Consider the following 72,089-nt stretch of genomic DNA (forward strand, 5'->3'; position numbering starts at 1 on the left):
CATTCACTTCAACCTCTATTTTATTTTCCCCTACAGTAAAAGCTGGAAAGCTAAAAATTACCAACTCCCTTGCAGCTAGGTTTCCGGGTACAGAATAAGTTTCTCCAATGAGAAAATATGCAAGGGGTTTCAATGTCTTCACTGAGGTATAATTCAATTCCATACAATTCACCCATTTAAAAGTATATAATTCAGGGGTGCCTGGGTGGCTCAGTCAGTTAAGTGTCCAACTTCGGCTCAGGTCATGATCGCGCAGTCTGTGAGTTTGAGCCCTGTGTCAGGCTCTGTGCTGACAGCTCAGAGCCTGGAGCCTGCTTCAGATTCTGTGTCTCCCCCTCTCTCTGCCCCTCCCCTGCTCATGCTCTGTCTCTCTCTCTCTCTGTCAAAAATAAATAAACATTAAAAAAAATTTTTAAGTGTATAATCCAATGGCTTTTAGTGCATTTACAGAATGTGCAACCACCAGCACAATCAAGAAAAGATGTACTTTTTTTAAAGGCAAAAGTGAGGCCAGAGTCATGTTTACTGCTTTTGATCATTATTGCTAGCAGGCACCATCCTGGAAGCATTGGGTTTGTAGCGTTTAGTCACTGACTTCCTCTATGTCAAGAGGCAGTTGTATCAGTGACTGTAGTGGTTTCCTGATTACTTGATTGAGCTTTCTAATTATGATAGTGATTGTAGTTTTCCTAGCACGTTATTTCTGCAGCCATTTTCTGGGCATTATTCCTAGAAATTCAATTTAGAGCCGACTCCTCCAGCTTTTCCAATGATTTCACGAACACTTAATTCCCTGTATTAATTTCTTGCTGTAAAGGGTAGTGAGGGTTATTTGTTTCTCACACATGGACTAATTTGAGCTTGATATTTATATCTTTAACCTCCAACTTCTTATAAATCTTCTCTACTTGAGAGATACCCCATAGTCAACATGCCCCCAAACTGAATTGATTTAACCTCATTTAAGACTTACCCTGTTACCCCAAGGAATGGCTCTACCCAGCAGCCCAGTTACTAGGCCACTAGCCTTGGGGTTATCCTTTAACTGTTTCTCCTTCCAACTTCCCTTTCTTCTCCTGTAATCTGTTAGCCAGCCACCAAATCCTACATCTGCCATCTCAACTTAGACCTTTCTCTGTTTGTCAGATTGTTAGTCTTTATCCTTACTAGACCCCCTCCTACTCTTACAACAGCGACCATGGAGGCCACAGTGATCTATCTAAGGTGCCGTTCTCATGGAGCCATGTTCTTTCTTTAAGATTCTTCAGTAGCTCCCCTTGCTTACAGAGTAAAATGTAAACTTTCAGTTCCCTACCATGGTTTTCAAGGCCCTTCATGACTTTGTGACTCTATCTAGCTCTCTAGACTCATTTTTTGCTTTTTTTTCTTTTCTCACATTTTATATTTTAATCATATTAAACTGTACTCCATGGCTCTGCCCACTCTTATTTTTGTGTATGCAGTTTCTCAACCTTAATTTTGCTGTTGAATTTTTATTTATCCTTCAAAAACCCTACTCACGTGTCATCTCTTTGACTGTGAAGACTTCACTGACCAGCTTTCCTAAATCCTCCCACTGTAACTGAGTATGATGCATTGCTCCTTCCTCTCCTCCGCCTGGTGCCCCCTATTACTGCCCGTATCTCATGGGTTGCAGTCGCCATACTAGCTTCGTACTATGTTTCACACCTGTGCATCCCTAGCACCTAGAAAAGAGACTGGTTTACAACACATATCCAGACCATATTTGAAGAACTTATCTGAGCTGCAACCCGTTATTCCAGATCAGGTCATCTCTCTATTAAATGTTTAAGAGAGGGGCGCCTGGGTGGCGCAGTCGGTTAAGCGTCCGACTTCAGCCAGGTCACGATCTTACGGTCCGTGAGTTCGAGCCCCGCCTCAGGCTCTGGGCTGACGGCTCAGAGCCTGGAGCCTGTTTCCGATTCTGTGTCTCCCTCTCTCTCTGCCCCTCCCCCGTTCATGCTCTGTCTCTCTCTGTCCCAAAAATAAATAAATAAACGTTGAAAAAAAAATTAAAAAAAAAAGTTTAAGAGAAAAAGTAGCTGAATCACATTATGGGCTCCAGCCTGCCTATGATTTGAGACATTGTGATATAATCAAGAAAGCACTCTTCAGAAATTTTATTTCTAGGGGCGCCTGGGTGGCGCAGTCGGTTGAGCGTCCGACTTCAGCCAGGTCACGATCTCGCGGTCCGTGAGTTTGAGCCCCGCGTCAGGCTCTGGGCTGATGGCTCGGAGCCTGGAGCCTGTTTCCGATTCTGTGTCTCCCTCTCTCTCTGCCCCTCCCCCGTTCATGCTCTGTCTCTCTCTGTCACAAAAAATAAAATAAACGTTGAAAAAAAAAATTAAAAAAAAAAAAAAGAAATTTTATTTCTAGATATATACCTGAAAAATTGAAATCAAGGATGCAAACATATTTTAGATCAGTGTTCATAGCAGTGTTATCCACAACAGCGCAAAGGTGGAAACAACTCAAATGCAGTCAGCAGATGAACAGATAAACAAAAATGTAATATTTACATATAATAGAACATTATTCAGCCCTGAAAAGGAAAGAGATTCTGACATATGCTACAATATGGGTGAACCTTGAAAACATGCTAGGTAAAATAAGCCAGACACAACAGGATAGATATTATATAATTACACTTACGTAGGGTAACTAAAGTAGTCAAATTCATAGTCGTTACCAGGAGCTGAGGGGAATGGAAAGTTACTGTTTAATGGATACAGATCTTAGTTTGGGATGATAAAAATATGCTGGTGATGAAGAATGAGGATGGTTGCACCACAGTGTTAATACCCTGATGGCATTCGTAAGTTACACGTAAAATGGGTAAAATGGTAAATTTTATGTTATGTATATTTTACTACAATAAAAAGAAGCTACTATTCAGGATACATGGGTTCCATTCTCAGATCTTCTATCACACAGCTATTTTATAAAATTGAACTTTATATTCTACTTTCCTAGAGCTCACTTTTCTTTTTTTTTTTAATATATGAAATTTATTGTCAAATTGGTTTCCATACAACACCCAGTGCTCATCCCAACAGGTGCCCTCCTCAATACCCATCACCCACCCTCCCCTCCCTCCCACCCCCCATCAACCCTCAGTTTGTTCTCAGTTTTTAACAGTCTCTTATGCTTTGGCTCTCTCCCACTCTAACCTTTTTTTTTTCCCCTCCCCTCCCCCATGGGTTTCTGTTAAGTTTCTCAGGATCCACATAAGAGTGAAACCATATGGTATCTGTCTTTCTCTGTATGGCTTATTTCACTTAGCATCACACTCTCCAGTTCCATCCACGTTGCTACAAAAGGCCATATTTCATTTTTTTCTCATTGCCACGTAGTATTCCATTGTGTATATAAACCACAATTTCTTTATCCATTCATCAGTTGATGGACATTTAGGCTCTTTCCATAATTTGGCTATTGTTGAGAGTGCTGCTATAAACATTGGGGTACAAGTGCCCCTATGCATCAGTACTCCTGTATCCCTTGGATAAATTCCTAGCAGTGCTATTGCTGGGTCATAGGGTAGGTCTATTTTTAATTTTCTGAGGAACCTCCACACTGCTTTCCAGAGCGGTAGAGCTCACTTTTCTTATCGATATAATGAAACATCAAAGGCTTGATGATTCCTTCTAGCTATAGCATAATTTTCCCATCTACTGAAAGATGCAGTTCTATTTGGTTGAGGGTCCATGTCAGTGACCATCCTGCAGAAGATTCACTACATCACCACATCACAGTCCTAGAGAGCCTTCATACTTTTTCTCCTGCAGGTTCACAGCAGACACCTAAGCTACAGCAGAATGGTGCTAGTGTCGTTTGACTGGAGTGTCGTATTTCCTTTGTGTCCATGGCATATCACAAGTGGAACCAACTATCAATCCAGGATTCAGTTAATCATTTATTCATCCATTAATTCATTCAGCATTCATTAAGTGTATGCCATGTGTCAGGAACTACTAAGTGCCAGGGATATAGATATCAATTAGACATCTGTGGTTCAGAGCATTCACAGTATGGCAGGAGACACTGGCATGTTAACAAGTATTACAATAAAAGGATTTTGCATTACAAAAAATCAAAACAGAGATATGTACAAAGAACTATGGGCTTTATAAAGAGTCACTTATTGCCTGTGGGAAGTAAAACATCACAGAAAAGTTTAATTTTGAGCTAGTCTTAAATGAGAAGAAGCTTATGAATCAGGAGCTGAATAAGAGAATTTCTGATTTTCCTCTTTCTTGATCTACCACCTGTGTTCATTTTGCCCCAAAATGGCAGCTAGTATGAGAAGAATTCAGGAAAGGTTGCCATATCCATGGCAGGATGGCTTCTATAAATGGCATTTTTTCCCTCAAATCTAGTGTCGTCTGATACATGCTCATAGACATACCCTCTCCCAGTATCCCTTAAAGACGCCCTAAGGCAAAGAGAAAATATTACCCACAATCTGCCATTCTCTTAATAGCTCTGCCAGTGTTTGCTGTTCCAATGTCAACAGTCATTATATAGCTTGGCTTTCGATGTGGGATTAAACCTCTTTTATTCTTGATGTAATCAGAAAAGCAATTGCATACTTAGTACACTGTTTGGAATCCCGTTGTAGAAGAATGAGGTTCTGCCAGATCCTGTCATGGAAGAAGAAGACAGACACCAAAGGTGAAAAGAAGGCTCCTGAAATAGAAGCGCTGACAGGTTACACCAGTCACAAAACAGACATGCAGCACCCAAGGGTCACCAACTTGGGAGATGTGCCAGAGTTGGCCAGCAGGTCCCAGCATGCAGGGGCTGGAAGGGAACTAATTAATTAAAGAGTGTCAAACATGTTGTCAGCTTGCAGACAGCAGAAAATAAAATGGACTTCACATGGTTTAACCTGTAGGGGAAGAGTAAGATCATACTGAACTTATAAAAAAAAATACTTCAGAAAAAGAGAAGTTCTAATACATTTTGTTTCCATCATGGTTAGAAGGTAAGAAGTTATTTCAAATCTGGCTAAAGCCTTCCTAAAAAGAAAAAAAAAATAATAACATTTACTGAGCACCTACTATATGCCAAACGCTGAGAGAAGCCTTCTGGGAAAATATATTGAAATAAATATATTGAAATAAATATATTGAAATAAAATATATTGAAATAAACTTTCATTTAGGTTGTATTCTGTGTGGAGTTGTGTAGTGTTTTAGCCCAGGTGCCATTTTGTATATGTTACTTCATTTAATTATTGTGAAATCTCACTGAAGGATATGTTATTTTTCCATATGAGGAATCAGGTAACAGACCTACATCTTAACTCTGGTTCCCAGTGTACTAGCTATGTTATCTTTGTACATTACTTAATCTCAATCTCACTGCTCCTGGGCGTCCTCTTTTTTTCCTTTCCATTCTTCCATCCATATGGAGGCCAGGCAATAGCCATTGCAGTATAAATTGTTTCCATGGGAATAACTAAGGGAATAATCCAAATGCCTTGCCAGCCTAAGAAAAATGCTAACATGGTCAGAGTTTGCTTTACATTTTATGTTTGCCTCTTAAAATGTTTTCTTTTCAAGGCATGAGTCTTCTCAAGCTTTCTTCTCCCTCCTTTACAAAACCTACTTTCAAGTCCTGCTTTCACATCAGGGCAGAAGATCCTTCAGAACCTTCTTTGGTATCAACTCTTTCAAGAACATCTGTATTTTAATAGGTAACTAAGCATTGAATTAGGATACCTGAACATTCATTGGCATCTATCTGGAAACCTTAGAATCTTAAGTGGGAGAGTTCTCCTGCCAGGCTTCTTTAAGAGCCCACTATTGGCACAGTGTCTCCATTTGCAGCTGCTGCTGAAATACAGGCTCTTAGATTCATATTCTCCCCAGGGAAGAGTGGTATTGTCTGTGGTGTCCCCAGGCAGTTTTCTGGCTCTGGAAGCAGATTTTCCTCTTCATGTCCTTAACATGTGGTTGCTCTCTTTGGGACTAAACATTGGATTAAAACCACTGCTCCTGATGGAAGGAAGGTAGAAAGTGGAAAAGCAGATGCTTCTATGCCCACCCACGTGAGCCCACATTCTTGATCCATTGTCACACTTTGTATCTGTGGTTTGTGGAGATTCCCAGCCAAAAGGAGAGAAACCATGTTAAGACTGTGTTCTCTTTCTTGGTTAAGTCACTCTCAGTCACTTTTTGTATCCCAAGTCACTGCCGACTGATCTTACAATTGCAAAGATGATGATGATGATGATGATGATGATGATGATACAACTAGTTGTCCCTTACAAGAATGCTGGACATCTCTACTTTTAGCAAAAACAAGAAAAATATAAAAGATAGACATTTTGGCTCCAGGAAATTGTTAAAGTGGGGTATCAAAGTTGGTAGTCCTTGGTTTCTCCTCATGCCCTAAAATCACACTAGGAAGCAGTCAACTAGTCCCTTTACCAGGAATCTATTCTTGCTTAGATTTAATAATACTTTCTCTCTTAACCAGGGATACCATTGCCACTTACTTAAATTATCCTTATAAGGGTGTTATATGCCTGTGTTCAGGTTCTGATTTGTTATATTATCCTTGGGGAGCTTGGAAATAAAGGTTTTCATTTTGTTTTAGACAACTCTCTTGAATGTTTTGAAAAAGCTGGAAAAATAGGGGGACAGAATTAATGTCCACTGAGCACTAATTATATACTTGGCCCTTTATATAAATGACTTTACTAAATCCCTCATAAGAGTACTCTGGTGTTGAACTTTTTAAAAAAATTTTTTGTTTATTTTCTGAGAGAGGGAGAGTGTAAATTGGGGAAATGCAGAGAGAGAAGGCGACAGAAGATGTGAAGCAGGGTCTGCACTGACAGGCTGACAGCAGTGAGCCCACTGTGGGGCTCGAACTCACGAACCATGAAATCATGACCTGAGCTGAAGTTGGATGCCCAACTAACTGAGACACCCAGGTGCCCCTGATGTTTATCTTATTATTGTCATTATACAGTTAGGTATACTAAGTCCCATACATTGTACTGAGCTTTACCAAGGTTCCAGATCACCTCCCTGTACCATTGCCCCTGACACAGTCCCAGTCTTAAACTCTCTTTGTTATCTATATAACATAAGGAAACTGGAAGTCTCTTAAGTTGTATCACAGTCACCTTAGGTAACAGATTTATTGCTTCATACTCTGGAAATCATTGCTGATTCTATCCCCAAGCTACAGTTCAGCTGAGTCCAGAAGGAAACACTGGAGAAGCTGTGAATTAGAGCATAAAGTCACAGTACAGTGTTGGCCTTGATAATTATCTTGGTGTTTTCCCACTTTGGGACAGGGGCCCTGGCCCCAGAGAGAGATTTTGATGTGTACAGTACCACGTAAGGTATTAAGTTCAGCTTAGGCTCAAGACCTTCCAAGCACAGGCTTTTCAAGTGATATCCCTATGACCACCACAGTGTTTCTTCATTCATTTAGCTTCATAGTTTCCTACCTCTGAGCGTCACAGGGAAGTCTGAAGGTTGCCCCTAAGGAGTATCCTGAGAAAGAACCATCCCACACACTGCACTATTTCAAGAAATCAAGTCGTTCATTTAAGGATTCTAGATATTCACAGGCCAGTCATCCCCAATGACAAGATATATCCAGTACGGAGATCAGAGTCAATAGTGCAATTCCTAGTACACGGCACCTTGCTTCTTTTGATTTATTCATTGTCTAAAAGATGATCCAGAAGTTGGGCGCTACTTCTAAATCACCAGGTTTTTCATTGTAAGTGACAACCTTTGCATTTTATTAGCATAGTCTACTTTTTAATAAGCCTTTACAGGGCCAATATATCATAACAACATCATTAAAACATTCCCCTCTACTGGTTATAAATTGCCTTGATGGTGCTGTGACTACATCTCCCAGAGCATCTTTGACAGAGTCTTAAGATCCAGGCATGTCATTGTCACAGCAGAAGGATGACATTACAGCTCAGCTTGGCTCCCCTCCTCAGGGAAAAGGCATATGGTTGTATGAGAAGAGAGACAGGCAACTGTCCAGGGTGCCATTGGTGGGTCTGTCACTGATGAGCTAACTGTTAGACTTTGGAAAGCCACTTAACCTCTCTGGGCCCCTTCTTTATCCATAAAATAAAAATTTCCTTGTCTCCTCACAGGGTTCCTAGGAAGAGTAAATAAGATAATGTTTGTAAAAAACATTTTGAAGACCAGATTAGGTTCTCCAGAAATTAGACTCTGAGACAGATTTTAACACGAAGAATGTTTATTGGATCGTGCCTATCCCCTCTGTGTAAAAAAAAAAAAAAAAAAAAAAAAAAAAGTCCTCTGATGATGGCCTGCCAAGATGGTGTCTTGTCTTCTTTCTTTCTAGTTCTTCAATTAAAGAACCCAAAAATTGTCAGATAGCAGCTATAACCTTCAAATCCAATGTATTCCAGTCTGAAATGTTCCTCTGCGGGTGACCAGGACTGCTCAACCCCACAGAGCCCAACGTTGGGAGTATGGAGTGCATAAATTTCCTAAGTATGTCATTGGGAGTGATGATAACTGGACCACTCCTACTTCTACTCCTTGATTCACAGGTTTATGTGTTCTCACTATTGAAGATAGAACCCCTTACACAGATATTTGGTTCAAGGATTCTACTGTGTCCTAGAAGTTGGTACCCTATCCTTGCAATAAAGTATTGCTTCTCAGACAAGAGTTTAGTCAGGTCTTCTGCAGACCATCCCAACACACTATCAGAAAAGCAGTATGTGGATGGTGAGATATGTTGTGTGACCAGTGGATCTCATGGTTTATATTCTCTAACTCTGTTTGCTTTATAATTTCATATGGTCTGATTTCAAGATGTGTAGGACTCTATGGTGGTGGATGAAACACTCAGTAGGCCCTAGGATGTTACTTCTTCCTGGGTGCCTATGGGCAAGAAAGGCACACTCATATCTGAGAAATGTGTCTATTTTGTCAGAATGAGTGTCTGCTATTTTCTAGGTTGAAGGGGCCAAATGTAATCAACTCGCCACCAGATGTCCATTTGGTTTCCTTGGGGAGTGATACCATATCAAGGACTTAGCTTTGGTTTCTGTTTCTGGTAGTTTGGACATTCAGTGGCAGCAGTTTCTCAATCACCTTTAGTAAGTGGGAGTCCATGGTTTTCGAAGGCAAATAATCTCTCTTCTTGTGATGGCCACTTTGCTCAACTTTCCATCATGGTAAAACTAGGGTAACCAGTAACAGAGTCTGGCTGACGTCACCTGGCCAAGTAATTTTGTCTGATTGCTTGTTTGATCTCTCTACTGCCATAGAAACTCTTTTAGGCATTAAAATATAATAAAAAGATTTTCATGCGTGGAGTCTACCTTTATGCTACTACCACCTTCCATTCCCACAAACCACCTTGTCCCTGATCTTCTCATTTTTCGTCTACCAAGTCCATGACCAGCCATGTGAGTCCCTTACCACAGTCTGTGACTCTGTATGTATTCAGATCTCAGTCCATTTATCTCTCCACTTTCTTCCTCTCCTTTCTCCACTATTTTCTTTCACCTCAGGAGCTCCTCTGCTGGTCTTGGTTTCTTACCTTGAACGGTAATCCAGACACTTAGGCATGGGGGAGTATGAATGTATTGTCCTGGAGCCCTTCTCAGGTCACAGAAGAGTAAATGCTCAGGTGCATTTTCAAAAGTTCTACCCATTAGGAATATTTTCTCTCAGAGTTGCGGCAAGATGGCGGCTGAGGAGGACGCTGGGCTCACCGCACGTCATGCTGATCACTTAGATTCCATCTACACCTGTCTAAATAACCCAGAAAACCGCCAGAGGATTAGCAGAACAGAGTCACCGGAGCCAAACGCAGAGGAGAGGCCCACGGAAGAGGGTAGGAAGGGCGGCGAGGCGGTGCGCGGTCCACGGACTGGCGGGAGGGAGCCGGGGCGGAGGGGCGGCTCGCCGGCCAAGCAGAGCCCCCGAGTCTGGCTTGCAAAAGCGGAGGGGCCGGGCGGACTGTGTTCCGACAGCAAGCGCGACTTAGCGTCTGGGAGGTCATAAATTAACAGCTCTGCTCGGAAAGCGGGAAGGCTGGAGGACAAAGGGAGGGAGAGCTGCTGAGCCCCCTGACAACAGAGCTCAGTTTGGTGGGGAACAAAGGCGCTCGCCAGCGCCATCTCCCCCGCCCATCCCCCAGCCGAAATCCCAAAGGGAACCGGTTCCTGCCAGGGAACTTGCTCGCTCCGCGCAAACACCCAACTCTGCGCTTCGGCAGAGCCAAACCTCCGGCAGCGGATCTGACTCCCTCCCGCTGCCACAGGGCCCCTCCTGAAGTGGATCACCTAAGGAGAAGCGATCTAAGCCTGCCCCTCCTGCCCCCGAGCACCTTGCCTACCCACCCCAGCTAATACGCCAGATCCCCAGCATCACAAGCCTGGCAGGGTGCAAGTAGCCCAGACGAGCCACACCACCCCACAGTGAATCCCGCCCCTAGGAGAGGGGAAGAGAAGGCACACACCAGTCTGACTGTGGCCCCAGTGGTGGGCTGGGGGCAGACATCAGGTCTGACTGCGGCCCCGCCCACCAACTCCAGTTATACACCACAGCACAGGGGAAGTGCCCTGCAGGTCCTCACCATGCCAGGGACTATCCAAAATGACCAAGCGGAAGAACTCCCCTCAGAAGAATCTCCAGGAAATAACAACAGCTAATGAGCTGATCAAAAAGGATTTAAATAATATAACAGAAAGTGAATTTAGAATAATAGTCATAAAATTAATCGCTGGGCTTGAAAACAGTATACAGGACAGCAGAGAATCTCTTGCTACAGAGATCAAGGGACTAAGGAACAGTCACGAGGAGCTGAAAAACGCTTTAAACGAAATGCATAACAAAATGGAAACCACCACAGCTCGGCTTGAAGAGGCAGAGGAGAGAATAGGTGAACTAGAAGATAAAGTTATGGAAAAAGAGGAAGCTGAGAAAAAGATAAAAAAATCCAGGAGTATGAGGGGAAAATTAGAGAACTAAGTGATACACTAAAAGGAAATAATATACGCATAATTGGTATCCCAGAGGAGGAAGAGAGAGGGAAAGGTGCTGAAGGGGTACTTGAAGAAATAATAGCTGAGAACTTCCCTGAACTGGGGAAGGAAAAAGGCATTGAAATCCAAGAGGCACAGAGAACTCCCTTCAGACGTAACTTGAATCGATCTTCTGCACGACATATCATAGTGAAACTGGCAAAATACAAGGATAAAGAGAAAATTCTGAAAGCAGCAAGGGGTAAACGTGCCCTCACATATAAAGGGAGACCTATAAGACTCGTGACTGATCTCTCTTTTGAAACTTGGCAGGCCAGAAAGAATTGGCACGAGATTTTCAGGGTGCTAGACAGAAAAAATATGCAGCCAAGAATCCTTTATCCAGCAAGTCTGTCATTTAGAATAGAAGGAGAGATAAAGGTCTTCCCAAACAAACAAAAACTGAAGGAATTTGTCACCACTAAACCAGCCCTACAAGAGATCCTAAGGGGGACCCTGTGAGACAAAGTCCCAGAGACATCACTATAAGCATAAAACATACAGACATCACCATGACTCTAAACCCGTATCTTTCTATAATAACACTGAATGTAAATGGATTAAATGTGCCAACCAAAAGACATAGGGTATCAGAATGGATAAAAAAACAAGACCCATCTATTTGCTGTCTACAAGAGACTCATTTTAGACCTGAGGACACCTTTAGATTGAGAGTGAGGGGATGGAGAACTATTTATCATGCGACTGGAAGCCAAAAGAAAGCTGGAGTAGCCATAGTTATATCAGACAAACTAGACTTGAAATTAAAGGCTGTAACAAGAGATGAAGAAGGACATTATATAATAGTTACAGGGTCTATCCATCGGGAAGAGCTAACAATTATAAATGTCTATGCGCCGAATACCGGAGCCCCCAAATATATAAAACAATTACTCATAAACATAAGCAACCTTATCGATAAGAATGTGGTAATTGCAGGGGACTTTAACACCCCACTTACAGAAATGGATAGATCATCTACACACACGGTCAATAAAGAAACAAGGGCCCTGAATGAGACATTGGATCAGATGGACTTGACAGATATATTTAGAACTCTGCATCCCAAAGCAACAGAATATACTTTCTTCTCGAGTGCACATGGAACATTCTCCAAGATAGATCATATACTGGGTCACAAAACAGCCCTTCATAAGTTTACAAGAATTGAAATTATACCATGCTTACTTTCAGACCACAATGCTATGAAGCTTGAAATCAACCACAGAAAAAAGTCTGGAAAACCTCCAAAAGCATGGAGGTTAAAGAACACCCTACTAACGAATGAGTGGGTCAACCAGGCAATTAGAGAAGAAATTAAAAAATATATGGAAACAAACGAAAATGAAAATACAACAATCCAAATGCTTTGGGATGCAGCAAAGGCAGTCCTGAGAGGAAAATACATTGCAATCCAGGCCTATCTCAAGAAACAAGAAAAATCCCAAATACAAAATCTAACAGCACACCTAAAGGAACTAGAAGCAGAACAGCAAAGGCAGCCTAAGCCCAGCAGAAGAAGAGAAATAATAAAGATCAGAGCAGAAATAAACAATATAGAAACTAAAAAAACTGTAGAGCAGATCAGCGAAACCAAGAGTTGGTTTTTTGAAAAAATAAACAAAATTGACAAACCTCTAGCCAGGCTTCTCAAAAAGAAAAGGGAGGGGCGCCTGGGTGGCGCAGTCGGTTAAGCGTCCGACTTCAGCCAGGTCACGATCTCGCGGTCTGTGAGTTCGAGCCCCGCGTCGGGCTCTGGGCTTATGGCTCAGAGCCTGGAGCCTGTTTCCGATCTGTGTCTCCCTCTCTCTCTGCCCCTCCCCCATTCATGCTCTGTCTCTCTCTGTCCCAAAAATAAATAAAAAATGTTGGAAAAAAAAATTTAAAAAAAAAAAAAAAAAAGAAAAGGGAGATGACCCAAATAGATAAAATCATGAATGAAAATGGAATTACTACAACCAATCCCTCAGAGATACAAACAATTATCAGGGAATACTATGAAAAATTATTTGCCAACAAATTGGACAACCTGGAAGAAATGGACAAATTCCTGAACACCCACACTCTTCCAAAACTCAATCAGGAGGAAATAGAAAGCTTGAACAGACCCATAACCAGCAAAGAAATTGAATCGGTTATGAAAAATCTCCCAACAAATAAGAGTCCAGGACCAGATGGCTTCCCAGGGGAGTTCTACCAGACGTTTAAAGCAGAGATAATACCTATCCTTCTCAAGCTATTCCAAGAAATAGAAAGGGAAGGAAAACTTCCAGACTCATTCTATGAAGCCAGTATTACTTTGATTCCTAAACCAGACAGAGACCCAGTCAAAAAAGAGAACTACAGGCCAATATCCCTGATGAATATGGATGCAAAAATTCTCAATAAGATACTAGCAAATCGAATTCAACGGCATATAAAAAGAATTATTCACCATGATCAAGTGGGATTCATTCCTGGGATGCAGGGCTGGTTCAACATTCGCAAATCAATCAACGTGATACATCACATTAACAAAAAAAAAGATAAGAACCATATGATCCTGTCAATCGATGCAGAAAAGGCCTTTGACAAAATCCAGCACCCTTTCTTAATAAAAACCCTTGAGAAAGTCGGGATAGAAGGAACATACTTAAAGATCATAAAAGCCATTTATGAAAAGCCCACAGCTAACATCATCCTCAACGGGGAAAAACTGAGAGCTTTTTCCCTGAGATCAGGAACACGACAAGGATGCCCACTCTCACCGCTGCTGTTTAACATAGTGCTGGAAGTTCTAGCATCAGCAATCAGACAACAAAAGGAAATCAAAGGCATCAAAATCGGCAAAGATGAAGTCAAGCTTTCGCTTTTTGCAGATGACATGATATTATACATGGAAAATCCGATAGACTCCACCAAAAGTCTGCTAGAACTGATACAGGAATTCAGCAAAGTTGCGGGATACAAAATCAATGTACAGAAATCAGTTGCATTCTTATACACTAACAATGAAGCAACAGAAAGACAAATAAAGAAACGGATCCCATTCACAATTGCACCAAGAAGCATAAAATACCTAGGAATAAATCTAACCAAAGATGTAAAGGATCTGTATGCTGAAAACTATAGAAAGCTTATGAAGGAAATTGAAGAAGATTTAAAGAAATGGAAAGACATTCCCTGCTCATGGATTGGAAAAATAAATATTGTCAAAATGTCAATACTACCCAAAGCTATCTACACATTCAATGCAATCCCAATCAAAATTGCACCAGCATTCTTCTCGAAACTAGAACAAGCCATCCTAAAATTCATATGGAACTACAAAAGGCCCCGAATAGCCAAAGGAATTTTGAAGAAGAAGACCAAAGCAGGAGGCATCACAATCCCAGACTTTAGCCTCTACTACAAAGCTGTCATCATCAAGACAGCATGGTATTGGCACCAAAACAGACACATAGACCAATGGAATAGAATAGAAACCCCAGAACTAGACCCACAAACGTATGGCCAACTCATCTTTGACAAAGCAGGAAAGAACATCCAATGGAAAAAAGACAGCCTCTTTAACAAATGGTGCTGGGAGAACTGGACAGCAACATGCAGAAGGTTGAAACTAGACCACTTTCTCACACCATTCACAAAAATAAACTCAAAATGGATAAAGGACCTGAATGTGAGACAGGAAACCATCAAAACCTTAGAGGAGAAAGCAGGAAAAGACCTCTCTGACCTCAGCCGTAGCAATCTCTTACTCGACACATCCCCAAAGGCAAGGGAACTAAAAGCCAAAGTGAATTACTGGGACCTTATGAAGATAAAAAGCTTCTGCACAGCCAAGGAAACAACCAACAAAACTAAAAGGCAACCAACGGAATGGGAAAAGATATTCGCAAATGACATATCGGACAAAGGGCTAGTATCCAAAATCTATAAAGAGCTCACCAAACTCCACACCCAAAAAACAAATAACCCAGTGAAGAAATGGGCAGAAAACATGAATAGACACTTCTCTAAAGAAGACATCCGGATGGCCAACAGGCACATGAAAAGATGTTCAGCGTCGCTCCTTATCAGGGAAACACAAATCAAAACCACACTCAGGTATCACCTCACGCCAGTCAGAGTGGCCAAAATGAACAAATCAGGAGACTATAGATGCTGGCGAGGATGTGGAGAAACGGGAACCCTCTTGCACTGTTGGTGGGAATGCAAATTGGTGCAGCCGCTCTGGAAAGCAGTGTGGAGGTTCCTCAGAAAATTAAAAATAGACCTACCCTATGACCCAGCAATAGCACTGCTAGGAATTTATCCAAGGGATACAGGAGTACTGATGCATAGGGCCACTGGTACCCCAATGTTCATAGCAGCACTCTCAACAATAGCCAAATTATGGAAAGAGCCTAAATGTCCATCAACTGATGAATGGATAAAGAAATTGTGGTTTATATACACAATGGAATATTACGTGGCAATGAGAAAAAATGAAATATGGCCTTTTGTAGCAACGTGGATGGAACTGGAGAGTGTGATGCTAAGTGAAATAAGCCATACAGAGAAAGACAGATACCATATGGTTTCACTCTTATGTGGATCCTGAGAAACTTCACAGGAACCCATGGGGGAGGGGTAGGAAAAAAAAAAAAAGAGGTTAGAATGGGAGAGAGCCAAAGCATAAGAGACTGTTAAAAACTGAGAACAAACTGAGGGTTGATGGGGGGTGGGAGGGAGGAGAGGGTGGGTGATGGGTATTGAGGAGGGCACCTTTTGGGATGAGCACTGGGTGTTGTATGGAAACCAATTTGTCAATAAATTTCAGAAAAAAAAAAAAAGAGGAATATTTTCTCTCATGTTTTTCAAGGCCAACCCTGAGCGAGGATATAGTATATCCACACATTTTCAGCTTTGACACAGAATGAGTCCGCTTGTATTGCATAGCCCTTTCCTCAGTCAGTTGTTCCTAGGGAACCTCTCCTACCTACCCCTTACAACTGTGTGTGTGCATCTGTGGTAGATGACACTGGAGTCTTGGCTCCATGCACCTGGCTTGCTTTTCCTCTTTGGTCCTGATTGTAATTTATCCCAGGTGTAACATTTCCATCTTAAAGTGTATTGTTGCTGGACTTGTCTGGCTTTATGACTTGGTGAATCTAACAGAATCCAGTTCATGATAGGTCATTCTGGAGGCATGGTCGCTTGATGTCCCATGGTGAAATATTCTGTATCTATCAGAGATCAATATTATGACAAACTTAGTTTTTCAAGAAGTATGATTCTCCAATGAAGTGCCATGGCCTTGCTCCAGGATCTCAGGCATCTGCGTTGTTATTCTCCCTTTGGTGCTTGCCATAAACTCTGTAAGATAGCTTTGTCCACAGCTGACATCTCTAACATCATAAGATTTTCAGGATATTTGCACTGCATTCTTAACCTGCTATGCAAGGGCCTTTCCTACTTTGGACTGTCTAAAAACTGGCAGCCTTCTCTCTATTTCCAGGTGTGTACTAATGGCTTCAATACAGGAAGAGGTCTAACAGGCACTGTGTTTCGTTCTTTGTAGGAGAAACATGGGAAATAATCTGACTTTTACTTTGGACGGAATGTTTCAGCATGCCCTTAACCACTAGACCTCTCAAAATTTTACTAATGTGGAAGACCTCTTGATCTTTCTAAGGGGCACATAAATGCTAAAGTAGGTCTTACCAAGACCTACTCTACGCTAACCATTTGTCATCTAGACAAATAAAAATGGTATTAGCAAAGTAGTAGATTAATGCAATATTCTTTAGGCTATCCAGATGGTCAAGATCTTTCAAATAATATTATGACAGAGGACAGAAAAAGTTAACATAGCCCCAAGATGAAACTGTAAATGTATATTGGTGTTCATTCCATATGAATTCAAACTGTTAGTGGTCCTTTATTTAATAGGTAAAGAAAAGAATGCATTTGTGAAATCAGTGGCTGTCTGTCATGTACCTGGGGACATATAAATCTGCCCTAGCAAAAATATCACATCTGGCTCAGCAGCTGCAATTGGAGATACTATTTTGTTGTGTTTGCAGAAGTCTCTTGCCATCTTTCAGGATGTTTCTGGTTTCTTCAGGGACTAGACTAGTGTATCAAATGAAGACTTTTTGGGTACCAACATTCATGCATCCTTTGGACCTCATGGATAGTGCTAACTTCTGCCATCCTGAGTATACAGTTTGTAAAACTGTATTATCTTTTCCAAGAGAAAGGAGAGGGGAACAGTTTTGGAGCTTGCTGTTTGGCCTTTGCACTAAGATTATCCTTGACCCACAAGCCAAGGGATCCGCTGCGGGAACGATGCTGACCATAAGCTATGTGTGTCTCAATTATTTTTGGAAAGTGGTGAAAAGACAAAACTGGTGGGCTTGAGGGCACACTGTGCACTGAACCTGGGCCAGGATTTAATTTATAAACTGGCCCTTCTAACAGAAAGACCTTGTTGGTACTTTCAGTCTCTAGCCTCTCCAACCATTTATCAAGAAATCCTAAAAATGTTTGGATAGGAGACTCCGGATTAAGATGGCATCAAAGGAGGCTTCTGAATTCTCTTCCTCCCATAGACACACTGAATGTGCATTTACACAGAGGGTGATTCCTTCTGAAGGAAATTTAGAAAATAGCTGAGTGATTCCTACACATCAGACAACTGAGAAAACACCTACATTGAAACAGAAAAGACTGAGACGCACTGTCTTAAACCCCACCTCCTGACACAGAAGCATACAGTCAGGAGGGAACCCCATCTTTTTAATGAGGGCTGAGAAGTTTGGACTACACGTATAAGGCTCCAAATTGGAAGGCTCCCATACAGAGGAGGGGCCCCCAAAACACCTAGCTCTGAAAGACAAAGGGGCTTGCATTCACAGGTTTCACTGGAATACAGTAAACAAAGAAGATCTTAATGGATGCACAAGCACTTGCCACAACTGTCCTCCCAGGGCTTGTGCAGACAGAGGAGGCAAAAAACACCTTGTCCCAGTCTTTCCCTGAAAGGGGTTTGTCTGCATATCTTACAAGCTGCTCCTTGAGGGTTCAGCTTCTAATTAGCACACATCTGGATGCTGACCGTAATCCTCCCTAGAGCCCCAAGAGCAGGTGGGCACTTTCCCTGCCTTCTTCCTTCATATCACTCCAACAATGAATCCTAGTCACCAGTATCTCCCAGGAAGGAGCTTGTCTGCACATCCTGCATCCCAACCTATATGGCTGCCCTCCGGGGAACAGGTCCCCAAATCACCTAGCTCTGATACCAGTGGGGTGTGCATCCATGAGTCCCATAGGACTATAGCATACATAAGAGCAATTTTTAAATGGGCACAGGAGCACTCCTACAACTTTTTATCCAGACTCAGTGCAGAGGCAATAGGCAAAAATGCTCATCTGTTGTTCCTTTCCAGAAGGGACTTAACTGCGTATTTTGCCAGCTGCTACCTGAGGATCCATCTTCTCATCAGCTTGTATCTGAGTGATGATTGCAATTTTCCTTTTTGGAACACTGATGGATCTTGGCATACCCTCAATTCCTGAGAGCCACTAGAACAGGAATGCAGCTTAGATGATCACAAAGTTTGGAGAGGCAAGCAGGAGCCTAGGACAGGCTTACTAATGAGATTCATCTCCTACATGAGACCACTCTGTCAAGATTGGAAGAGGTGGATGTTTTATCTGATGTGCAAAAATCAACATAACAACCTAAGGAAAATGAAGAAACAGGAGTATATGTTCCAAACAAAAGAACAAGATAAATCTCCGGAAACTGATCTTAATGAAATGAAAATGAGTGATTTATCTCATAGTTCAAAATATCAGTCACGAAGAAGTTCACTGAGGTCAGGAGTGCAATGCATGAAGAAAGAGAGTTTCAACAGAGACAGAAAATATTTTAAAGGACCAAACAAGTCATAGGGTGGAAGAATACAGCTAAACTGAAAAACTCAATAGAGGGATTCAGCAGACTAGGTCAAGTGAATAAGGAATCAGAGAACTTGAAGGCAGAGAAGTAGAATTCATTCAATCAGAAAAAAAAAAAAAGAAAAAAGAATGGAAGAACACCATTTTCGGTATGTAGTCAAAGAAAATGGTTTTACCTATAAGTAGAATCTAAAAACAAACAAAACAAAGTTGAACTCATAGAAGCAGAGAGTAGAGTGGTTATCTGGGGCTTGGGGGTAGGGGAAATAGTAGGGAAAGTCTGGTCAAAAGGTACAAACTTTCAGTTGTGAGATGAGTAAGATCTGAGGAACTAATGTATTACATGGTGACTAGAGTTGAAAAAACTGTATTGTGTAGTTTACTAAGGTAATAGAACTTATGTGTTCTCTCTCACACACACACAAATATATATATATGTATATATATGTGTATATATATATGTGTATATATATATATATGAGGTGATGGATATATTAATTAATTCAATGGTGAGAATTCTTTCACAGTGTGTGTGTGTGTGTGTGTGTGTAATCATTATGTACATTTATTTATTCATTTACTTATTTACAGTTCTACCAAAAAAATGTTGTTTTGATTCATGTATAATTAACATACAGTTTCAGATGTACAATATGAGTCAACAGTTATGAACATTTTTCAGTATTCATCACAATAAGTGTATTCTTAATTCCCTTCATCTATTTCACCCGTCTCCCATCCATCTCCCCTCTGGCAACCACCGTTTTGTTCTCTATATTTAAGAGTCTTGGCTTTTATTGTTTGTTTGCCTCTTCTTTCTTTTTTTTTTTTTTGTTCACTTGTTTTGTTTCTTAAATTCCACATATGAGTGAAATCATACGGTATTTGTTTTCTCTGATTTATTTCACTTAGTATTAAACCTCCTAGGTCCATCCATGTTACAAATGGCAAGATTCCATTCTTTTTTGTGGCTGAGTAATGTTCTACTGTGTGTATACATGTGTGTGTGTATATATATATGTGTGTGTATACCACATCTTCTCCATCCATTCATCTATTAGTGGATACTTGGGTTGTTTCTAAAGTTTGGCTATTGTAAATAATGTGGCATTGAACACATGGGTACGTATATCTTTTTGAATTACTGTTTTCATTTTCTTTGGTTAAATAGCCAGAAATACTTCTTGTGTGAAGAAGACCTTAATCAGATTATTTATTTTTTTCGTTTTGAGTTGTATCAATTCTTTACATATTTTGAATACTAACCCTTTACTGGGTATATCATTTGCAGTTATCTTCTCCCATTCAGTAGATTGAGATTTTGTTTTGTTGATGGTTTCCTTTGTTATGCAAAAGATTTTGTGTTGGTGTAGTCCTTATAGTTTAAATTTACTTTTGTTTCCCTTGCCTCAGGAGACATATCAAGAAAAATGTTTCTATAGCTGATGTCAAAGAGATTACTGCCTGTGTTTTCTTATAAGAGTTTTTTGGTGTCGGGTCTCACATTTAGGTCTGTAATCCATTTTGAGTTATTTTTGTTGTGTGGTGTAGGAAAGTGGCCCAATTTCATTCTTTTGCATGTAGCTGTCTTGTTTGCTCTCTAGCATTTATTCAAGACACTGTCTTTTCCCCATAGTATATCTTGCCTCCTTCATCATTGGTTCATTTCCCATAAGTGTGTGGGTTTATTTTAGACTCTCTATTCTGTTCTATTGATCTCTGTGTCTGTTTGTGTGTCATTACCCTACTGTTTTGATCACTACCGTTTTTGTATTATATCTGGATATCTGGAATTGTGATACCTCCAGTTTTGTCCCTCTTTTTCAAGATTGTTTTGGCTATTCAGGGTCTTTTGTGGTCCCATACAAATTTTGAATTTGTTGTAGTTCTGTGAGAAATATTTTTGGTATTTTGATAGGATTGCATTAAATCTATAGATTGCTTTTGGGTAGTATTAACATTTTAACAGTATTGATTCTTCCAATCCATGAGCATGGAATATCTTTCCATTTGTTTGTATCATCTTTTATTTCTTTCATTAGTGTTTTGTATTTTTTTTTTTTTTAATTTTTTTTTTCAACGTTTATTTATTTTTGGGACAGAGAGAGACAGAGCATGAACGGGCGAGGGGCAGAGAGAGTGGGAGACACAGAATCGGAAACAGGCTCCAGGCTCCGAGCCATCAGCCCAGAGCCCGACGCGGGGCTCGAACTCACGGAGTGCGAGATCGTGACCTGGCTGAAGTCGGACGCTTAACCGACTGCGCCACCCAGGCACCCCAGTGTTTTGTATTTTTGAGAGTACAGGTATTTTACTTCTTTGGGTAAATTTATTCCTACGTATTTTATTCTTTTGGTGCAATTATAAATGGAATTGTTTTTTTAATTTTTCTTTCTGCTACTTAATTATTAGAGTGTAGAAATGCAACAGATTACTGTGTATTAATTTTGCACACTGTGGCTTTACTAAATTCACGTATCAGTTCTCATAGTTTTTTGGTGGAGACTTTAAGGTTTTCTATATATAGTATCATGTCATCTACAAATAGTGACAATCTTGCTTCTTTCTTACCAGTTGGATGCCTTTTATTTCTTTTTTATTGTCTAACTGTTGTGGCTAGGACGTCTAGTACTATACTGATTAAAAGTGGAGAGAGTGGACATCCTTGTCTTATTCTGATTTTAAAGGAAAATCCCTCAGTTTTTCACCATTGGGTATGATGCTAACTGTGGATTTTTGACACGTGGCCTTTATTATGTTGAGGTATGTTCCCTCTAACCCCACTTTGTTGAGTTTTATGATGAATGGATGCTGTAATTTGTCATATCTTTTTCTGTATCTATTGAGATAATAATATGGTCTTTATCCTTTATTTTGTTAATGTGATGTGTCACATTGATTGGTTTGTGAATATTGAACCACCTTTGCATCCCTGGAATATATCCCACTTGACCATGATGAATGGTTTTTTTAATGTATTGCTGAATTCAGTTTGCTGATATTTTGTTGAGGATTTTTGTATGTATGTTTATGAGAGATATTGGCCTATGGTTTTCTTTTTTTGTGGTGCCTTTATTTGGTTTTAGTATCAGGGCAAAGATGCCTCATAAAATTAATTTGGAAGATCTTTTTCCCCCCTTTTCTGTTCTTTGGAATAGCTTGAGAAGAATATGTATTAACTCTTCTTTAAATGTTCAATAGAATTCACCTGGGAAGCAGTCTGAGTCCTGGACTTTTTTGAGGGGAGAGTTTTTTGATTACTGATTCAATTTCTTTTCATCAGTCTGTTCAAATTTTCTATTACTTAATGATTCAGTTTTAAAAAGTTTTATGTTGCTAGGCATTTATCCATTTCTTCTAGGTTGTCCAATTTGTTGGCATATAGTTTTTTATAATATTCTCTTATAACCCTTTTTATTTCTGTGATGTCAGTTATTTCTCTCCTTAATTTATGATTTTACTTATTTACATCTTTTTTTTCCTTGATGAGTCTGGCTAATGGTTTATAAATTTTGTTTAATTTTTTCAGAGAACCAGCTTCAGGTTTCATTGATATTTTGTGTTGTTTTTTCACTCTCTAATTTATTTGTAACTAATTATTGTTTCCTTCCTTCTATTGGCTTTGGGCTTTGTTCTTCTTTTTCTAGCTCCTTTAGGTGCAACGTTAGGTTGTTTGAGATTTTTCTTGCTATTTGAAGTAGGCCTGTAATTGGAAGAGAGCCAAAGCATAAGAGACTCTTAAAAACTGAGAACAAACTGAGGGTTGATGGGGGGTGGGAGGGAGCAGAGGGTGGGTGATGGGTACTGAGGAGGGCACCTTTTGGGATGAGCACTGGGTGTTGTATCGAAACCAATTTGACAATAAACTTCATATGTTGAAAAAAAATAAAAAATAGTTCTGGTAAAAAAAAAATGAAGTAGGTCTGTATTGCTATAATCCTCCCTCTTAGAACAGCTTTTGCTGCCTCCCAAAGATTTTGGACTATTGTGTTTTCATCATCATTTGTCTCCATGTAAGTTTTGATTTCATCTTTGGTTTCTTGGATGACCCATTCATTGTGGCATGTTATTTAGATTCCTCGTATTTGTATTGTTTTCAGACTTTTTTTGTGTGGTTTATTTCTATTTTTATACCAATGTGGTAGGAAAAGATGCATAGTATGATTTCATTCTTTTTAAATTTGTTAAGACTTGTTTTTGTTGCCTAACATGTGATCTATTCTGGAGAATGTTCCATGTGCACTTGAAATGAATACAGTTTCTTCTATTTTAGGATGGAATGTTCTGAATATATCTGTTAGGTCCATCTGGCCCAAAGTTTGCAAAGCCCTTGTTTCTTTGTTAATTTTCTGTATGGATGATCTGTCCATTGATATAAGTGAGGTATTCAAGTCCCCTACTATTATTGTATTACATTCAATTTTTTCCTTTTTGTCTGTTAATAGTTGCTTTATATATTCAGGTGCTACCATGTTGAATGCATAAATATTTATAACTGTTAAACCCTCTTGTTGGATTGCTCCTTTATCATTATGTAGTGTCCTTCTTTATATCTTGTCACAATGTGTGTTTTAAATTCTATTTTGTTCAATATAAGTATTGCTATCCCATCTTTCTCTTCACTTCCATTTGCATGGTAAATGTTATTCTATCCCTTCACTTTCAAACTACATGTGTCTTTAGGTCTGAAGTGAGTTTCGGGTAGACAGCATATAGATGGGTCTTATTTTGTTGTTGTTGTTGTTCTTTGTTTTTATCCATTCTGTCACCCTATGTCTTTTGATTGGAGCATTTAGTCCATGTAATTATTGATAGGTATGTATTTATTACAATTATTTTACTTGTTTACAGTTGCTTTTTTAGTCCTTCTGTGGTCTTTTCATTTTCTCTTGCTCTTTTTACTTTGTGTTTTAATGTCTTTCTTTAGTGATATATTTGGATTCCTTTCCATCTATTTTTTGTGTATCTATTACAGACTTTTGATTGATGGTTACCATTAGGTTCATATATAACATTGTGTGCATATAACAGTCTACATTAAGTTGATGGTCTCTTAAGTGTGAGACCATTCTTAAAGCCGTAATTTTTACCCTACCCCCCACATTTTATGTATATGATGCCATACTTAACATCTTTTTATTTTGTGAATCTCTTAACTGAATTTTAAAATTATATATATAATATGTTATATTACATATAATTGATTTTACTGCTTTTGTGCTTTAACCTCTGTGCTGGTTTTACAAGTGATTAATCTACTTTAACTATGTTTGCATTTACCTGTGAAATTGTTTCCTATAATAATTTTCTTACTCCTGATCATGGCCCTGTCTTTCAACTCAGTTACCGTTAACATTTCTTGTGAGGCTGGTTTAGTGGTGATAAATTCCTATAACTTTTGTTTATCTGGGAAACTCTTTTTTTTTTTTTTTTCAACCTTTTTATTTATTTTTGGGACAGAGAGAGACAGAGCATGAATGGGGGAGGGGCAGAGAGAGAGGGAGACACAGAATCGGAAACAGGCTCCAGGCTCCGAGCCATCAGCCCAGAGCCTGACGCGGGGCTCGAACTCACGGACCTCGAGATCGTGACCTGGCTGAAGTCGGACGCTTAACCGACTGCGCCACCCAGGCGCCCCTATCTGGGAAACTCTATCTCTCCTTCTATCTGAATGATAGCCTTGATGAGTAGAGTATTCTTGGCTTCATGTTTTTTTTTTTCCTTTCAATACTTTGAAAATATCAGTGCCACACCCTTCTGACTGCAAAGTTTCTGTTAAAAAATCAGCTGATAGCTAGGGTTCCTGGGTGACTCAGTTGGTTTAGCGTCCAACTACGGTTCAGGTCATGATCTCACAGTTCATGAGTTTGAGCCCCACATCGGGCTCACTGATGTCAGCACAGAGCCCACTTTGGATCCTCTGTCCCCTCTCTTTTCCCCTCCCCAACTTGTGCTCTTTCAAAAATAAATAAGCATTTTTTAAAAATCAGCTGATAGCCTTATGAGGTTTCCCTTGTATGTATTTTTTTTTCTGTTGCTGCTTTAAAAATCCTCTATCACTCCTTTTTTGCATTTTAATTATTATGTGTCTTGGTGTGGACATCCTTGTGTTGATTTTGTTGGGGCTCTTTGTGCCTCCTAGATCTGGATAGCTCTTTACTTCCCTAGATTAGGGAAGTTTCCAGCTATTGTTTCTTGAAATAAATTTTCTACCCCCTTTCTCTCTCTTCTCCTTCTGGGATCCCTATATGCAAATGTTATTGTGTTCGATGATGTCACTGAGTTCCCTTAAACTATTCTTATTTTTCATTATTCTTTTTTTCTTTTTGATGTTCAGCTTATTTACTTTCTATTACTCTGTGTTCCATGTTGCTGATCCGTTCTTATGCCTCCTCTAATCTGCTCTTCATTCTCTCTAGTGTATTTTTAATTTCATTTATTGATTCTTCTTCTATGCTTGGTTCTTTCCTTAAAATATTTTCTCTGTCTTTGTCAAAGTCTCACTAGGACCCTTCTTTCTTTTCTTGAGTCCAGTGAGTATGTTTATGCCCATCACTTTGAATTCTTTATTAGGCATATTGCTTGTCTTTGTTTCATTTAGGTCTTTTGCTGTGGTTTTGCTCTGTTCTTTCGTTTAGGACATACTCCTATGTCTCCTTGTTTTGTCAAACTCTCTGCATTAGTTTCTATGTATCAGGAAAGCAGCTACATCTTCTGCTCTTGAAAGTAGTGGCCTTATGAAGAAGACATCCTGTGGTGCCCTGTAGTGCAATGTCCCTTGTTCACCAGAACCGGTGAATGTAGGGGTATCTCCTAAGTGGGTTGTCTGTGTTCTACACGGGTTGGCTGACCCGTGTTTGCCTTTAGTTCAGTTGACTGCAGTAGCCCACTTGCCTATTATGGGCAGCGTTTGGTCCCTGTGTTGTTGAAGGGCCAGTCTGGGAGTGGGCTTATTATTGGGCAGTGTCAATGGTATGACCACATGCCTGTCCTTAGCCAATCTGCTAGGGCTGCATTTTTACTGAACTATAGGGTGTTTTCCCTGTGTTGCTCCTTTAGAGCCTTTTATAGGTGAACTGGGCATGTAGTCAAACCAGATGCCTGCCCCTACTCTGTCTTCTGGGGCTGTAGTCATTCCAGTTGTGTATAGTTACATCCCCCTCTCCCAAGGGCAGCAGCCACTTTGGAGTGGTGCTGGTCCTTGCCAGGGCTGCTTATAGGATGTGTCACTGCAGGAGCTGCCTTTGGAGACATGCCCGAAGACTGGGGTAGACTAGATGCGGAAGGAGGAATCTGAAGGACAAAGTAGGGGGTGGGGCACATGGTGTTAGCAAGATAGGTGGAGGGCATTTGCTCTGGCTCCCAAAAGTATCCGGTTATCTAGGCAGGGAAGGGGGAAGGGAATGGTGCCCCCAGCTCTTTTGTTCTTGGAGAAGTCTCCTAAAGATCCCTGCCCTTCCAAAGCACTTTCTGAGATTAGAAAATAAATACCCTTTCTGTATACTCCAGGCATTTTTCAAACTGCTTTTCTAGGTGGGGTTGTTTACGTTCTTTAAGTGTGGGGACTCCATTTCCTGTCATTCACCCTCTGGATATCCCAGAGCTAATCCTGCTCATTTTTAAAGTACCTGGAATTAAGCCCTGAATATCGTAAAAACTTCAGGAAGTTAAGCCCACTGTTTTCAAAGTCCCATGTTATGGGAACTTGTCCTTCCAGTGCAGGTCCCTCATGCCTGGGGTACCTGGTATAGGGTCTGCTCCTCTCCCTTCTCCACACTTGTGGTGTCCTTCCTGTTTGTGGTTAGTCTTGCCAGGAGTTTGGTTCCTGACAATGTCTCTGCCCCTCCTACCCTTTTCAATGTGACCTCCTCTGTATGATTAATTGTATAAAGTCTGTTCTGCTAGTTCTCAGATCATTTTCTGAATTAGTTGGACTGTTGCAACTATTATTTAGTTTTGTCTATGGGACAAGGTGAGCTTAAGATCTGCCTACTTTGCCATCTTCCTTTTCTCTCCCATCATGTTCATTTGGATTATACAGGCAACTTTGTCAATTGGGTCTCGGTAAAACTGAAACAAAAATGAAGTTAAATAAACTGAAATGTTTGGATATCTTCCTGTCCCCATGTTGAGTTTCCTGAGTAAATGGTTTGAGGTTTCTTTGAGAAAAAATGACTGGTACAGTTATTACTGTATATCTTTGTCGTCATGTTAATAGAGTCCTTCTCTCTGTTGACTTAGTCATCTATTCAGGCAGTGGCTTCTAGACCCAAAAACTAGATGAGGTCCAGAAACTGAGCAAGGGATTATGATATTTCATTGAGAAACTGCATTCAGACTTTACATCTTTCATCCTCTATTTCCTCTGATGATACAAACCGAGTAGTGTCCCTGTTGGCTCCCCAGCTATTTTGACCTTATCGATGCTGCATTCCTTAACTATCTGTTACTTTTGGGACCCCTGGATGGCTCAGTTGGAAGAGTATATGACTCTTGATCTCAAGGTCATGAATTCAAGCCCCACGATGGGTGTAGAGATTACTAAAAATAGATAAGTAGTCTTAAAAAAACTAGCTCTCTGCAAGTCAGGCCCCCTGGCTACCATTCTTACATTGCTGCTTATCACAGTAGTCAAATCCATTTTGTCTTCCAACTTCCATTATTTTGAAGTCCTATCATATCCATGGCTCGCTGTGAGCCTAGTTCTGAATTGACTGCATCTACAAATAGCTGTGATCTATAGACAACAGCACCACTAAACATTTTAGCGGTGCTGGTACCCTCTCGCAAGATCATTGCTTATGGCCTTGGCAAATGCTGTGTCGTCTGGTTTTCCTGTGCAGCATTATCACGTGGAGGATTTTCTGGCCATATGTAGTGTCTGACTCAAGGACACCCACTTCTTGAATCCTTTTATTGTCTTCTTTCATCCATGCCATGAGAATTCTGACACTGAACCTCACTCAGTGTGGGTCATCACTATTTTCAGGTTTCTAGGAGCCATCCTTGCAGCAAGTTCACATCACCTCCTGGGGTCTTTGTTGGGGTGTTAAGTCCTACTTCTCGGGAGACTACTCTCCTGTTGTTCAACTCTCCCTCAGTCAATTTGATGTTTGTGCCCTCTTGATCAAATACCATAACTAGTGCCAGATCTTGCAGCCCCTGTCATGCCTGGTGGCTAGCTCTCACAGCTTCTTTGGGGTATAGATAGGCTTTCCATCCCTTATCAGGCCCAGAACGTCCCAGCTAGGTTTTTCTGTGACTTAGGTCGAGTCCAGGAGAGGAGGTAGAGGCAGATCCTGGGTGGGGGACCTATCATCTTGAGGGAGAGAGGCCTCTTCATGGTCTTCAAGCCAAGTGGTAGTATTAGCTGTTAGTAGTGAGTGTTAGGCCACTAGTGAGTGTTCAGGGCATTGAGAGAAGCCTGAGGATTCACGATTTTCAGGGACTCCGACCCAGATGTTTCCATGAAATAATAGACCCTGGTTGTCTCAGAATTTCATCTTCTTTGGAAGTTGGTGGTATAGATTGACTGTGTATGTCATCTCAAATTTCATGTATTCATATGTAATCCCCAGTGTGATGGTATTTGGAGGTGGAGCCTTTGGGAGGTGATTAAAAGGACAAAGCCTTCATAAATGTGGCTAGTACCCTTCTAAGAGAGGCACCAGAGAGTCCCCTTCTGCCATGTGAGGCCACAGGGAAAATTTGGCTGTCTGTGAATCAGGAGATGGACGTCACCAGACACAAAATCTGCTTGTGCCTTGATCTTGCACTTTCCAGCCTCCAGAATGTGAGAAATAAATATTTGTTGTTTATAAGTCTCACAGTTTATGATATTTTTGTTAAAGCAGCCCCAAAAATTAACACATTTGGCTGTATTATGATGAAGTTCTGTTCCTGGTCCTAAGCTTTCTCTTCCCATCAATGCAAGAGGTGAGAGTGTCTTCATATATTACCAAGATAGCCCTCTCGTATTCATATTTGGCTTTCCATTGCCTCTTGATTCCTGTCAGACTTTTATCTTTCTAGAATGTCATTCAAGCTAAGAACCACTGGAATTTTCTGTCTTTATGAGTACTCTACCCCCATAGGTTTCACAAGCCTGGTATATTACAACAGTTAGTGTACTCTGTTCTATTTATATACCATCCCAGTTCATGTCCAGGTGTCTGTTTGAACAACTGGACAATCACTTCGTGCTAGAGACACAGTTCTTCACCAAAAGTGATTGGGTCTTCACTGACAGCCAGGAAACGAGTGTGTGATTCATCTGCAAAACCCAATCTTGCCAGCTTCTTTTTATAATCATTCTTGCTCATATGATGGACCCCAAGTTGGGTTTCCAGGACAAAGTTTAACGCACAAGGTATTATTAGGGGTGCCCTTGGAATCACACCTCTGGACGAGAGGGGAAAAGAACACAATTAGGTAGAGGAGTCAAGTTGGAATGTTGCCTAACTCGCAGGACACTCTGTAGCTAAAATGATACATTAAAGCTATATAGAGTTCAACTAAAAAGGCTGGGCTCTTACAACCACATCAATAAGTTATTGGATGTGATTGCCACTCCAACAAGGGCCATGATTTGGGGCAAGAAAGCTTTGCTACTGAAGCAATCCCTGAAGGCACTATTGGCTGGAGGCTTTCTGCTGATACCACTCTCTGTAGCTAGGGCAACATATCCTCTAGTAAGGAGAGATGTTGGGATCACACTCCAGATTTCACCACAGAAAATATTATTGCCCTTATTTTCTCCACCGTCCCTCATCTCACCTCCCACGTTCATGGCTAACTCATTCTCCCTTGCCACACTATGTCTGCCATCTTGGCTTTTCTATTAAATGGGAATGACAGTCCATCCCTTGCCTATTTCCCATAATTATTACAGGGTTCAAAAGGGATAACAGATATGAAAAGGCTTTATAAACTACTTCACAAATGCTCTTTAAGTCTTAGCATTACAAACTTTCAAGATCATTAAACATCAAAAAATATGAGGTAAAAACAAACAAGCAAAAGCATGGTCTCTGTTTCTCCACCCTTCTTCTATTTCAAAACTACCTAATTTCTTTGGTTGACAATTTATGTTTTTAACCCCTAGGGATTATCTTCCTTAAAATCATGTTGACCCAAGCTATTTTGGACATACGAAAACCATCTTTATACTTTACCTTGGATGCCAAACACCTGGTAATTGATGGTTGGTGATGAAGATGAGGGGCAAATGTGGACTGAAAGAAGACATTGTAACTACTGAGTTACTTCTATCTGCCGAATAGTATGTAAGGTGCTTCACACATTATCTTTTCCACATCAACCTCATGAATTTTGGAAGCGGGGTCTTCTAAACTTTAGGCCAAACAACAGTCTCTCTGTTTTCATTTTTGGAATCTCTACTGTCTCCTTTAAGAGACAAGAGGATCCACAAATCCTGTCACGCCATTCCTGACGTACAGACTTTGAAGTCAGTTCTCGCTTCATTTCTTGGAAAAATGTAGTTACGTCTGCAGAGCATAAATCTGTAAAAACACAAAATTAATACATCATATCCATCTTCAAAGTATCCACATTTGGGAATTGGGAAACTACAGCAAGTATTTTTCCTGCAACAAATCAGAGACTGAGCCAGACACTGAAGCCCCAGAATGCACCTGTGTTCGGCAGCTCTATCTGGGGAGTAACCGGCATGATCTACTGCACTGGCTCTTTCAAAGAGAAGCCTCAGAAGGGAGGAGAAGAATGTCTGAGGGTCTGTCTGGGGACAAATAAAAGAAATAATTGTTCTAAAAAAAGGAGAAATTGGTATTTCACTGGCAGCCCAACTTGCACGGGAGCACTTGAAACTTCTGTGGCTGGTATCCTTCATCTGAAAATCACCAACTTGTTTAAAAATCCCTCATCTGGGGATTCAGCTGCCTGCAATCACACAACCTGAAACCGAGTGTGTCTAGATACCCATATGTCCTCGGCGGGGGGCCCTGGGGTCTGCGGGTGTGCTGTGTCCTGAATTCCTCTTGCCAACATATGTATAGGAAGCAGCCAAACAAGAAACTCATTTTCAACACAAGTCATCAGCGATCAAGAAAAAAGAGACACGTGGAAGTGAGGTTCTGCCACTGTGATTTCATTGAGCCCTAGGGTGTATGGTAAAAGGGAGGTTTTTGCCCCAAAGCACTGTGCCATCCTGTACATGATTCCTGATTCTGGCTCTCTTAACATAGAGGTAAAATGATCCTGTCTGAAAACAATGCAAGTGGCATAGTGCACAGAGCTTTAGGGTGTGTGTGTGTTGGTGGATAATGTGTCTAAAGCCTTCCTTCCAAATTGAGTTTGGTTTAATGTCTTTGTGTCTGCACCTACAGTATTTAATTTCTCTCTCCTGTTATTTAACTGTGAAATTGTACTCTTTCTATGGTAAAGCATTTTGGCATGGTGCAGGGATGAACAGCACTGTGGAAAATAAAGCTGAGTTATCTGTAGTAATAATAATAAAGCAGCTCAGAGAGAGGCTTAGCAGCACCTGGCATGGTGGGGGGCAGCCTGGACAGGAAGTCAGGGACTTGAGGACTCCTCATCTTACTACCATACTAATGTGTGGGCGTTAGCCAAGTCATTTGTCGCCCCTTGAGTCCCTATTTCTTCATTGGCAAGATAAACAGATTGCAGGTGGTCTGCGAGATCATGTTCTGCCTCAGCAGATTCTGATCAGCATCACTTTGCAGAAATCTTTGATTCACCTGCAAAAATTTGCCTAAATAATAACGATTCTTGATTTCTAGCCTGGTGACCAAGTGAATGGTGGGAATCCTTTCAGCTGCATGTGAAAAAAAACAGCAGTGATTTAAGCCATGATGAAATTTATTGGGATGAAACATGGAGTGAGGTGGTTTGGGCAGGTAAGGTTTGTTTTTTGCATCATTGTTACCTTCGGCATTCACAGCGTTTTCTTCATGTTTGAAGCTACATGTTGGGTAGTGTCTATCTCGTGGATTGACTCCTGTATTGTTATTGATAATATTAATGTTAATATTAATATTATTATCTTATCTTGGTTTTTTGTTTTATATCTGTATCTAGTTTTATATCTACTCTTGCCTTAGAAAAGAGTTGCTCTGATATGAGTTTAGTTACACCAGCTTTTTTTTCCCCTTATGCTAGAGTTTGCATGGAATATCTTATTATGAATATTTCTGTATATTTTTTTAAGGCATACAGCTGGATTTTACAGCTCATAACTGAGTTTTGCTATTTTATTCACCTGGCAGCATTAATCTTTTACATGTAGTATTCAGTTCATTTAAAAGTAATGTAACTACTGATATATTTAAGATGTTAGCTATCATCTTACTATTATTTCGTCTTTCTGATCCATCTGTTTTAAGCTTCTGTTCCTCGCTTCTCTTGGCTTCTCTTAGAATGATCAAATATTTTTAATATTTCATTTTCCTTCTTCTAACTGGTTACTTATATAGTCTTTTAGATATTGCATTTGTCATCGACCAGTTAACATCTAAAGCAAGTTATTACCTCTGCTGGTTATTATGGTAAACACTACGATTTACCCCTTTGCCTTTTGTGTTACTGTCATATGTTTGGATTCCTTTCAAACTGCACGAGAGATACTACTCTTCTGTTTCATATACTCAGTATTTATTTATACTCACCCACATATTACCCTTTCTCTTGCTCTTCATTCCTTCCTACATTCCTGTTTCCTTCTGGCTTCATCTTCCTTCTCCCTACATAACTTGCTTTGCTGTTTCTTTTTAGGGCAGATTTACTGGTGGTGAATTATCTTAGTTTATGTTTGTCTTAAAGTGTCCTTGTTTCACTTTTAGTTTTGAAGGATAGAATTCTAGATTGTCAGTTCCTTCTTTGAGCATTTTAAAGATGTCACTCTCTTGCTTCCTGGATTTCATTGTTTTAGTCGAGATGTAATCTTTAAGTTTTATTGTTGCTTTATTGAAGGTAATGTATCTTGTTTCCTGACTGCTTTTATGATCTTTCTCTTTATTTTATTTTTTTCTCTCTGTCTGTACCTAGGGGTGGTTTAGGTCTATATTTATGTTGACCTGTCTTTCAATGCACTGATTCTGTCTTTGGCTTTGTCTTGCTATGTATGTCTCATCTGGTATTAAACCAATACAGTGATTCTTAACTTCAGATTTTGTATATTTAAGTTTTTTAATTTCCATTTGTTTCTTTCTTTAACGCACTCTATTCTCTGATGAAATTGCAAGGCTTTTATCTATCTTCTGCCTCTTTTCATCTTTTATATTGACTAAATTAACTGTAGATATGTTAAAGTTCTTTTCAGCAAACTACAGTGTCCAAACTATGCATGGCTCTGTGTTTAGTGGGTGTGCAGTTCACTCATGCGGTCCTATCTTTCCTCAGGCCAGGTAGTATCAGGTTGAATGCCAAACACTACGTATCAAAATATACCTAAGTCCCAGATTATTTTATTTTCCTCTAGAAGAGATTGGCTCTTCCCACTACCAGGCAGAGAGAGTAGTAACTGATCTTCTGCCTTAATCTATTTGGGACTAAATCAAGGCTGGTATCCCTACTAAGGCCCAGTCTCTTTCTAGATCACCCTAGCACCTCAAGGTTTTCAACCAAGTGCCTGCTGTTTTCTTCAATACTATTCCTTTTGGTGGGCACCAAATTATTCCAATATTTGTCTCATGAAACTCTTGACTGCTCTACTCTCCTCTCCAGGGGGTGTTTGCTTAGGCTTCTCTCTGGCTGTCCATGAGCCCTAGGATTAAGCAAATGTCTTAAGGGGAAACTGACTTCATTTTCAAGTGCCTCCTTCACAGTGTCAGCCCAGACCTCCGCAAGTTTCTCTGTTCACCATCAGTGGTTGCTGCAGATGCCAGAATCTAAGCCTCTTGCCCAAGTCCAGAATCACTAAATGCCCCTGGAGTATGAATTGCAGTAGAATTGAGCTGACTTCTCTGAAGGTTTCCCCCTCACAGTGTTTCAGCCCATATAGTTCTCACAGCCCCAGCAGCTATCTGGTGCCTTCAACCAGATGATTGTCATATTTTCTCTGCAATTTTTAGCTGTCACCAGTAGGATCATGGAATGACACAAGCTCTTCCAACTATTCAAAAGAGGAAGTCCTTCCAGGCCCTTTACATACTTCTGTCAGGCTCACACTGAGGACTTTTCACCCTTGTGCTTTTTCTCTCCTCGTTGCAAGCTGACATGCTACTTCTGCTAGTCTCCTAGCACTCAAGGATGAGATGGCTAGAAAAGAATCCTCCCTTTTCAGTAAGAAAAATCATACACAGAAGCCTTTGAGCATGCTTTTCTGTGTATCTCAAATATAATAATAGATCACACGTTCACTTCTGGGTTTTTTTTTAAGTTTATTTATTTATTTTGAAAGAGAGAGAGAGAATATTTCCTGTCACTGATGGGCAGAGAGAAAGGGGGGAGAGAGAATCGCAAGCAGTTTCTGCATTGTCAGCACAGAACCCAGTGTGGGTCTTGAACTCACAAACTGTGATATCATGACCTGAGCCAACCAGGTGCCCCTCACTTCTGGTTTTAGGGCACCTAGAAAAGTGAGTATTCTGCAAAGGGAAATGAAGTTGCATTTGTTGGTTTATACCAGTAATGGTTTGTTTTCTGGGACTGACCTCTCTCCCATTCCATTGCAAATTAGTTTTCTATTATGAGGGCAGAAGGGCGGTATGGAATGGCCTTTGGGTAAAAAGTCACATCCCATTTCACTGTGATTAAAAGAGATGGGAATATAGACAAAGGAATATAGTAGGTAGTCTGTGTCCTTCCCTTTGAATTAATGAGTAATGAATTAATGACAATATATTCATTTTGGATTGTGTGAATGGAGAACTAAAGATAAGTGTGTGAAGCTAATTCTTATATTTCCCTTATTGAGTTACATTGTCATCTTGTGTGCCCTACTAGATATATTAAGGGTGGAGATTGTGTCCCGTCATCTTTGTGGTTAACATATTGTCATACAGAATGAATTCATCTGCCATTTGTTGATTTGAAGACAACTTGAAAATTGGAAAGGACTTGGGTTGTTCTAGAGGAGAATGCAACAGTTAAAGTAATAGCATGAAGGGGTGTGTGTGTGTGTATGTGTGTGTGTGTGCACGTGTCCACGTGTGCACTAGGAGTGAGCACTTGTGAGTGTAGAGTGTGTAGGACCTGGACAGTGTGCAACAACCTAGCTCTGACGAAAAGTCCATGTTAGCAATAAAGGAAGAACTACCTTCCAGGACTGCGCTTTTAAGAGCTTTCATACAAATAGGGTATGGAATGATAGGTATTTCACTGGGCAGAAAAGGAAACCAAAAAATAAGAAAGGAGCCAGCCCAAGGTCACAGTATCTAAAGATAGACTCTGTTACATAGTCCAGACAGCAATGTCGACTCTCCAACCCGCCATTAAAATAAAATTCCTCCCAATGAATTTTCGTGAGTTTTGAAAGACATTCTTTGACCTAGACACCAGATAAGTTATACACAGCTGAGCTCCACTTAATTGCATAATGAATGAATCAACTACTTTAAATCACTTTACAAAATCCCATCCACTATCACATTTCCTTCCTTGTTACCAATACCTGTTAAATGCAGTCCTCATAGAGAAATAATTCACTTCGTTGTATTAAAAAAATGCCCAATTGGAGTCTTTAAGTGTTGCAGTTCTCAATTATCTCAACCCAAATCCACTGTGAAGTGATAATTAGGGGCTAAAAGCTAAACCGATTACTGCAGAATTTTCTCCTGACAGCCATTTAATAGCTAATCAGGTGTTAAATCCCCAAATTATGCATTTCTCAGCAGCACACAGATCACAATAAATTTTAAAAGTTTGAAGTTATCAACTTGTCTTTCACAACTTTGCCCCAACACACCACAAGTAAAGAAATTATCAATTTAGAGGATTAAAAATCTTTGACAGTGTCTTCTGTTTCTCTATGTAGAATGTTTGTTTTGATTAATGATGACTCTCAAACCCAAATTCTGGCCATAGACCATATCATAAGACCTGCTTTTGCCCAGTGGAAAATATCATAGTCTGTTGGTATCAAAGTATCAGGATTGGGGCGCCTAGGTGGCGCAGTCGGTTAAGCGTCCGACTTCAGCCAGGTCACGATCTCGCGGTCCGTGAGTTCGAGCCCCGCGTCGGGCTCTGGGCTGATGGCTCAGAGCCTGGAGCCTGTTTCCGATTCTGTGTCTCCCTCTCTCTCTGCCCCTCCCCCGTTCATGCTCTGTCTCTCTCTGTCCCAAAAATAAATAAACGTTGAAAAAAAACATTAAAAAAAAAAAGTATCAGGATTGTCAGATTTATATACAGATGTAACCTATAAACAGGTGGGTCTAGGTCGTGGACCTAGCATGTGCACTAGTGATCTATAGGACCTATATATAGGATCTATCTATCTATCTATCTATCTTTTATAACTTTAGACACCCTGATTTTTTACAGTTGTATGACACACAGTCTTGCTACAGGGGCACAAGCTGTCCTAACTTGGCAATGTTAAGTCTCTGGCCAGAGATTCTAGACTTCACTCTGAAAAGGCCACTTAAACCACATCAAATCCACAGTGACCACCTGTGTAACTACTAGAGAAAGACAACATTGATGCCCCTATGGTAGCTCATGGACCATCACAGACACTTTTGTAGATGCTAAGGTACTGTGACCTTATATCACTACCCTAATAAAATAGGGTGGAGGTGAATTAATAGGAAGGTATTTTTATTTAGATTTATTCATTTAGTAGGATTCATTTTTTTTCAACGTTTATTTATTTTTGCGACAGAGAGAGACAGAGCATGAACGGGGGAGGGGCAGAGAGAGAGGGAGACACAGAATCGGAAACAGGCTCCAGGCTCCGAGCCATCAGCCCAGAGCCTGACACGAGGCTCGAACTCACGGACCGCGAGATCGTGACCTGGCTGAAGTCGGACGCTTAACCGACTGCGCCACCCAGGCGCCCCTTAGTAGGATTCATTTAATTACTTAGTAGATTATTTAATTTTTCATTGTGCTAACCAATTCTAAAAGATTGTAGGTAATCTACAAAGTCTACCTGTGATCATTTTTCAGGTTATACATCAGAGCCAGTGAAGTGAACGTAACACATTTTTCTTCACGTCTGTAGTTTTCAACCAAGGGAGATTTCACTCTCCAGAGGACATTTGGCAATATTTGAACACATTTTGTTATCAAAACTGGAGGGAGGATGCTAATGGCATCCAGTGAACAGAGACCAGGGATTCTGCTAAACATCCTGTCATGCACAAGACAACCCCCCAACCACAAAGGAGTATTTGGCTGGTCCTGCCAATAATGCCAAATATAAGAAACTGTTCTCAGACTTAGACCCCCATAACTCTGATGGGTTTACTGTATGTGTTTCCTTCAAGGCTGTGTGTACAGATATGGGGGATAGGAGGGCACAGGTACGGTGTGCTGTATATCTTCTTTTGAGTCTCAATTCTGTTCCCCATCTTTTAAAATAATAAAACACTCTATCTGGCTCCATCAGGTTCTCCCATTTTTTTCTGGGCTTTATTAACGATTTACCAAAATGCCTCTGCACTGCCTAGGTACATTTTTAGTTTAGTTACACATTTACATATCCATTTAACAAATAATTATCAAAGGATTGCTTTGTGCTATGTATCATCCCTGACTTCATGGATCTGAATTAGACATTAGTGTCTTCACATCTTCAATTCCAAGAAAGATGTGATAAAGGTAAAAATTTAAAAAGCAGACCTACATACCAGATCACATTCATTTGAAGGTTTTGTTGGGAATTATTTTATTTGAACTGAGACTATCTTGGAGGAGTATACAGGGAAAGTCCTGTTGAAGATTACAAATTGAACAATGACCAGTTAAAAGGAATGATTTTAGAACCAAAACTGTTCACTCCATAGAGGGCAAAGCCAAAGCGTGATGTCACAAAGTCTAATTCCCAATAATTCAGTAATTCCTCTTCTGATCCAAATAGTATATATTCTCAGTTTTAAAGTCAAATTGTAATTACTAACCAACAGTGATTCCCTGACCATCCTTCCCATATCTTGACCCCTGATCATCAAGAAGCACTCATTTTTTTTTTTACCTGTTTCTTTTGGTATTTGGCATGATATTTCTAAATAACATGTTTATACTACTATTTCTTATTTGTTTCTTTTCCCTCCTTTAAACCCTAACAGAAGGACCCTCATACATTAGAGGGCTCGACATGTCACACAGACTCAAAAACAACCTATTATAAAACAACAGGCACCTATGTCACTGAGGATCTGATACTCAGAAGTCACGCGGCATAAACTATTGCTCTAATCATTGGCAGTCATGACCTGTGCTCCTCAAGCCCTAGGGAAGCCCTTCTCCACAGTTCTTTCTCTGTGCTCCCAAATCAAAAAGCCTGACATTCAGTGGATTGTGACACCACTGATGCAGACATCACTTTATAGTGTAGCAATGATTCGAGTGGCAAAGCTTTTAGTAAAGAGAAAGGACAAATTCATTCACTTGCCAAGTCCTTTCTCTCAGGTTCTTAAATAAAGAAGGGTAGTTTTTCAGGAATTTTTTTAATGTTTATTTATTTTTGATAGAGAGAGAGACAGAGAGACAGAGAGGGAGTGGAGGAGGGGCAGAGAGAGTGGGAGACAGAATCCATAGCAGGCTCCATGCTCTGAGCTGTCAGCACAGAGCCCCAAAGTGGAGCTCAAACTCAAAGACCAGACCATGAGATCATGACCTGAGCCAGGTTGGACACTTAACCAACTGAGCCACCCAGGGCCCCTAATTTTTCAGTAATTTTCAATGTCCCTTTTTCTACTTTCCAGTTCGTAGTTTCACAAGTAATCAGAAATTAGCACATTATCTCCAACAATTGTATTTGGCAACTGAGGAACATTTTGCATTATTAAATGATCTGTTTTACTCTTCATCAAATTTGGGAAGCTTTTTGAAAAGAAATAGCAGACTTTTTTTTTTTAGAACAGTTGAACACTTTGAGAAAAATTGAGCAGATAATACAGAGAATTCCATATAACCCCCTCTTCCTCATACAACTTCTTTTTTGCTAGCATCTTGCACTCATGTGGCCCATTTGTTATCTTAGTAAACCACTACTGATTTCTTATTAACTAAAGTCATAGTTTGCATTCAGTTTCATTTCTTGTGTTGTAAAGTTCTGCGGGTTTTGAAATAAGTAACGTGTCATATATCCACCATTACAGCATCAAGAAAAATCATTTTACTACCCTAAGTATCTCTTGTGCCTCATATATTCATCTCTCTACCTGCTGCCCCCCCCTCCCCGCCCCAGCCCCTGGCAACCACAGATCTCTTTTTTGTCTCTACAGTTTGCCTTTTGCAGAATGCAATGATATAGTGGGAATTATACAATATGTAGCTTTTCCAGACTGGCTTCTTTGCTTAGGAATGCGCATTGAGACTATTTCATCTCTGTTTATGGATTGAGGGCTCAATTTCTTAAAATTGCCAAATACTATTCCATTGTATAGATACACTGGTTTGTGTATGCATTTCCTTATTGAAGGGTATCTTGGTAGCTTCTGGTTTTTGGCCATTGTAAATAAAATTTCCATAAAAGTTGTACAGGTGTTTTGTATTTTCATGCATTATTTTCTTCAAATATTTTTCTGCCCCTTTCTTGGAATATTTATTTCCACTGGGGATGGTAATTACATGCATGCTGGGTAGCTTTTTAGTTCCCCACAGGCCTCTAAAGCTTTTTCCATTTTTCTTCAATTATTTTATTTTCTTTGCTCTTCAGATTTGATAATTTCATTGCTCTGTCTTCAAGTTTACTGATACTTTCTTTTTTAATCACAGATCTGCTGTTAATATAATTTCATTCAGGGGCACCTGGGTGGCTCAATCGGTTAAGCATCTGACTTTGGCTCAGGGCATGATCTCATGGTTATGAGTTTAAGCCCCCCCCCCCTTTGGGTGAGCATGAGCCTTGCCTCAGGTGAGCCCAGCCTCTCTCTCCCTCTCTCCCTCTCCTCTGCCCCTTCACTCACTTGCACCCTCTCTCTCTCTCTCTCTCAAAAAAAAAGATAATTTTACTCATTATAGTGTTTTTTTTTTAATATTTCAGTTTTACTTTTAACTCTAGAATTTCTACTTCGTTCTTTTGTATAGTTTCCTTTGCTCTCTTGAGATTTCCTATTTTTTCCCCACACTAATGCCATATATATCGTTTTCATTCTTTGACATATTGATAATAGCTACTTACTCTGGCCATGATTTAGCAGTCTTTTCTGCTAAATACAGTGCCTGGGTTTACTTGTGATTTATTTCTATTGGTTACTTTTTCCATTTGATAGGGATCACCTTCTGTTTCTTTGCATTCCTAGTGATTTTTGGTTGAAAACTGAACATTATGTTCTAGTGCTGGTTTTTTGTTATTGTTGTTCTAACATTGAGTTATCTTATCTGAACTCAGACTGCAAAATCTGACTTCTCAGGTTGTATAACTCCTTATTTTTTTTTCATTTTCCAGCTGCTGCTTTTTAAACTGCTTTTATGAATGTCTCCCTTGTGCCTTCATATTTTCACAGTCAAGAATTTGAGTAAAGTTAAACTAGGATTTGGGCTTATCTTCTCTATAGTTCTTTTGCTCTATGGTTTCCCATAAATTTCCAATTGCTTTTCATCCTCACGTTTTTTCCTCTAATATCTCAAGTCATGAAGGCTTTCACTTTTTACCATTGAATTGTATATAGCTGGGAATGCACTTAGTCAAAAACATAGGAAATTTGCGATTCTCATCAGGAGCAGTGGTATTTCTCAAGTTGAGACCATCCTCTAATTTCTGCCTGCTTCTTTGTTGAGCCCCCTGGGGTCTCCTACATAAATGTGTAGTCTTAGCAGTCAGCCAGAAATTTGGGCAGTTTATTTCAGAATTTGGATATCAGGCTTTCTAATTCCCTCTCACTTTCAAAAATTGCTCTCTTAAATTTCCAGCTGCTTTGATGATCTGAATTCTGTTGTCTGCCACCTTGAGCTGACAAAGCTGCAATTTTATGTCACCAGACTGGAATGGGAATTTGGGGATATCTTTGGGCAACAAAGCTACATAATCACAGTTCTTACCCAGAGCACTGGCAATCTGTCAAGAGTTTACTCCTCTCTAGTTTCTGCTTGCCATTGTTCATTTTCCAGTGACTTTAAATGAAAGCTTTATTTATAATTCTATCCAGTTTGAAAAATTGTCTGCTGAAGGTCAACTTCTTCATGGAAGTATCATGGGATATCATTCCCATGTTACATTATAAAAAATAATGATCTATGTAAATAGGCACATATTACATATAAATCTGTAATGAATGCAAAGATATAATCTGTGACATAAAGGAAACAATAAAGGAGTGAGGAGCAGAGAAATAAATGAATACAGTTTTGTTATGTGATTAAAATTATCAGTTTAAAATAAATTATTATAATTTTAAGGTGTTACAGGTCATTCCCATGGTAACCACACACACACATACAGAATATATACAAAATGAGAAGAGAATCAAAGCAAGTTGCTGCAAAAATTAAGCTAAACAAGAAGGAAGGTGGTAAGGGAGGAAATGAAGAACAAAAAAGCTGAAAAACAGTCAAAAACAATGAAGTAGTGATAATAAATCCATCCCTATCAGTAATTACTTTAAATGTAAATGGATTAAATTCCCAAATCAAAATACATAGATTGGCTGAATAATTTTTTTAAAAATCCAGTGATAGGTTTGTCTACAGTACAAAAGACTCACGTTAGATCTAAAGACACACATAGATTGAAAGTGAAAGGATAAAAAGTCTATGCAAAGAGCAACCAAAGAGAGCAGAGGTGGTTATACCAATACCAGACAAAATAGACTTTTAAGTCAAAACTGTTACAGGATACAAAAAAGGACATTATATAATGATACAAGTGTAAACTCACCAAGAAGATTTTATAATTACAAATACATAGCGTGAAGCTTCAGAGCTCCTAAATACATGAAGCAAACATTGATGAAACTGAAGGGAGAAATAGTTTTACAATAGTAGTAAGAGACTGCAGTTCTCTAATTTCAGTAAAGTATAGATCAACAATATAGAAGATCAGTAAGAAAATGGAGGCCATCAGCAACACTGTAGACTAATTGGACCTAACAGATATATACAGAGGAATCTACCCAATGACACCGAAATACACATTTTTCTCAAGTACACATGTGACGTTTTCTTTTTTCCCCCAATCTTTATTAAGAGAGTGAGCAAGCAGGGGAGGTGCAGAAACAGGGAGAGAGAGAATACCAAGCAGGCTCCACACCACTAGCACAGAGCCTGATATGGACCTTGAACCCATGAGCTGTGAGAACATGACCTGAGCCAAAACCGAGTTAGAAGCTAAACTGAGCCACCCAGGCACCCCTAATGTTTTCTAGTACAGGCCATATATTAGCTAACTAAATGTCTTAATAAAATTTAAAAAAAATGGAAATCATAAAAAAATTTTCTGATCACAGTAGAATGAAACTAGAAACTAATAGCAGAAGGAATAGTGGAAAATACATAAATATTGGGAAATAAGACAACACACCCTCAACCACTGGATCAAAGGAAAAGTAACAAAGGAAATTATAAAATATCTTAAGACAAATGAAAATGAAAATGCAAAATACCAAAACTTGTGAGATGCCAAGAATATAGTACCAAGAGGGAGATTTATACCTGTAAATGTTTACATTAAAAAAAGAGGAAAGGTCTTAAACCAACTAGCTTTATATCTTAAAGAACTAGAGAAAGAACAAATAAATCCAAAACTAGCAGATGAAGGAAATATTAATGATGAGGGCAGAGATAAAGAACATAGAGAACAGAAAAGCAGTAGAGGAAATTAATAAAACCAATAATGTTTTCTTTAAAAAGATCAACAAAATTGAAATATCTTTAGCTTGATTGACAAAGAAAAAAAGAAGACTAAGATAACTAAAATTGGAAATGAAAGATGCAAAATTTCAACTAATACCACAGAAGTAAGAGGGACTGAAAGAGAACATTATCGACAATTGTATACTAATTAGATAACCTAGAAGAAATTGATACAATGGATAAAATCCTAGTAACATATAACCTATCAAGATGGAATCATGAAGAAACAAACCTCTTAACAGATATATAGCTACTACGGAGATTGAATTATCAATCAAAACCTCTCAATAAAGAAAAGTCTGGGACCGGATGGCTTTCCTGGTGAATTTTACCAAACTGGGAAATTAATGCCAGTGCTTATCAAACTCTTCCCAAGTATTGATGAAGAGTGAATACTTCCAAAGTTATTCTAGGAGGTCAACATTACCCTGATACCAAAGTCAGACAAAGACATTGCAAGAAAAGAAAAATTAAAAACCAATATTCCTGATGAATATTAGTGAAAAAATCTTCAACAAAATATTAGTAAACTGAATTCACATGAAAAGGATTATAAACCATTAGCAAGTGGGATCTGTTCCTCGAATGCAAGGATGGTTTAACATATGAAAAGCAATCATTATAACATTAGTCAAATGATCAATGTAGGAAAAAAAAACCTTTTCACAAAATTCATTACCCTTTCATATTAAGAACATTCAACAAACTAAGGATAGAACAAAATTAGCTCACCATAATAAAGGCCATATATGAAAAGCCCACATCTAACACTGTACTCAATGGTAGAACACTGAAACTTGTTCTCTACTTAATATATACTTGTCTTAGCCAGAGCACTTAAGCAAGAAAAATCTTCCAAATGGAAACAAAGAAGTAAAATGATCTCTGTTCACATATAACATGAGCTTCTAAGTAGAAAACCCTGAAGACTTCACACACAAAAAAAGTTAGACCCAATAATTCAGTGAAGTTGGAGGATACAAAATGACACCAAAATCAACTGCATTTCTATACACCAATAATAAACAATCTGAAAAGGGAAATAATGCAATTTCTTTCACAATAGCATCAAAAAGAATAAAATACATCTGAATAAATTTAACCATGGTGATGAAAGACTTGTACACTGAAAACTACAAGATACTGCTGAGAAAAATGAAAGAAGGTTCATCTATGTGGAAAGACACCTCATATTTATAGATCGAAAGACTCAATATTGTTACAGTGTCACTACTACCCAAAGTGATCTACAGATCAAATGCAATCTGTATCAAAATCCTGATGTCAATTTTTGTAGAAATAGAAAAACCTATATTACTATTGATGTGGATCCTCAAGGGATTTCGAATAGCCAAAACTATATTAAAAAATAAGAGCAAAATTGGAGGTCCCACATTTTCAGATTTTAAAACTTACTACAAAGTTACAGTAATCAAAGCAGTGTTACACTGCATAAAGACAACTATAGAGACCAATGAAATAACACAGGAAGCCCAGGGTAGGGGAGGCCTTGCATTTATGGACTAATAATTTCAACAGAGATGCGAAGACAATTTGATAGGGAAAAGACAGCCTTTTCAACAAATGATTCTGGGAAAACTGGATATCCACATGCAAAAGAATGAAATTTGTTCCTTACCTTATATCACATGGAAAAATTAACTCAAAATCGATCAAAGACCTAAACATGAGAGCTAAAAATATAAAACTCTTAGTGTAAAACATAGGGTAAAAATTTCATGACATAAGGTTTGGTAATGATTTCTTGGATATGGTACCAAAAGCATAGGTAGCAAAAGAAAAAAAATAGGTGAACTGGACTGCATTAAAATGGAAAACTGTTCATCACAGGACACAGTCAGCAGAGTGTAAAGGCAGTCTGTGGAATGGGAGAAAATATTTTCAAATCTTGTATCTAATTAATAAGCAAAATATGTGCAGAACTTTACAACTCAGCAACTCCATGACAACACCCCCCCCCGCAAAAAAAGCTAATTAAAATGGGGCAAAGGATTCCAACAGACATTTTCCCCCCCCCCCGAAGAAGATACACAAATGGCTATAAGCATATAAAAAGGTACTCAGTGTCACTGATGATTAGAGTAATGCAAATCCAAACTACAAGGAGATAGACACCCACACTCATTTGAATGACTACTGTCAAACCCAGAGAATAGGAATGTTGGTGAGTATGTAGAGAAATTAGAATTCCTATGCACTGTTAATAGCAACGTAAAGTGTTATGGCCACTATCGAAAACTATATGGTGGTTCTTCAAAAAATTAAAAATAGAATTACTGTACGTTCTATCAATTATACTTCAAATACATATACCAAGAAATTGAAAACAGGGTCTTAAAGAGATATTTGTACACCCATGTTCATAGCAGCATTATTTAAAATAGAAGAAACTGGAAGAAATCAAATGCCCGTCAACTAATGAATGGGTAAACAAATGTTCTATATACATACAATGGAATATTTTTCAGTCTTAAACAGGAAGAAATTCTGAAATAGTATCAATGAATGAACGCTGATGACATTATGCTAATTAAAATAGGCCAGTCACAAAGGATAAATACTATATGGTTTCACTTACATGTGATATCTAGAGTAGTCAAATTCATAAAATGAAGAAAGTAGAATGGTAGTTGCCAGAGGCTAGGGTGAGGGGCAAATGGGGAATTGTTGAAAGGGCGTAGAGTTTCAGTTTTGCAAGATGAAGAATTTTTGGAGATAGTTGTATAACTGAGGATACACCTCATGCTATTGAACTGTAACCCTTAAAAATAATTACAGTGGTAAATTTTATGTTGTGTATATTTTACCACAATTTTTAAATGTCTATTTATTTATTTTGAGAACAAGATAGTACAGGATGGGTAGAGAGAGAATCCTAAGCAGACTCTTTGCTCATCATGAAGTCCGACAGGAGGCTCAATCTCCTAAACTGTGAGATCATTACCTGAGCCAAAATCAAGAGCTGGATGCTCAACCAACTGAGTCACCCAGATAACCCGTTACCACAATTTTTAGAAAGATGAGTTTTTTCTTAATATATTAAAACACATTTTTTGTTTGTTTGCTTTTGAGATAGCCCTTTATAATCAACCATTCTCCTCCAACATAGACTGGTCTGTCTTTGGACCTAATCTACATCAACTGTCAAAATATCCTTTTACCATTATTCTTATGATTCTTCTGTCTTGGGTCTTTTGTTAGGTCCTCTGGTTTCTCAGCCCTGTGCCTTTTATTTCAATGCACTGTTTGGTAGAACAACTTCTTTAGCAGTTTCCTGACAAAGGGGTACATGAAATGTTATTTTTGAGACCTGGCATTTCTGAATATGTCTTTTTTTCATTTCTCATATTTGATCAATCATTTGGTTGATCATGGATTTTTTTTATTATACAGAATTTTTGAAATAATACTTTCTTCTTTTCTTTCTTCAGTGGGGTGGTTGAAAAATCCACTGCCCTTCTGATTGTTCATTTCTCTTTTGACATAAAAAAAAAATACATTTCTGAAAGCATTGAAGATTCTTCCTTTGTTCTTAGTTACTCTTGCCCAAGTATTGAAAATGCAGTCTTCTATCTTGGCATATGTCCATTATGCTGCTCATTCCTTGGACCCTTTGATAATACAATTTCATATTCAGTTCTAGGAAAATTTCTTGAATTGTTTCTAAGGTAAATTTCATAATTTTCTATATTTTACCTTTCTGGAAATATTCCCATCCACATTACACTAATTCTTGTGTTTACTTGTACTTCCTCTTCTATTTGCCATCTTTTTGACTTTTCCCTTCTAATTTCTGAGATATTTCCTCAAATTTATATTCTAAACATTCTACTGGATTTCTTTCATTTCTGCTATCATATTTTAATCCAGACTTCCAAAGTGTATTTATTTTTAGAAATATTTTGTTGTGTTGCTATTTTTGTTCCTTCCTTGTTTTGTCTTTTGACAAAAATCTGAGAGTAATAATGTTTTTGGACTTTTCTCATATTGTCTGTTTCCTTCAAGTTCCTTCTGTTAAGTTTGTCTGTTTTGTTTCTTGTATATCGGATGCTTTTTCTAATGCATAGTGATCTTTGATTGGCCCTTAATATTTAAGAGTAAGGTGCTAAATACTTGACTGGAAGCTGTGTATCCATAAAGGGGCAGATGGATTGGTGAATTAACTTTAGGGTTATCACACAGGAACCTAAATGTTTTGCTGAGTGATTACTGAATTTAGGAATCTCTTGCTCCACTCCATTTATTTCAAAAAGTACCCCTGTTCTCCTGTTGGTCTGTCAGCACTTTGTGGAGCCAAGTTATGGGAGCACGAAGGGAAAAGGGTTAATGGTGTCAAGCTTCACTTAGTACTCCTTTTTTTAACCTCTTGCCTTACGCCTATGTTTTGCTCTTCCAGTCATTAACAGGGTAAGAATCCCTTTGGTTCCAGCGCATTCGAAGTATTAACCTGGAATCATCTTCCAGGGTTAGGGAAGGGAAGTTCCCTAGCCTTGTGAGTTGGAGAGATCTTACCTTGGAACTGCTTTCCATATAAACTTTAAATTAAACCTATTTGCAAACCCATCCATACTCCTTAACTGTTTGCTTGTTAGTGTTTCTAGTTCCTATTTCTGGATTTTGCAGTGCAATTCCTGACGTTTGGGTCTCCATTACTATAAGCATAGTCTTCAGTAATCTTTGGTCTTCTAAGTCAGCCAGTGAAAACCATCTGCTTTTTTGCTTGTACAAATTTTATGCCGATGTCTCTTAACCAGTTCTCTTTGATCTTTTTAAATGTCATGTTAGTGTGACTTGAGGTGCATTTTAAGAAATAGTATAAGTAAAGCATGTACTCTTCTCTCATAGTTTCACTGATCTCTTTCATAAACCACCTTATCTTGGTCTGTCCTCAAGGATAGAATTGTCTATGCTAAATAGTGTTTATTTTTTTCTCTTTATAAGTGTTCATTCATGTTTTGAGCACTTACTGGATAACAGACGGTTTACCAGGCCAAAGGAGACATTAAGGTGCATTGTACAAAATAGTCGATTCTTGAGAAGCCTATTTATGCCATTTGCTGTGAGAAGGTTGTTAAGGAAAATACTCAGCACATAAGCCTCTACATAAGTTATTTTACCTTCATATGCTGAGGAAACCTTTGCTCCTCTTGAAGAATAACGGTTTCTTTGTTCTGTCAACATAAACAACTTACTATGCCCCACTTTGCGCCCAGGCTTTCAGGAAGCTCACAATCAAACATGAGCTTTTTAACGATGTATTTGTACATGATAGGCTTTTCATTTTACCTCCTGTTCTTGAATTTCTGTTATATCTGAATTTATCCTGATTTTCAGGTCAAAAAGTTAATACAGGTTTTTTTTTGAGGACGATTCATATCCTTTGTTCAATGAACCAGTGTATGCATTCCTACTACATACATGAAAAAAAAACCCAGAGTTAATAATGATTAATTAGGGGCACCTGGGTGCCTCAGTCAGTTGAACATCCAACTCTTGATTTTGGCTCAGGTCATGATCCCAGAGTTGTGGAATCGAGCCCTGCATCAGGCTCCAGGTTGAGTAGGGAATCTGCTTAAGATTCTCTTTCTCCCTCTTCCCTTCTCCCAAACTTGCATACACTCTCTATAAAATAATAATAATAATAATAATAATAATAACAGCAATAATAATAAGTACTTCTTGGTAAAGCACTTAAATAGAATAGAATTTAATTGAGAAACTCAATTTCAAAGAAAATGACAAGATTTTCCTCTTCTCTTAAAGGTGCCTTTTATCATTGCCAGGCAGATAGTGGTCCTTTAAAATATTCCCTTAATGAATAGATGAATTAAAGGATTTCTTAGAGATTGAATATTGGAATGCTTTGTTACTGAAAACTAAAAGTACCTCTTTCATTGGCATAAATCAACTAACATTTATTGAGTGCCTTTTTAGTTTAATGTCACCTTAAATTTAAAAGACTTATTTCTACTGTCTGAAAAGAAAAATAAACCTGATGATCTCTAAATGGCCCTGCCATCTATAAGGTTTGATGATTTCTGTGATTTTATAGTACTACTAGCTGTTTGGTTTTATATGTTAGAGCAAGTCCCTAAGCACATAACAAGTCAGTAAAATCATTTAGACCTTCACCCAGATCAATGCCATTAGTTTCTGTGGATTGGGGTGTTGTTGTCCCATGTTTCAGAATCATATAGAACAAAGACAAAACCCTTCTTGATGGAATGATGTGTGTTCTTAAAAGGACTGGCTGTGTTTCTGGGTATTAGAATATATAGCCATTCTCTGAGAGTCCTACTCTTCAGCTCTCACTGACTTCTCTAGTCCGGATACCTCACCCTCCCTAAAAATGAAAAAAAATTTTTTTTTTGAAGGGTGGAGAGGTATGAGATCAAGAGAGTTTGCCCATTTAGTAAAATCTGTAAAAGCTTTGGTCTTGAAGAATATTTTAAACAGGCTTCTGATGGATTCTGTTCTTTTGTTATTGTTGTAAAACTTACTTGCCCTTCTGTTAGGCCCAGTCAGTATTAGTTGGTTCATGGCATCTCCAAAGTATTTACACCATGCGATGATTTATAACTAAGTTGGGTGGCTTACTTTTTCTCCAAGAGGAAAAGGTGGATGAAACAAGTTTGGCCAAGTAAATGTTAATATTCAGAATGTGATTTAGGGTGTGGGGCTCAGATTGGTTTTCCCATTACACTGAAGGATTACAGAGATGTGCAGAAACACCATTGGTTCATTATTAGTAATGCACTTGTGCCCAGACATACAGGCAGGTGGAAGGATTGAAAAGCTCTGGATTCCAGAGAGTTTATAGGCTTAAATCACAGAGACTTGACATCAGGCAAATGGAGTTTCTGAGGCTGAACAATAATTTGGAACCAAAGGTATTCGAGAATGCCAGTTATTAAGATAAATTCTTGTCTTAAGATTGCCATGGCAAAGCAACTCCTACAAATGTAGTTATCCCAGTGCTTGCCATCCATATTTTGAGCTGTCTGTTCCTTTTTTATTTGAAAGAAGCATTTTGACCAACATAGTTGTACGTTTTATGCAGCCCTATGAGGATGGGGGAAATTTGTGACAGGGATTCTTGGAGAAAAAGAATATCTCAAGTCTATTAAAATACAGGTAAGATTCAGCTTTGAACAGGATTATGTCATGTTTATTCAAGGATTGGGGCCACTTACCACATCTCTTCTGGTCAAGAAAAGCAACTTGACCTTATTTCTACTTTCTTTATTCTTAGGTAAGAAAGTAGAGGCTTTGACTGATCATGTAATAAATGTTGAAATTTAGGGATGTAGTCAATGAAGGGAAGACCTCTTCTTGATAGTGAGGGGATAGAAATATCACAGCACACACTCACACCCAATGCTTAGATCTCATTGGTCAAGTAGAAGATCATGAGACTGGAGAAGGCAGCAGCTGTACTTCTTGTTTCGCATTTGTCCTCTTGTTTAATGTTTTCATGTCCTATCACTCCTATTAAATTGCAAACCCTTTAAAATCAGTCACCAGGTATTTACCTCTTTGTTTCCCCCAGTGAAAGTAACACATGGTCTTAAACTATAATATGAAATATCCTGATGCAGGAAGAAAATATTTGGCTAAAAGGAAAGGGTGTCTGGAATAAACTACTTTATTATTTGTAAAATCGGAGGGTTAGGCTAAAGAAAAAAGTATAGGTGGGAGAAATAAGCATGTTACAAGGCAAAGAAATTTATAGCTTCCTATTGTATCATGTTTAAGTCTAGATTAAGAACTGTTTTTGGTTATCTAGTTTTTTTTACAAAACTTATTTTATCAGCAAGATCACAAGCTTTCTTACCTAGTTTCATCAGTCTTCTTCCTCTCATCTTTTTATTGGATTTTGTTACTTCTCTTCATTATTCACCAAAATACCTCTTCAATCCCTATGCACATTGTTAGTTTGAATACATAAATACCTATTCATTTAACAAATAATGTTCAAGTGTCTGCTTTGTGCTATGTATAGTCCCTGAATTTATGTGTCTAAGTTGGACATTAGTGGTAAATACCAAGAAAGATGTGATAAAGAAATTTTTTTTAAATAAAGGAAACAAACACATGTATCAGGTTATATATGTTTGAGAGTCTTTGTGGGAAGTATTTTAGCTAGACTGAGACTTTCTTGGGTAATACAGAAGGAGAATTAATCACATCAAAGAATAAAAATTGGAAAAGGACTGATTAAAAAGAAATGATTTTAGAACTGTAATTATTTTATTTACAGGAGAGAATACTAACAAATAATGTCATAAAGGCCCCCGATGTTTTTCTTCTTTCATACAATGTCTCTCTTAATCAAAGTAACGTATGTGCTATTTTTTAATTTATTTATTTTTATTTTTTTATTTTTTGAGAGAGAAAACACAAAAGGGAGAGAGGGGCAGAGGAAGAGAGAGCGAAAATCTTGAACACGCTCCACACCGAGCCTGCAGCCTGACACGGGGCTTAATCCCACAATCCTGGGATCATGACCTGAGCAGAAATCAAGAGTCAGATGCTCAGCTGACTGAGCCACCCAGGCACCTGTGCACTCATTGTTAAAAGGCAACTGATCCTGAAAAATAGCAGTTTCCTGCCTAATCTGACCATATTTTGACCCTTGACCATCCAAAGACTCCACTTTCATTTTCCTTATTCTTTGATACTTAACAGTATATCGTTTTCAAGTCAGTATTAAAAACTGTTTGTGTATGTATTTCTTTATTCACAAAATTTGTGTTCTCAACCAGATTGCAAGCCTCTGGGGTGCAAGGATCTGAGATAGTGTCTTCTCTCCTGTGGTACCTATACTACTATGCCATGCACAAAAAAGATAATTATCATTTGTTTCTTGGTCAAATTTAACAACCTTTCCTGAGCTTTCTCAGAATCCATATATGTCAGTGAGCATCTGTGGCCTCTGAAGCTACCTGGGGATATTTAGTTTTAGAAGGTGGAATGATGGAGTGGAAAATATAGGAAAGATTTGGAATTAAAAGAAGGCCTCGGTTTGCATCCTATGTGATCTTGGGAAGTCACTCTTGCCTCCCTGGGCTTCACTTCTCATGTTCTGTGTTTCTTCATAGGGCTATGGAAAAGGAAATCAAATGTGACTTACATAGGCAGCTATAAAATGCTCCAAAATGAAGCATTTGTCATTCCTATACTGTCCAATAATATGCCCTATGATGATGGAAATGTATAATTGTGCTATATAATATGTCAGCCACTACCTGTTCATGGATATTGGACACTTGAAGTGTAGCTGGGGTGACTAAGTAACCAAAGTTTTAATTGTATATAATGGTAATTAATTTCAATTTCAATAAGTGATTTGGGCTGAGAAAACCTAATCCTAAATTGCAGATTTTACAGATTAGGTAATAGAGGCCTAGAGAGGTTATACTGCTGTGTCAAGGTCACATGACTGGTATATGGAAGAAGCAGAAACAAAACTCATATAAATGACTTTTTTAACATAATAAGTTTATAGTTGTTGTTGAAGGATATTCATAACCTCTCCCTTTATATTATGTTTCATTATAATCAAGGGAGGGTCATCTGTGACAATTAGGGTGGAGAAATCAAGGTGATAGCAAGTTCCTTTGTATTGAGATTAAATGTATGCATTTAGATTAAATGAGGTTTAGTGACTGGATATAGTATAAATGTGGGGCAGATATAAATTTAAGGACACATGCATTGAATTATAATTTAGATGGGAACTTTTTTGTCTTTCTTTTACTTAGCTTCAAAAAGAAAAGGGCTCTTAGATTCAATTAATTTTCTTCACTTGTAAATTCACTTTGAACCCAAGGAGAATTAAGACTGGTTAATCTCTGCATTTCTGCCACTGAACTCCTAGTTCAATGCCACTAACACAGGTCTCATTTCTGTTTCAGGATAACATATATAACATATTTTTGCATGTCATTTTATTATAAAAGCAAATATTTCCATTGTAGAAAATTTGAAAAATACTTTTTAGATAAGAGAAAAATAAAAATCACTTGTATTTCCTTCACCTCCAGATGAACACGGGGTAGATCTTTTTTTCCTATTGTGTTACATGTAAGATAATTCATTTGAATATGGTTGAGATTATTCTGATTGATAACTTTTTTTTTTTCACTTACCAAGAATGCATAAACATTTTCTCAGGGTCAGATCAGACCTAGTTTTAAATTTTAGTTCTGATTTAATGAGCTTTGATACATTGAATAGGTAGGTCACTCTACTTCTCTGCGCCTTACTGCTCACAGCTTTCCAATGGTGATGACACCTACTTCCTAGCATTGTTGTAAGGATTAAATGAAAATTCATAAGTAAAGTTTCTAGAACTGTTAGTTTTCTTTCCTATCTAATGTTTATATTTTAGACAAAATGATTTCTCTGCCCTGAGCAGGATTTCTCAGTTACTCAGGAAGTTAAACCAAGAGTCACATCACTGGAGAGTTTCCCTTGACTAAGACCAAAGTGTGAACCCACATGGGGACCTTTGGAGAGGTCATATGACCTAAAGATAGAGGAAGAGTGTAGAAGGATGAGGCAAGTAGACCAGCCCTAAGAACAGCATACAGATCAGAATATTTGGTCCTTTTTATCTAGTCCCACCTCTACTACACCTTTATACAACTCTGAATCTTCAGTTTTTGAAATGATCTAGGCATCCCAACTCCATCACTCATTATGTTGGGAATCATGTATAAGTCTTATCCTATCCAGTTACATTTCATCATCTCAAAAGGGAGGATTTTATGCCACAGGATCTTGTGGGATATTCTGAATAGTAACACATATGCTGTGATTCCAGTTGCCTTGATGTTCCTTCCTAGTACTTCTTGCTGCTATCCTGGGTCCCCTCTCTCCATATCCTACTCAAGATGTTTTCTTGTAGGGACACCTGGATGGATCAGTTGGTTCATTTTGGCTCAGGTCATTATCCCAGAGTCTTGGAATCAAGCCCCATGTTGGGCTCTGTGCTGAGCATGGAGCCTGCTTGAGATTCTCTCTCTTTCTTCCCCCTACTTTTCTCCTTCCCCCCTCCCTCTGCCATTCTCCCCTTCTCATGCTTCTACTCTTGCTTTCTGCCTCTCTAAAAGAAAAGAGAGATGTTTCCTTGAATGTATCTAAAGGCACCCAAAATGAGGTGCAGGCTGATAAGGAGGATGGATAAACTGCCTCATTCTGAAATCTCCAAGGAATACATAACATATGTCAAATATACAGAAATGCTGTGTTAGCTCTTCAAGGAAGAAATAAAAGCCAACTCATGTTTCTTGATTGCTTACTATCTGCCAAGTATGGTCTTCTCAAAAATCCTTTGAGGTGGGTATGATTATTATTACACCCATTTTATAGATAAGAAAACTTAGCTACTTTACCGAGGTGGCACAAATAATCATTGACATTATTTCCACCTTGAACATAGACATTCTACTCCAGAATCTACACTCTTAATGACAAGAATACAATAACTTCTCTATAAGTGTTCACTATAAAAGAAAACATTTGGAAATGAATAGCTAGAATCCTGCAGTGGACCTGATGGTTGGTAGTTTGGGAAGAAATAAACCCTTCCACTAACATATGCATTTGCCTCCCAGTGCATGATTACTCATCTCTGTGTAACCAGTGTCTAATTACAGTGTCTGATACAGCATAAATATCCAATATATGATGGATGAATGAATGATTAACTGAATGAATAAATGACAGAGAAGGTAAAGACAACTTGCCTGTCTTACATCAATCTGAAGTAGAAAATTTGAGATAGTATTCTGTATGTTGAGGATGAGAGTAGCACTTCCTTTCTTTTGAGTCTGTATGGAAATGCAAACAGGTGTTAGAAAGCTAGTATTACATTTCCACAAAATCCATTTAAATAAACATGTCCGAGCTTGCCATAGTTCACTGAACTTGGAATGTAACACAACAACAGTCAAAAGCATAGAGGGAATTTTACTGGGAGCTCAACGAAAAGCAAGTTCGATGGGGGATTTACGTATCAGCAACTTTTCTTGCAAAGTGTTGCTTTGGTGATCATAAACCAGATTTTAAACCACACACTAGGCAAAGTATCATAGGGATTGGGAATCTACTGAATGTTCACATTGATCTATCAAAAGAATCTCTTGCAAATCTCTGCTTTATTCCCATTTTCATCTCTAAGAAGGTACTTTTTAAGTAATGAAGTATTTATGGCTCTTTGAAAAAAAGTCTACTGGTGATGTGAGTCAGGTTACTGTAAGAATTAGTCCTCTTATCTTAAAAGTTTATGACTATGAGAATGGAAGTCTAAGACATTGGAACATATCCCCTGCCTTTAGGAAAACAAATCTGAAAAATGAAAAAGATGAGCTTGAATCTATAGTAAGGACTCTAACTTTAATTAGCACATATTACCTACTTTGTGTTAACTGTGTTTTTGCTGTATTTATGCTGCCCTCACACCCAGTGAGATTGTGAGCTCCTGAAAGCAGACATTTCATCCATTCTGTCTTCTTCTGTCTCTCAATGCCTAGCACAGGGTTTTTCCATAGAAGAACTCCAAAAAGGTTGGATTCATTTAAGTCAGCTGCAGAAGACTTAGCATATAAAATGTCAAGTTCTGTCAAGCTATTTATGAATGGTCCTCATGACTATGAAAAAGGAGAGGCTACAACTTCAAGCCATGTGTCTACAGAGTGAGACCTCTAGCTCAAAAGAATCACAATTGAATATGGACAAAGAAGCAGAGAAAGGACTAAAAAAAAAAATATTGAATGTGAGTGGCTTAATTCCAGTTATTTATTCTACCATCTTGCTACTGTGGAGGCCATTAGGTCTGACTGCTGGATCTTAAAAGAATAGGTTGAAGTACATAAGTTAGTTGGTATTGGGAAGTCATATTATTCAGCAAGAATGATTGAGCTAACATCCATGACCACAGGTATATGATGGCAAAATGGGTAGTGAACTTAGTAGATACAGTCAAACAAATATTCTCCTTGTTCCTGCCAATACCTGTATAGGTGGCCTCTTGAAAACTAGGGGTGATGTATAAAGGGCAAAGATTAATCTATCTCATACAAACTCTGAATAATTGCTTGACTTCAGTATATGCTCAGCCACTCTTTTCGTGACTTGTGATCTTGGATCTCCCTGATGAATGTTGAAGGATGAATGAAATTCAAATCATAATTATTTTTTCTTTCCAGGCTAGGGGTTTAGGAGGCCACAAGGCAGGGAAGTGGAATATGATCCTTTCTCCTTCTCTTTCTTCATACTTTTTGATTCTACTTCTTATCCCTCATCTAGTATCCTAGTTCTCAGACCATAAAGATTAAAACCAGAGGAAGAGAAGAAAAGCAATGAGGGCAGAATGTTCTTGCTTGATGGTTACTCAACTAAGACAGCTTTACACTCTCTCTTTGGACCAATGTTTAAAGTTGATCCTTTCTCTTTGGGATATTTTTTTTTTAATTTTTTTTTCAACGTTTATTTATTTTTGGGACAGAGAGAGACAGAGCATGAACGGGGGAGGGTCAGAGAGAGAGGGAGACACAGAATCAGAAACAGGCTCCAGTCTCTGAGCCATCAGCCCAGAGCCCGACGCGGGGCCAGAACTCACGGACCGGGAGATCGTGACCTGGCTGAAGTCAGACGCTTAACCGACTGCGCCACCCAGGCGCCCCTCTTTGGGATATTTTTGAGACACTTCACAAGTCCTTCTGGAAACATCAGTTGTACTTTCCAGGTGATGTATCTTCCTTTCTTTGGTCTTTTACCCCTGATTTTTTTTAGCCATTCACTTCACAAAGTCCTCTCTTGGGGGCCCATTGTTCCTTCAGTTGACCCAATTGGGCAGGATTGCAGACAGCTGTAGGAAAGTTTTATTTCTCCCACATGACCCCCATGTGTTCTATGGAAAATCCTCATGCATCCTGCCCACTAAGTCTCTGGAATGCGGGTCAAGCCTTAGGCAACACAAACTCTCCACTCCATTGCCAAAGCACCTATCAAGCCCCTCTCTTGCCCTCCAAATTACTCAAATTGATGTCAAACACAAGGCCAAATGTCAAGGAACACACATCAGGTTCTCTCAATGGTCCTATCAACTTAATATGACAGGGAAAAAGCATCTTCTCTTTCCCTCCTGTCATCACAAATTATCTCAAACACCATTCATTTACACCATCACTATGTAGAAACTGTAAAGCATCTGCCTGATACTTTGAAATTTTTGCATGGTAGTCTAGAATCTATGACCTCAGGATATGTTTTAAAGTTCACTCTAGCAACCTGATGGCAACACAGTTCAAAAATGCAGGACTTGGAGACAGACTGATATGCCTTGATTCTCAGTGGTTTTGCTTGGAGAGATCTCTGTCCTGGAACTATCTTCACCAGAGGGAGTGAACCCTACCAAATATTTATGTTGTCTCCCACTTTTTGTCACCCTCATGGATCCACTTGTTTCAATGATATCCTTATAGCATGATCCTCACCCAGTTAGGTCCTCTGTGTTATTTTAAATGATCCCACGTGGAACATGTCCCCTATCAGAAAACTCCACTTGACAGGAACTTGAAGGATTTTAAGACTTAGGATCTGGAGAGAATGGGATTAGAGAAGACACTTAGAGATGATTATCAGGACCACTAATCTAGCATTTTTTTTCAAGCTAAGGAGTTTTCATTTTGCTGTGTAGAAAACCTGGATTTGTACTGCCCAGTGCCATATCCTCAAATATCAATCAATTCATTCCTTTGGGGGACTATTAGGAATGCTGAAGAAAGAATGTTCCATAAATCTCAATGATAAATTATCATCACTAAAGTAAGATGGACCTGTATGTCTTACATACAATCTGAAAAATTCTACTTATCAACATAAGACCCACAGCTTGGTTAATAGGAAGACTTTATCATGTTCTGTTGTTCCCAGTGGTGGCTAGGAACTTGGTCAACCAAAGCGCAGCTATCACTAGGTCCTAGAAAAATATAGAAATTTCAGAGATCGTTTTGGCTCAGGGTTGAGTTAAAGGGACACAAGAGTTAGAAATTAAGAGAGGGATACAAGAGGTAAAACACTGCATTGAGGGGAAGGGATGTGATCTCAAAATTTGTACTCAAAAAGTTTAAACTGGAATAGAGGTATACTGGAGTTCCAGATGGATGGAATGGATACAGGGTTTGAGCTGGATCTAGATGGGGCAAGACTGTCTTGAAGAAGAAAGAGGGGCTTGCTCACTTCTCTTGACCACAACCTCCCTAAATACTCATAATTTGTCTGTATTCCTAGACCCTCTTTTGGGAGGGAAGGAGGAGGATGCCTATGCTATTTTGTCTTTGTATGATGAGATTCATCAAACAGAGTCAGGATATCTCTTGGTCAAGGCCAAGATTCAAGCATGACTGGCCAAGGACAGAGTGCTGGGAGACAGGCATACCCTAGCACCCAATTCCTTGTGATCTCTACCTCCATGTATGGGCTACAGGTGGGAGGATGTAGGGGGAGAAGAATATAGAAGAGAAACATCAAGTGTATCCTCTACTTGTCTAAAGAGTGGCTTTTAAAACCTGTACAGCTGACCACATAACATCATTGCTTTAAAATGTCTCCAAATCTAAGGGAAGAATAAACTCCATAGTTAAGCAGACAGATGCCCTTTACAACAACATGGTATTGCCTTCTGGCCTCTCTGAACTCATTTTTCTCTCTCTCTCTCACACACACACACACACACACACACACACACACACATGCACATGCATATGCACACACACCATGCTCCAACCATAGTTACGTCCCGAATTAAGCCTTTTTCATGTCTTATGTCTTTGTTTATGTGTACCTCCTGCCCTACTGTCCTTTCTTCATTTGGTTAATGTTTGTGCATTCATTTAAGCCCCTCTCCCCTGATAGCCCCTGAACACCCAACTTTCATTCTTCATTTCCACTTGCTACACTGTAGAGTTTGTTGTACTGTAAAGTTTGGTGGTTACAGTGGAATCAGATAGACCTGATTCTTATTCTGAATCTGCCACCTGCTAGTATGTGACCCAGAGCTATTTACATAACTTCCTGAAGCTTCCCTTCCTCATTTTATTATCTGAAAAAAAAAAAGTGGAAATGATCATACATACATATGTCATCAGGTTGTTATGGAGATTATATGCAATAATGCATGTAAAGCATTTAAAACAGCGCTGAGAACATTGAAGCTTTCACTGAATGTTACTTGATATGAATCATAGCATTTATGGGGCCTCTCATGGTACCAAACTCAATAAAGAAGCATGGAGGTACACATTTTCCCCTCAAATTCTCAAAGCATTCGGAACATTGAATCCCATCCCATTAAAAAATGGAACCTTTGTGAGGAAGGTTTGGAGAATGCTCCTGAATCAAACAGGACATAGTCAATCCAGCACCAAGGGACTGCTTCCTGGCAAATGTCCATGCCTTCCTTTTACCTCATGTTAAACCAGTCATTCTAGCTGTGAGCAGATGAAGGGCAACCATGCCAGGGGCAAGAGGCAACCCCCTTCCAGGCCTAGAACTTTCTCTTTTTAGAGTAGAAAATGGCAAATAAATAAATAAACTCTGTATAAATTTAAATAATTGGAAGGCAGCTTGACTGAAAAAGACACTTTTCTTTTTCACCACAAATGTCACCATCTGGACTTTTCCTTTTTTAATTTCTTTGGGACCTGACAAGTCACTGGGCTGATAGAATCACACCCAGTCAAAAATGACAGACACAGCTCGGCAAGTTAGCCTGGGCAGAGTTCCAGGGTGGCCAGCGAGGACCCAGAAGCCAGTGGGAGGGTGGTTTCAACACCCCCCCCCCCCCGTTCTCTTGCCTTTGCCAGAACACAAGAGCTCCTGGGTGTGATCAGCTGAAACACACCACATACAGGCACACACACACATACACGCACACACACACACACTTTTGTATGCGTGCATGTTTTCCACATAGCATTCAATTAACATACTCGTTAACTCATTTTCCAGTGAAAACTAAAGGGCAGGAAAGGCCATCCAGCAGACTGTGCTGCTATTAATAAACTACATGTGGCCATCCTCTTTCTGCACTTGTCTTCATTTCTCTCTAGCAGTCCTCCATTGAGCAAGGCAGGAAGAATCCAAGGGAACCAGCAAAGTGAATCCAATTTTCTATATTGGTCAACTGAGAAGCTTCACATGGCCTTTGGTCCAGACACACTCACATCTATCACAGATAAATATTCGTACCCACAAAATCATCTTATGTAATATTTTATTTTTGCTATTTCTATGTTACTGTGTTTCTGATTATCTGGAAAAACGCAGTGCCTCCCCTCTAGATCTTGGGGACCGTGTTTTTTCAAAAGAAGAAAATTGACCATTTTGCAAACCGTCTCTTATGGCAATTTACAAAGCTCCAGTCTTTAGGACAATTTGCATATCGCTCACTTTATTTGCATGAGACTTCATGTGTGGGTCCACATACATAAACGTGTATATGAATACATGTATTCATTTGCCACACCTTTGCAGTGTCCTCTGTACATGCACTATGCTAAGATGACAAGGGCAACATCTACAAGGACAGTGCTTTTCCAGCTTGAATGTTCCTGTGCATCTTAACCTTAGCAGGTTTCTTAAATGCAGATTCTCAGTCATCGTCTGCATTTCCATGTCTCCAGTCTGTGGACCACACTGTGAGTAGCAAAGAGTCAAGGAAATAGACATAGTTGTTTGTTTGTTTGTTTTTAATGCTTATTTTTGAGAGGGAGAGAGACAGAGCATGAGCAGGGGAGGGGCAGAGAGCGAGGGAGACACAGAATCCAAAGCAGGCTCCAGGCTCCGAGCTGTCAGCACAGAGCCCGGCTCGGGGCTCAAACTCACAGACCGTGAGATCGTGACCTGAGCCAAAGTCGGACACTTAAACACCTGAGCCTCACAGGCGCCCCTAGATATAGTTTTTATATCAGCAATTTGTGAGTCTTTCTTGGGCATTTCCCTTAGCTTCAAACCCCACACCCAATTATTAACCAGAGGAATCACTTGCTAAATACATCCTGAATTCACCTTCCTGTTTGATCCTCGCTGCCACCAGCCTAGCTGATGTCTGTCATAGCCACTTGTCACACAGTCTGTGGCATCCCTGTCCCATGAGTGGCTTCCCCATATTCAGGTTTATCTCTCTTTAACCATATTTAACACTGCAGCCTGAGTGATTCATGTAACATGCAAATCAGACCTTGGGCCTCTCTTGCTAAAGCTCTTAGATGGCTTCCTGTGCCTCTTAGGATGGCATCCAAAATTCTCCATATGGCCTGTAAAGCCCAGGGTGACCCAGCTTTTTTCTGTCTTTATAGCATCATCTCCCACCAGGCTCCCCATCCGTCCCCATACTTCATCCTCTGTGGCCTTCTTTTGGCTTTGTGAGTATTATAAAACATCTTCACTCAGGGACCTCAGACCTGACATCTATACACCCTGCCTGAAACTTTTTCCCCACCCTTCCCTCACTGCATCCTTTTCCACCAGCTCCCCCAACCCTCTGCCCTTCAGGTCTCTATTAGATATTACCATCTAATAGAGGTCTGGGTTCCGTATTCAATGCTATCCACGCATTCTGTGTTGGGGGCACCTGGGTGGCTCTGTTGGTCAAGCATCCTACTCTTGATTTTGGCTGATGTTTGTGAGATTGAACCCTGCTTCAGGCTCTGCGCTGCACATGGAGTCTGCTTGGGATTTTCTCTCTCTCCCTCTCCCTCTGTCCTCCCCCCACCCCATGCTAGTGCACTTTCTCTCTGTCTCTCAAAAAAAAACAAAAACAAAAACAAAAACGTTAAAAATATAAAGAATTCTGTGTATTGTGTTTCAGGGCACTTGTTAATGAATCATTCACATAGGTATTTATTTATTTATTTATTTATTTATTTATTACTGTTTATTTTAGAGAGAGAGAGAGTGTGTGAGCACAAGTGAGAGAGGGGCAGAGAGAAAGGGAGACCCAGAATCCAAAGCAGGCTCCAGGCTCTGAGCTGTCAACCCAGAGCCCCACACGGAGTTTGAACCCAGGAACTGTGAGATCATGACCTGAGCCGAAATCAGACACTTAATTGACTGAACTACGCAGGCGCCCCTCGCACAGTGGTTTACTCACAGTAAGCTCCATTAGGGCAGTGGCCAAGGTCGCTTCACCCAGCATGGAGCCACGGGCACCTGGCTCAGCATGTCACACACAGGAGGGTCTTGGTGAATGCTGCCTGTGAGTAAATGAGAAAAGAAGCAACTGGTGACAGCGGCCGTTCCAGTGGTTTATAAAACTCAGGGAAAGCCAGTCACCACGGAGAGTTTCCGAGGCTGGGAAGGATGGGAGTGGAAGTCAGACCCTGTGAATCACACAGTGTGCGAGGGTTTGCGGGGAAGGCAGACTTGGGTGGTGCTGGAGAAAAAGCAGGTGCTCACTGGCCACGCGTGAGGGAGAGGGTATTCCAGACACAGGAAGAGGGGTAGGCAGCGATCCCAACGAAGTCTTTGATGCCATGACAAGTACTTCAGTCTTTGGCCTACAGGTGAGGAGGAGAGGGCGTACTGAGAGGTTTCAGATCTGGAGATGACATAATGGATTTTGTCCTAAGTAAATTTGTGCTGCAGAGACACCTCAGTGAAAGCATTATAAAATAGGGAGAAGGTAAAGATAGGACGGGCGAGAAATTCTGATATTAACCCAAGTAAGACATTAAGCAAGAACAAATATCATTACCGAGAACAGTATTTTTCCCAGCCTTCCTGGTAGCTGAGGCCCAAGCACATGACCTAGATTCAACCGGTCAGCTTCCTCCACCACAGACTTTGAATTGAGAACTAGTGACTCGAAGAAGTAGAGGCTGTTGAGAATCAGTGCATGCATTCATTCATTCATTCATTCATTCATACAACAAATATGTATTGAATACTTACCCTATAGCAGGTACTTTTTTTTTGTTTTTTAATGTCTGTTTATTTTTGAGCGAGAAAGAGAGTGTGTGTGTGTGTGTGTGTGTGTGTGTGTGTGTGTGTGACCAGAAGAGGGGCATAGAGAGAGAGAGAGAGAGTGGCACATAATCCATAGCAAGATCCAGGCTCTGAGCTGTCAGCCCATGGCCTGATGTGGGGCTCGAACCCACCAACCGCGAGATCATGATCTGAGCTGAAGTCAGACACGTAACCGACTGAGCCACCCAGGTGCCCCCAGGTACTTTTCAGGGTGCTGGGCATACAGCAGAAGACAAGGCAGGCAAAAACTGTTGCCCCATAGAGCTTACATTCTATAAGGTGAAGAAAATAAACAAGTGCATGAGTGAACTATATGCTATGTCAGGTGCTTGTAACTGATAGGGACAAATAAAAGCAAGCATAATGGGTTAGACTATTCTGGAGGAGGGGCAGATATGAAGGGTAAAATTTTAAGTAGTATGATTTTTGAATGCCTCACTGAAAGGTGATATTTTTGAGCAGACACTTAAAGCAGAGAATAGCCGCACGGCTTTCTGGAGGAAAGGGTTTAAAGCAGAGGAAAATTAGGTGATGGTTACAGCAGCAGCATCCAGGGACAGCAGCAGCCTTGGCACCCAGTGGCCATATCCTTGGCCAGTGGCAGCAAGCCGTAGCTGTAGTGCAGGGTGTCCAGCGGCACCTTCAGTAGTGGCCTCACCAAATGGTTCTGTGACATGATGTTGGCTGTGCGATTCTGGCTACTGCCTGACCTCCTTTATCCCTTCCTGGGTTACGAACTTGGTTCTCCAGGCTTTCTAGCAATTCTCTTGAGTACCCTAAAATATTTTTACTAAATTCTTATTCCTATGTGAGGCACGAGTGGTTCACTGAGGACCGTAACTACCGTAAACGTTGAGTTCTTGGTCCCCAGGATGCTGAGGTCTCTGAAGTTAGCTTGGCTACCTTCCTTTAGCTCTTGTTCAAGGTGGCACAAGAGATGTTTCATTCTGTGTCCTGCTGCCAGCTGCCTTGCCCAGAAGAATGGAATTGCACATGCATTTCTAAGGACAAGTGGATAGAATCGCAGTGTTGAGATAAAAATGGGAGAACAAAGGCCTTCTTTTGGAAAGGACTCTTTGGCATCAGAAAAAGGAAGGACAAAAGAGACCCAGTTAAGACACCTGGGTAACGTGCCATATCTCCTGAGTTGAGATAATGCAACAAGAATCAAAACACTAGGCAAAAAAAAAAAAAAAAAAGAGAGGATGGAATGCCAGGAGTGAGGTGTCTGTATCCCTTATTAAGGAATGTGTGTTTTCTCAGTTCTGAGTTACATTATTATTATTATTATTATTATTATTATTATTATTATCATTTTATTTATTTTTTACAATTTAATGGCACTGAAATAGGCATGCATCTTACTTCCAGTTGTACATAAATGTACATAAATGTTGCTCCCCCACCCCCCGCCACTTCTGGAAATACGGCATGTGAGACCAGGGAGGCTGTCTGTGACTTTGAGCCCTTTCCTAGTTTGAACATATAAAGCTTTGCTCCAGAACATAGGATCATGGAAATGCCGGAAAAGACTAGGCAACAAGCTCATTTGCGAACATTTAGACTCCCTGGGCACATGGGCCTGACTGGCTTTGTTTCGGGAACTCACTGCTTTTGGAAGGCCACTAACAGGACAGGGTAGGAGACCTTGCCACAGAAACAGATGCTTACTAAATAGTCACAGAGTAACTCAGAAATGTCTTTCTCTGGGCTGGAGAAGGGATCTAGTTCAAAAACATAAAAAGAAACTCCTGGAGAAGGAAACTGATGACATAAGCTTAATGGGAAGGAAACCCGACTCGCTGGTGTGCTTTGGGTAAGGTAGAGAATGTAAAACCTCCCCACCATGGTGGGTAACAAGGCGCCTAGGGGCACTGACCATATTCTAGGAAGCAGAGACCTAGGCCTCACTCAGTCAGTAGTTCAGCTGGAGCTAAACGTCACTTTCTTCCTCCGATGTCTCTCATCGAACGTTCCCCGTTTCTGCCGGGCTTATTTGTTCTGTTTAGAAAGGTCATACTCGGGAAATCCAGCAACTACAACGGGAACAGCAGATCCGCCATCTGGGTGGCTTTGGACCGGCCATGACGCTTTCACTTTCTCATTTGTAAAATGCTATCTTCGCCACTCATTCTGCCAGAACCAAAGTGTTAGGATTTTGACTGTAGTTATTGACGGGCTCTTAGCTGCACTGGAAGGAGCAGAGCGAGGCTTCTTACTAAGGCTGAAGTGTGCTGGTGCCTTCTGTCTGTTTTCTGCCTATTGTCTGCTTTCTCCAGCTCTCAGCACCCAGTAGGAAAGAGTGGGAGTACCGGCTTGTCTTTACTGTCTGTATGTGTTTGCTGCATCACAGGCAATCAGAAGGTCTTAGGGGCCCACAACACCCAGCACTTACTTACCTTACGTCTCAGGTCAGTGCGTGTTGGCTGATTCTGCTTGGGCCTGGCTGGGACAGCTCACGTGGAGTCACTCTGTGTCACAGGCCTCTCATCCTCGTCCTGGACCTGAAGGCTTGCCTGGGCATGTTCTTCTTGTGACGCCCCAGAGAGCGAGCTCCATTGTGCACACAATTTCCAAGCCTTCATTCACATCCCACCCTCCATCGTTCATGTGGCCAAAGCAAGCCATTTGGGCCACCCCAAAGCCAGGGTGCAGTACATCCCCCTCCAACCACAGAGGAGGGGATGAAGGCGGAAACACACTGCCTCATTCCTAAGCACTGACTGGCCCAGACAGGTGATCGCTAGGGAATTGCTGGGTTCTGACTCCACCTGGTTTTGACCTACTGGACCGCCCTGACTCTGCTTTATGGTTCGATTCTAGTAACTAAAACGAGTATTTATTAAGCGTCCATGAAAGGTAGAGACGGTGAAACTCACCTTTTCTAAGCCCTCGGTATGTATCAGCCCCCCTGTGTTGTGTTCCACGGGTTTGCTATTGCATTCGATCATCTACATTTAGCCACATCTACAGGATAGTTATCCTCCGTTTTAGTGAAGAAGGTGGTAATCAAAGCGTGTGGACACCCTCCATGCACCCCTTTAGGTGGGTTAAGAGGGTGCAAAGTGAATAAGCAGACTAGTCCCTTACCCTCACAGACATTACTGCTGTCTGGATTGCTGATTGTCCAGTTTTAAGTAAAGTTCCTAATTTCATATGTTCTTAACCATCCAAACATTGGCTTCCAGAACTCTCTCGAATTCATCGTCCACCACAGTCCTGATAGGATTCTTCAAAGGACTGAAGCACAGCTCATATATAGCAGCCTGCCCACCATACTAGCTTAGTTGTCATATTTATTCCTTATCCAAACTGGAAAGAGCTGAGACTCTTGGTGCAGAGGATAAAGTGTGCTGTTACCTTCTGTTTCCTAGCTATTGTCTGCTTCCCCCACCTCAGAAGCCTATATTAAGAGAGTGGGATTTTACTGCCTATATTCGCTCGCTGCCTAACAGTCACAAAGTCTCAGAGGCTCACAGCAATCAGCATTTAAGCTGATGTGTCTGTGGTAGACACTGGTACCATACCCACCTAACTTTGAATCCTGGTCGCCCTCAGTTTGCTTATCAAATAAGTGAAACTAACAATCCCTCTTCTCAGCATTGGTGTGAAAATTTGCTGGGTACACTACACAAGGTACCTAATACAGAGCCTGGCATGCAGAATATTTATGGGTTATCCTGACTGTCTATTTTCCAAGGTATTTGATCATCAGCAGTTGCAACTTGAGCCACTCACAAATCCCTGCATCAGACTTTCCAGGACAAAAGAAATAATGCAACAACTTGACTCACGATGCTTTGTGGAGCCTTCATTTGAGTTAAAAAAAAATGCGTGTGACACCCATATAATGAATGCTTGATTTGCGTGTGTGGGTTAGAAAGGTGGGAGCACACTGGGGGGAATGGAACAGAGCTAATAATTTCCCGTCTGTGATTTGACCTGCTCTCCGCCTGACTAGCTGCATATTCATGTCAATTTTCTCCCAGTTACCTAGGGCAAGAAATGAAGAGGAAAGATCTTTAATCATTTTTTTATTCTAATTGAAACATTTTCCTTGCAAGTGGAGAGAGAACAGGTGCCTAACGAGCCCACATGATGATTCACAAGGTAGTAGATATCGCCACAGATATAATTAAACTGGAAGATCAATGAAAATTTCCTTTTTGGACTGCTTCCAGGTCTACACAGACTGGGATCCAGCTAGCTGTATTTATGCACAGCGATATCCAGAAGTGTGTACTCACACAGGTGTGCCCTGCAATATCGTATCATGATAAATTAAACAGCCACAGACTCACATATCGAGGATGACTTATTAAAAAAAAAAAAAACATCGCTATTTCTGTGTACAGTTAATGATCCTGAACTGCAAACATCATCTGTCAGAAAGGCAGACAATTGCTGCAACCTATCTAGTCTCACTTTCCCTTTCCTTTATTATGTTTTTCATTTTTGGGTTTATAAAAAACAACCTCATAAATATGAGCACTGGTCCAGAGGATCAAGCCCTGAAAGAAAGGCAGGAAGGAGGAGAAATGGGGGCTGTGGGAGGAAGTCACCGGGGAGCTGAAGCATTGCAAATACATGGCCTCTTTGGAACTCCTGAAAATTGCGCCACATTTACGCCAGCATGTCTGACCTCTCTGGCTCTCTGGCCCCTCAGGCTTAGCCTATGGATAAAGCCCAGGCCCATCTTGAGTCCAGGGGTCTTCTGCTGAAGGGAGCAAGGGAAGAACTTAGGGGAGGGGGGTTGGTATTTGCAATTGGCACCGATGCAAATTGTGCAGACCAGTAGAATTTTCACAGCCTTGTAGTCTTTGAAAGATTCTTCCAGAAATGAAAAAAACAAAACAATCCTATAATTCCTTTTAGTTGTTCAGTTGTTTAGTTGTTTCATAGAAAGATTACCATTGAAAAAGAATGAGTCCTTGCGTTAGATACTGTCTCAGTGAGCTTGGGCTGCTGTAACAAAATGCCAATAGCAGGTTCTTTAAACAACTGATGTTTATTTCTCATAATCTGGAGGCTGGGAAGTCTGAGATCTAGGTGCTAGCAGATTTGTTTTCTCAGGAGATCCTTTTCAGGCTTACAGATGGCTGTCTTTTTTCTCTATCTTCACATGACAGAGAAAGGTAGCTATGGTGTTTCCTCCTCTTATGAGGGCACTAATCCCATCATGGAAGGGGCCACCCTCATGACCCATGAGCTCATCTAAACCTGATTGCCTCCCCAAGGCTCCACCTCTAGAGGCTGTCACATTGGAGGTTAGGGCTTCACCATATGAATGTTGGGGGTGCAAAAATGCTCAGTCCACAACAGATACCAAACACTTTCATGATGAGTTTCACGAAATAGAGGTGAGTCTGATACCTAGCTCTCATAGGAAGGTCAGTGCTTTGCACATATGTCACTTAAGACAGTGGACAATTTTGTTCAGTCATATTTTGCAAAAGAACATAAGGATGTAGCAGAATTACCGAAGAATATAAATTCTCATGTTAGAAAGATCCTTGACTAGACCAACATAGCTGTTCTCGTAAGGATAGACTAATTGCTGTAACAAATTTCCAAATCTCAGTGGCTTAGCAGAAAAAGGATTTGTTCTCATTCATACAAAGTCTGATCTGGAGGTTATAGTTGGTCAGTCTCCTTCATGCAGTGAACTCTGGCATCCAGGCTTCCCCTCATGTGAGAGGCTTCCCACCATTTCGGAGGTTTTTAGAGACCTTTGGAAAAGGGGGCAGATCACATGTGGGAAGACTCCGTTTTATATCCAGCATTGGAGGTGGCCCACATTCCATTGGCCAGAACTCAGTCCCATGGTGTCATCTAGATGTAAGGGGCCTAGGGCTCTCGTGGTCCCATGTATGTGCAGGAAGAAGCCAGAACATTATCTCTGCTACACCCTCCGTTTTCCATAGGAGGAAAGTGAGGCTCTGAGCTGATCTGATTTGTTTGGAATGAATTAAGAGCAAAGCCAGGACTGAAATTCATGTCTCATCACTCCATCTTCTTTCCTTTATTCTCTCTTGTTTCCTGGGTTTTTTTTGAAGAAGTACAACAGGACTTAGGGTTTCTGAAGAACAATCCACAACTACAGGGAAGAACTTTCTTCTTAGAATCCAATGTCAGTCTTTCGTACACTTATCAGAGGATACGCCGAGAGAGAATTTAAAATTTGTGTGATTGAATCTTAAATTTTTCTTTTCAGATGATTGCTTTGATGGTTTTTGGACTTCTGCAAAAGTTTGCACATTCACCAAGGATGGGGGCATCATGATACTTCTCTTTGATCCTTCATAATAACTAATAACATAAAGCAAGTGGTCATTGCCTAAAACCTTTTTTGTTGCTGGGCATGGTAATACTGAGTTTGAAAAAGACACGCAAAAATAGTAAGAGAAAGACCAATAACTTTCTGATAAAAGGGTAGGCAGTGGTTCCATAGAGTCATCAAATACTGATGAGGGCCTAGTTCATATCAAGCATAGTCCTGAGAGCCTGGATATGATGGAGGAGGGAACAGTGGTTGCTCAACCCCAGCTGATACCTATAATCTCATCTCAGGGTTCCCTAACAGCTGATTCTGCATAACACAGAGGCATGTGCACTGGTCCTGTTTACTTCCTTTTCATTATCTGTAAAAAAGGGACAGCGGCAGTAATCTGATATCTCTCTAGCCTGTTAGGCAAATGATCATAGAGCAAATGGAATTTGAAAATGATAGGAAATAAAAGACCCAGTGATAAACTTTCAAGGGAGGCAGGTTAATGGGGCATGTCTGCAGAGGGCACCTGACTGGCTTCGACAGGTCTTTCTTAGTCCTTTGTTCAGAAGGGCTGACCTTTGGGTTCCTGGTTCTGGAAATGAGGTGACGGTGACGGAAAATGCAGGGCAGCACCAAAGAAAGGGTTTAAGGGAGCCGTATTCATATAAGATGAGTTCATCAAGATTTATGTCATTACAGTAAACCACAAACAGAATTTATGACAATGAGGTCATCATGAAGGGTTCCAAAAAATCAACTAATCGGCCACTGTGACCTCTTCTTTCTAAGGTGCCTCAGCTCTCAACTCAAGACAAATGTCTACACCTTCAGGCACAACTAACTTTTTTCTTTGCAAAGAAACATTTTGTTGTTGTTGTTGTTGTTTATTTCTTTGTGCAGGGACTCAAAATTCTGTAGCTTGTCATTCAAAGACTGAAGAAGACTCAAATGGCTACTTCGTGACTAAACAAGTCCCAGGCTCCCCAGAAGGGATCATTCAGTTGACTCTTCCTTTTATTCCTTTTGAGGAATTATGTTAAAAATTGATCTCATTGAGGCCCTTGACTAGTTCCCATTGTAAACACCAGTATTCCCTGATACCTCTGATTGTCCAGGCCTCTGGCTTTTGTGTTTTTGGTGTGTTTTATATCCTTCTTAGACGTCAGGCTCCTTAAGATCAGGGGCAGTGGCCTACTAAGCTCTGCGTTTCGCATACCTTCTGCAGAAACTGCCTCATAGTACCTGCTTAGTAAACGTTTGAGAACAAATGACTTTGGTTTTCCAGCTCAACAGTGAGAGTGTGCCTCGGCATATGTACGTTTTTGCGTCTGGCACCCTTTGAAGAAGTGAGGCTTATGCTCCTGATTGGGGGTCAGCAGACTTTGTCTCTGAAGGACAAATAGTGATTTCCCTAGAACTCATGGTCCATCCAGTCTCCTTGGAAACTATTCTGGTAGCCCCAAAGCAGCCACAGACCATATATAAATCAATGGGCATGTCTGTATTCTGAAAAAAACTTTCTTTATAGACACTGAAGTGTCAGTTTCCTGTAATTTTCACCTGTCAAACAATATTCTTCTTACGATTTTTTTGCAACCATTTGAACATCTAAATGCCGTCCTTGGTTCACAGGACCTAGAAAATCAGGTGGTAGGGACCACAGCTGACAGATTCCCACACTAGATCTGGGGCTGTTGGTGCCAGTTTTGGTGGTGGGATTTGCTAATGAGATGTAGCTGCTTTCTGGAACCTTCTATTACGTTTCCTTAGGCAAGTCACAAGTGCTCTAGCTGGTCCAGTTCCTAAGAGGGGAATTACTATTTTATCTGACTGCTGTCTTCAAGGACACTCTGTAATGAACTGAGGTTATGGAATTCTTGGGCAAGATACACCACCTTAAGACTAGAGAGGTATGATTAAAATATTAAAATAGAAGAATAAAATATAATTCATGATTTATGGCGAATCATCTTAGAGACTTCTAGGAATCAATAACCCATATCATCATTCTCATTTAATCCTCTGACATTCATTCATTTCACAAAGCAAGAGTTCCTGATAATATGAAATATATGCCATACCACATGTATGGGTCAAGCTGAATATGCACCCCAAATTCTGGTACTTTTGTCAGACGTGCACAAAAAATAAATACATTTGCTTGTAACTTTTAAAAATTATGTTTAGATTTTTATATATTGTTTATATTTGCTGTAAAATACACCACTTGGATGATAATTTGCTACACAAAAATACACAAAAATACAGTCAGTAGTTTGATGTAAGCAAATGCAAGGAACAGTACTTTTTTATTTTTTTAAACATTTATTTATTTTGAGAGAGAGTGTGTGTGTGTGTGTGTGAGAGAGAGAGAGAGAGAGAGAGAGTGTGTGAGTGGGGGAGGGACAGAGAGAGAGGAAGAGACAGAGAACCCCAAGCAGGCTCCACGCTGTCAGTGCAGAGCCTGATGCAGGGCTTGAATCCACGAACTGTGAGATGATAAACTGAGCCAAAACCAAGAGTCAGATGCTGAACCAACTGAGTCGCCAAGGCACCCCAGTACTATTTTAAAAATCAGTTAGAATGTAGCAGCTTTACTTTAAGGAATTTGGTCCCTCCTTGTTCATACACCTGTGTGTTGGTTGAATAGAAGAGAAAACCAGACTCTGTCTTTTAGATGCTGCTATTTCAGAGAGACTGATTCTGAATTGATTGATCCATTTATAAATAAAATCCATACCAGTTCTTATGCAAACTTACTCCCCCCCACCCAAATTCTAGTGGTTAAAGCCTAGA

The sequence above is a fragment of the Prionailurus viverrinus genome, chromosome D4 (genome assembly GCF_022837055.1).
Source record: "Prionailurus viverrinus isolate Anna chromosome D4, UM_Priviv_1.0, whole genome shotgun sequence".
Taxonomy (NCBI): domain Eukaryota; kingdom Metazoa; phylum Chordata; class Mammalia; order Carnivora; family Felidae; genus Prionailurus; species Prionailurus viverrinus.